Here is a 72,089-nt window from a genome sequence, read left to right on the forward strand (position 1 = left end):
CAGCCCTCCATGTGTTTTCAATTACAAGGCGGAGCGAAAGTCGGTTGTACTTAATTTAATCGCGTGGCGGTGAAATATATGAGTACATACTGAATACAGTAGCCCTTAATGTAGTCTCAGAGGCTAAAAAAATTACACCATCTCCCGAAGGGAACTATGTGGTGATGCAAAGCATAGGGATTCCGTGTAGGTTTCACACCTGAGCAGAACCGGCGAAGGATGTGTCTCGGAGCAGAGTGAACGCCGCGCAGTGCGCGCACCTGCGTTTATACAGCTTGAAGAGAGAATAATGAAGGAGAGACGCGCAGGCGCAGTGGGGGTGTGGACGGCGCAACAACAAGGGAGGGATATAGCCCCGACCATGAGATGGCTCCTGGAGCGACAGTGTCGCCGGTATCTTCCTGGGCCGGCACGAGACGAGCACGCTTCCACTTTAAGGGCTCCTGGGGTGACAGTGTTGCCGGTGTCTTCCTGAGCCGGCACGAGGCGAGCAGAGCGGCGAGGAGGAAAGAGGCGTTATTACAGCTGGCGTGGAGAGGGGTACAAGAAGGAGAGGTGGACGCCAGACAACGGAGGGACAAGACGAGCTCAAAAGATGCTTTGCATCTCATAATATCCGCTACAACAAGACCACTTATCGGCTTTTTTTTTTGAACGCGCTGTTGCGATCGTCGCGACGTGGACAGTATCGCCAGGTCAGGTGGTCTAACGTCCTAACGATAATTACCGTTTATTCTTCTTGCGTACGGTCGACAAAGCAAAGTTCCCAAGTAGCATAAACAAAGAACGCTGCTCATCCAATAGCCTGAAATAATTGCGAAAGGTTGCTTCAGCGGGAGCATGCAAGCCGACGAAAGATGGGCAGGTGACTCAGCTGACACTGCTAGCCTGGAACGGCCTTCAGAATGAGTGGAAATTTTGTTTTGTATTTTCTCAAATGAAATGAGTCTTGCTTAACAATTTACGGCGCACGATTCACGAACGGCACAGTACAGGTACTATATTATCAAAGTTGGGGCGAACACGGGAGCGCGTGTAATTCCGTGTGAGGGAGCCGCCTGGTGGCGTTCCGGGTAACTTCGCACGTATGCGCAGTTCGTTTGCAACGAGGCTATGTGTTCATTGAGCGCATCACGTCACAAAGACGCCCGCTTGTCGTCTGCTGTGCCGACTGTCGTCTGCTTACCAGTCTTTGATTGCATGATCCAAGGAACCCGCTGCTTTGTAAAACTATTGTTAGCCCATTGCTTTCCTTCCCTTTCCGCTAATTTTCGCTGGAGTGGGATGTTGTGAAAGCAGATCGAGGGATTGTATCGGCTCTTTACGAGTCGCTTCCTTCCGGAATTTCTGCCGTTATTGCGGCCGGCGGAGAAATGACACGCTACTAATCAGTGCGGCCTTTCGTGAAAAGTATTACTTGCTTTCTTGGGAGAAAAAGATCTAGGAAAGATTGGTTGTTCGCTCCTTGCTTGCAGCCAATTGTTCGTGTTTTCCTAGCAACACTCATTCTGTGACCGGTTTATTACGATGAAACTAGCGAGTTGTTCAGCGCAGCCTGCTAGAAATAGTTTCACAATACAACGGATGGCTCGGCTCACGCAACCATAAAGCGGATAGCAGACGACATTCGGCATAGCAGGCGACAAGCCCGCGTCTTGCTGACGTGATGCGCGCGATGAACACAAAGCTTCGTTGCAGACGAACTGCGTATGCGTGCGAAGTTGCCCGGAACACCGGCAGGCGGCTCACGCACACGGAATGACACGCGCTCCCGTGTTCACTGCAACTGAGATCAAGATAGTAGACAAGCGAGTAGCTGAGGCAATAGCGTTAAATGAACAAATTAACCGCAATTAAATGACACCAAACAAGCACCAAATTGCACGTACGCTACCTACAGAGATGTGCACTTCTATATTTACTTAGCATAGCACAACCTCATGCATGGTGCGGAGCTTAAATATTTACCAAAGAGAGTCACACGGACTGTTGGGTTTCTTCTAGTGCACGGGCCGGCAAACAAAGCCCCGCGAACCGAGGCCTGTATTATACGGCCCCCAGCACGTCATCAGACCCCTTACCCCTCCCTCTTTATCTAACAGTCTCAACGCCGAAACGCCAAATTTAACCTCAAATGGGGTTAGACGGGGGAGAAAAGGATGCAGAATTGATCGCTCGAGGTGCATTGTCCCGCATCTTAACAATTAGCCAGATTATTGTCAAATATTATTGGCAATTCGCTGAATTTTTCTCTTTGCGGTCGGATTCCCCCTTTCCTTCCCCAGCCGATTTGCCGTCCAGCCCTCCACCATGTCGGCTTCATGCCACAATGCCTTACACGTGAAACGTTGCCTACCCGTTTTCTAGTGTATTGAGTGCGAACTGGGAATATATAACGCAAGAGCATAATTAAATAAAGTGACAGCAAACAAGAAAACAGCGGCCGCTGGGTTCGCCCGACCATTTTGTTTTACGGCCTACGTTCGGAATCACAAAACAGATTCCACACTTCTGACGCCGTAGCATTTTGTCACTAAGCCACGTAGTCCCACGGCAAGCTATCCCTCTACCACGGATTCATTACGGCGACGAAAACAAGAAGTGTTCAATTAGAGTGTACGCATAAGTGCGAAGGTGTGCAAAAGCGCGAGGCACTCAGCCTGTGGTCGGCCGGACTGTCCGACATTTATGCACGGTCATAGCCCATTGCGTTACTCTTTTCATTCTGATAGTCTGTTGCTCAAAAGTCCTTGTCACCAATTGTATTAGTTCAAACAAGAAGGTGTGCCGTCACATTTCACTTCATACGACTATCGATCGGTGAATCTAAGAGTACCAGGGCGCCGTCACCGTTCCAGCACGGTTTTCGACGCTGTAGACGTATTTAAGCTGCAACGCTTTTTGCCCTAATTCCAATTTGATCAACGAGAGAGATAGGACGCGTCGCGGACGGAATGGCGACCGTGTCGCAAAACAATCATGAGTATCTAGCTCATTTTGCTTCTGTGTACACGGGATCCTATGGGACCCCCGCAGCTTTGTACTGACCGGAAATACTACCCGGAAGTCGGGTGCGTACCGCCCGCTCGGCAGCGCAGGATCCATATAGCTCGCGGCACCTTAAGTCAGCCGTAAAGATAATTCTAAATTCCTGCCTGTAATCGACTCTTCAAAAGAGCTGCTTCCGTACAACGTGTGAAACCTTTATTCCGCAAATACTGAAACTTGAGGCGGCGTGTTTTCCGGCTACTGTGTAGTTCGCTGTCCGTCATGTCCTTAAGAAATGGGTGCAAAATAACGACTCACCAGTGGACTGGGCCCAGGATGAAGTAAACTGGAAAACGTTCGCGGCAATTCTTTATCTGGACCAGCTTTGCTGAGGATTAAGGAGACTGGATGGTAGATACGGCGCTAGGATGTGAATTTCAAGCCCCGAAAAATCTTTCTCGCGTTTTTCCCGCCCTTGAGAAGAAAGCGAATTCAGAGAACCGTATGAGGAGAAAGTACAAGACGAACAATAGCGTGTCTTTTGTTCAGTGCTGGTAGGATGTCGTCTATTGTCTACCCCTTTCATGTGGTTCAATGTATGTTAGCTAGATGAGACGATGCCTAAACACCTGACAGCGAGATCACACGAGCAAAGTCAGCTAGCACACTTTCCACGCTGTGCGCGCAGTGTGGAAAGTACAAATGCGATGCCTTCTTCGACAAAACTGAGGTGCTGCTTCAACACAAAAACCAGATATCCCGCTAAATAGTCCAGACCTTCACAGCGCGGCAAAAAAACAGCTGTATTACCAAGTGTTCTATGAGGCTGGCGAACAAAGGAACTGGCTTTTTTGGCCCGTGCCGTTTGAATATGACCGCACACGTACCGCTTGTCTTGCATCTTAGATTTTCTTGCTAGTGTGCAAAAAAGAATGCGGATCCTCTGACATTTACTTTTTACGAGTATATTTCTTGTTCAGTAGATTAAGACTACAGTTCATAGTCAGCGCGTGTCCCGTCCCCCACCCTTTCTAATACCTGTGCTTCACGGACATTTCAAAAGCCTTCGAGGGTTCTTAAACCAATTGTCTGTTGAGACATATTCTAGATACATACCGCGCTCTTGTTAGCGAACGTTCAACTCTATTTTGAAGTTGTCGCGTAAAACATCACACAAATTAGGAAGATGGAAGTTTTTTATTGTCCTAAATATGTCTTTCAAAGTCCGCACGACAGGTGGCTTACTCCCACTTTCGGTAGTATGATGGCTGAAAAACTGATTGAGTACGGAAGTGGAAAAAGTACCAGCAGAACCACAAAAAACCACATAGCGGAAAAACTACCAGTTTATTCTGGTGGCCTAGATCCGTTGTAAGTAGTTGCATTTACCACTACTGTTCCACCACCCTTTCCAAATTGACTGTTGAGGCCATGGCCATCTACTGGCCATGGCCATCTACTGAGAGAGAGTCAGAGAAATCACTTTACTTTCCGAGCACGTTTGCTTAGGAATACGATGTGGCCGCCGGCCGAAGGCTGGCGGCGACGCTCGCAGCTCGGTCAACCATAAGTAGCTGGACCCGAGCTTGCGAGTTGCCCAACGCGACCTCACACTGCTCCATGCTGCAGATGGGGATGCGGGGGTGAGATAGTTTGAGACTTCAGAGGACAGGCCACATAGTGTGAGTGGAAGTGTCAACGGAGTCCCAGTGGGCCAGTTGGTGGATAGGAACTGAGAGGAATGCTTCTTGTGGAGGGGGAAACGAGTGACGCGGGAATTCCTCTGGATGAGTCGCCATAGGCACGGCTGAGCATTGGTGAGCGATGTGCGGTGAAGCGGGATAGCGGTGGTGGGATAGGCGGTGATGCTCAGTGACTTCTTCCTACAAGTGTAGTCGATTCTTGGGCCGACCGAGAACCGTGCTGGGAGCCAGAGCAAGCTCGATACGGCTGAAACCTTCTCGTGCTGATTAGTGGGTCGCGTCGGGGGAGTAGGATTATAGAAAACAGCTCCAAAGTTTATGTTAAGGTGTTTACAGTGACGTTGCAAACGATACAGAATTTGGCATGCTGTCAATACATGGCCATCCACGCAGGGAGTTGGGTTGCAAAAAGAGGTGTAACTGTTTCTTTACCGGATCTATTTGGACATAAATTATACGAATATCAGCCGCGAAGACACCTCTAACATTACGCACCACGGCTCTGCCTGTCATCCTCTTCACATAGTGCAAGGGCGCTGACATATTTTAACGGCACGTGTTGAAGCGTGAGCTACTTAATATTTTTAACTTACCATAGAAAAAACAGAGCCAAAGGGTTTATTTCAAAGTTATAACCTTTCCATAATTAATAAAATTTGGTCGTTAGAAGTATGAGCGTCGGTTTCAGTGCGAACAAATAATTATGCGCCCTATTTGGCTTTCTGTAAAATGAGACAGCAATTGTACCTATATCTTCACAGCATCCTTTAACAAAGAAAATTTTCACAGCACGGGCTTTTTGCATTTTTCTTTCTTCAGAACAGACCTGAACTAAGTGGCGCTAGTATCTCGGGACAAACCGAAAAAAAAAAACCGTTGGAAGGGGGACTTCTTTTTCGAATAAAAACATTTCAGTGAAATATATTCTACATTGCCCAGGACAATGTTCTTGCGGATCACAATGGATTATATATCAAAGCCTTGCTATGGTAAACTGCAGCGCCCTACAATTTTATTCCTCCCTCTACAGCGCGCAACATGGCAGATTGTCGACCGCGCGTATCTTCTTTCAGCTCAGCAGCGGCAGATTCTTCCGATGCTGGTGCCCGTGGTCGGCAATGCGACCAGCGCACCTCTACAAACCTTTTCGTCCGTCAATCTTTATTAATATCACATCAGGTATTGGGCTGTGTTGCACATGCGAAGTTACATCTTTCTGTCGACTGCGCTAATTGTCCGCCCACTAACACAGCCCACTGATAAAATAGAATCTCCGAGGACGAAGAAAATAAAATGGTCTATAGACCAGCGCTGCCTTTTCAAACGCCCAGTAGGACGCCCCAGCAGATCGGCGATGAAGCATATCACATAGGTGGGCGGGGGGCAGGGAAAACACCCTCTTAGACCTGCTCTGCTTGGTTCCCGTCGGGGCCCATATCCGGCGCAGCGATGCAGTTTTGCCACCGCTCCTGTGCTCCGTTTACTCCTGCGCGGGTCTCTACCATGTGGCAGGTACCGCGCACAACCTTGATGTAAGAATAGGCCTATGGGCGCCCTGAACAGTTCGCTTCTTTACAAAAATAGATCTGTTTTTTGGGAGACTAGAAAACTATACTATCAGCGCTGTGGTCTCTCTACTTTTTCGTCTTGAGTCATTGCCGGGTGTTCGCTACTTGAAGGTGTTCAATAACCACTATGTACTTGTCCAATACCAAATCTTGATGTTTTTTTTTCAAAAATAATTCAGCTATCCGAAAAATGCTCTCTAGTGCTTTTATTCCACCCATATTTCAATATACAGATTTAGCACAATACACTGGGCATGAAACAGACAGTTCTTAAGTACATTTAGCGAGAGGCTATCGGTAGTTTCAAAACTGAGCACTTTTACTTGTCGCGTATTGGTTGCATGTCACCCCGATGAGTTCGTGTTGTTAGGTTGAAAACATTTATTTTTTCACTCTGAATCGCATGGCCTTACATCCAGGGCGCCCATGTTCCGTTTAGGTGTTCCGGAAAGCCGTTCTCATCCTCGGGAACGTTTTTGGGCGAAACCGCCGTGGAATTGTAACGTGTCAACTTCTCCAGCAGAGTGGACACCAACTGCATGAAGAAAAAACAGAGGTTGCGTTAAAATACGAAGTCTTAGAAGCCCAGTTTAAGGGAGCAATTACAGGTATGTTTGGAAGTGTCTAAAACTAATAAAAGGATAACACTGTTGCTCATGCACTTGGTGGCAAGGGAAATTGTAACTAACGGGCTTAACAATGAGACCGCTTTTCTTCAGTTTTGCTCGGGCAGTACACATTAACTCGAACAAAGCTGGTTTCCTTTTTGACGAAGTCTTTCCTTATGTTGCGAAGCAAAGTACCTCTCTTTGGCGAGTATTCGTACAAAGGAGAATAGCAGGAATACATATGACGGTTATGCATTCCACAAGAACATTAAAATTTTGGGCTTTTTTTCGTATCCTATGGTGCGTCAGAAAATTTTTACAGAACAGAATCAATGGGCTCGCGCTCAAGAGCATTTGACTGTGCAATGTTCCTTTGCTTGAGCATCGCCGAAAATTAAACAATAATTCTCGCCTTAGCCCGAAATAGCGCCCTCAGACCATGGGTCGGCAAAACAGGAAGAGGTGACGCAAACTCAATCACAATTTTTAGATGCGGCGCATCTCTTGCTCTGAGGCATGTCCTCCTGCGTCGTCGGCGGTGGCGGCGGCGTCCGTCCGCAGCCCTCCTCAGTTCGCCGCTCCCACAACTGTGTGCAACACTCTCACTCCGGCACATTAGTATAACGAAAGCTGGCGCGCTTGGTTTGCGCGCGCTTCGCTGCGTTAACGCTGCGCTAATAGCTGCTCCGGTGCGCATGTGCGTGCATGCGTGACTCTCCTCCGCGGACTCCTCTCCTTCAACCCAATGGAAACGCCAATTGAACCCCCAGTTGTGCGGCATCACACCAGGGTTCCCTCGCGGGGAGATGGAGGCAGTTTTTTTCATTCACGCCGTACTCAATCAATCTGAGACTCAAAAAGTTCGTCTGTTCTAGAAATAACTCCTGCTCACTTATCAAATACTCATTTATATTCATACTCACTTTCAGTCGAACTCACTTTTTCTCACGAGTATTCGTACTCATAAGTACCCATTCTATTTATATTCACGAGTAACGGTACTCAATCTGTACGCATGATTACTGAATCTTCTGTACTCACGAGTAATCGTAGTCACTTTGTAACCATTAGTACTTAATCTCTATTCATGAGTACTTATTCTGTACATAAGACTCATCAATACTCAATCTTCTGTACTCAAGAGTACTCAATCTGTACTCACGAGTACTTAACTTTTTACTCAGGAATACTCAACTTATATGTACTCTTAGCTAGGTCGTGGGCCAAATGTAAGACAACATAAAAAACTGAAATGTTCAATTGAGTAGTAAAACTGAGGTTACATATAGATGAGGACCGAGGAGCACGGGAAGAGAACATCTGACGCGTTGCACTGTCGTAGGGCGACTCGCTACGCGAAAACACGTGCACGTAAGAGACCAAAACGGAACGTAACCACTCGCGTGGCATCTGGCATCTTCTCTTATTCTTAGGAATAAAACAACGAAGCCTGGGCCGCGTCGGGCTCGCGGTGTGCTAGGAGCTTCTGGGTGCGGCCGTTGCCGTAAATTACGGATTTCTGCGTATCTTTGGTTGACAGCTTTTGCCGCTCATTTTCGTTTCCGGGCAACCTGATCTTTTCCAAATCGTTCTGTGAATTCGAATTGTGCCTGCCCCATGCACAATTAAGTGTCCGCGTAGATTGATCACTGTTCGTATCAAGATAACTGTCCACTTATTCACAGATGCTCGGTGCTGGTGTTTGTTTTTTGTTGTTCCGCATTCTAGACACTTCGTTAAGAGGGCGTTCGTCTCCATGAGGTTCGGTGAATTTCAAATTGGCTTGATTTTCTTGTGTGTGCCGTGGGATTCACTTCATCGGACATGAACTTGACAGCATTCACGGCTTCGCGTTAGTCGCGCCGTTCCCGTCGGCTATGGTGTTCCAGTAGCTCGTTGCATGCTTCCTGCACGTGGCAGCGTAGGCAACCATTTTGTTTCGTGGCGAGCTGTGGTGTGCAGCACAGGCATATTTCGGTGTGTTGCGGACGTTGCTTCAATTGTGTGCGTTGCGTATGGTGGGGGAGCCCTTTGTCTTCTCGTTTAACTTGCGGTGGCGTGGCCTTGTCGTAGGGTGCCTTGGCTGATCGGTCAAAATCGTTGCGGCTCCCTGCTCGCAATTGTTGTGGATCCCTCTGAAGTGAAGCAGTTAGGTTCCGAAGCGGACGTAGTGTGTCTCCTCCGTTTGGTCCAACATTTCTCAGGCGCTTTAAGCGTGACTTCATCGGTTGGGAATTACACGGCTTCGTCTCGAACGTTTTAATTGCGAATGCACTTCTTAAGCGAGCCTGAATCGTCCGCCGCCGTCGTCCGCATAGCAACCGATGCGGGTGCGCGCGCTCGTCGTCTTTCTCCTCGTCTTCCCTAGCAACGGGGGGAGATGGGCGCGCGCTACTCTCCTCCTCCTCTCTCCGCTCAGTGACTACGGGTGTTGGGCGCCTCCTCTACACTTCGGGCGGGAGACCTCTCGCTCGCGTAGCGGGCGCTCCGCATTCCGACGCGTGACGGCGCTCGTGAAGCCCTCGCCGTAACGGCGGGCGCTACTCTCCTCCTCCTCTCTCCGCTCACTGACTGCGGGTGTTGGGCGCCTCCTCTCCACTCCAAGATCACGATATCCACCGTAATCGCGCAATCAACAACCGTGCATTCGCACTTACACACTCTCCCCCTCGAGGAAGTGCGAGGGAATTTTCTTTCGTTGCCGTTCTTGCTCTGTCCGTGTCGTTGATCAAAGTCCCGTTTTTTGCCCGTTGTTTCGAGAGTGCCAAAATCGATATCTCGCACGTACAAGCAGGCTCTAAAGCGTTGCGTTCGTCCCGAGTCCGCTTGTTCGTGGTTGCGTCCTGTTGTACGAAATGGTGCCTGTCGGGTGAGTCTCGATCACAGCAGCGGGGGCCGGGGACCTTGTTCGTTCCGGCTTGGATGTGCCGGTTTCGCTGGCCGTGCCGTTGCTGACGGACCTACCTGCACGAGTAGGATTCCTTTCGTTCGCTGGACTCGGGCTGGAGCAGCGGGTTATAGAGAGCTCACACATCCGGTGGGATTGAACTGCGTGCTGTGGGTCTTTATTGTTAGTGGCAAGGCTGATTTCTGGGGTTGTGACATTCGCTGGCCAAGACCATACAGCGAAGCGAGAGTGGAGGCTATCGGGAATAGCTGTTTTCTCTGTGTGTGCTAGGTTATCACGTTCCATGCGCTGTGCATTTTGTTCACCGTGGTCAGCTCCAGTGTTCGAATTTGGATGTCATTCGTCACCTCTGGTGGGTTTTCTACGCTGTGTGTCTCGTTTGTCCTGGAAAACTCTCCTAACCTTGGTGTGTGGCCGTTTGCCACGTATGGTGCATTTCGTGTGGAGTGCATCTTTCTTGTCGTGGCCGTGTACACCAATCTGGATGCGATGTCATTGGTTGCATGGAACGGGGTGGAGACAGCAAGTGCGGAAAATGTATGTACTGGCTCTTTCCGTTCTGAATTCTCAGCGTTTCGTTCGTGTACGTCTGGACCAGAAGAGCGGGTGCCAAGCACGTGGTGCCTTCTGGGTCGTGCGCGGTGCGTGGGTTGTGCGACTCGTGGTGGTTACAGGAATGACCGGCGCGTGAGCGATGTAGCTCGTCGATTAGCTCGGTGGGTGTCATAGCAGCGCGCGTTGTTGATCTCGCCAGAAATTCACTGAGCCTCGCTTGCGTTTCCGTACACGTGGCGATTAGCATGGAGAGGTCCAGTGAGCAGGCAATAACAGTTTTGCATGCATAGTTTCGTTCGTTTAAGTGCCTTCGTGCATGCTGCATGTGTCCGCATCTAGCGCAGTTCAGGCATGGTGCACTTTATGACACTGAGGGTGTTAACAAAGCGTTCCCTTGCATGTGCCCTCAAGCGTCGGAGGTGAAAATACAAGAGTAAAATTTGTGCCAAGGAAATAAACGCGCCTACTTTACAAAAGTGGTCAGGAAATATACATTGCTTGCCCTGTTCTCTGCTCTGTTGGAATAATGACCTGGAACGAAACTCTGCAGGTGGAAAATGTTGTTTTTAGCCACTAGAGAATCATGTACTAGTTTCGACGCAACTGAAAACGCTAGAGGTGCACTTCGGTTTAGCCGCGCCTACCATAATAATGAGCCTTGTATTAGAGTTTCTTTCGAATCCGGCGAAACGAACCATTTTGCGCTCTAGCGCGTGCGTCCGCAGCAATATTGTGGTGTGCCGCCAAAATAGAAACAACACATCCGTGTTTCGAAGCGTATATTAATGATATGTAGTCCTAGTGGTTGTGGAAATCAAGAACAGGTATCTGATACCATGCACAGAAATGCACAAAACTTTTAACTGCACGCCCCCATTGCAAATGTGATGCCTATGTTATATAGCCTTTAAAGGTTCAATGGAGATGGTGTACTGGGAACTATATTATCTATGACGGTGTGCAAGATGAGCACTTCCGTGCTCTAAATCTGATTTACTGCAAAAATGCCAAAAGGCGGAAGGAGGAATTTTGTATTGACACTTTCGAGAGGGGGCGCAGCCAAAGTGCGAGCACGTGGTTCCAGATTCCAAAATACCACTCTCAACCGCAACATCCTACAGCGAACTAATCTAAAAAGGATTTTGTAAAGTGACCTCACCAAACATTCTTTTAAGTACTCGGCAGCACACCAAAATTTCGGCTAGCATCGTATATGCATGTTTTCGTTTCTGGCGTGATGTGCCAATATTCGGTAAGAGCTGGTCGAGTGTGCCAGTGATAAAACTTCTGAACAAACAGAAAATTCGCTTGGATAGCGATAACGTGTGAAAGAACGGCCGAACAAGGGGAAACTTGTTTAACGTCCGAACGTTTTATCCGCAGCGCCCTCAAAGCAAGCGAAGAGGGTGTAGGATTCAGGAGTATACGTGCCGTGTATGCAAGTTGATTCTTTTGCGCGCAGATTATACAAGAAAATGCACGGAATGCTTCTTGGAGCAGTTGACGTGCGGAAAACAGCAGCTTTCTGTCCGCTATTTTTATGCGGTGGTAACGAACTGACCAGTCTTTTTTCAATCAAATGTTCGTTACAAAAGTTGCACTTCCAGCGTCACATTGTTCCCCTTGGATGAGCGCAAAGAAATTACAGGGAACAAATGAGCCACAGCACGACAAAAGCCATAGAGTTGTCAGATATGTGATTGCTTGATTTATATAGGGTACGACGCGCCGATGCACCACAGGCGATGAGGCGCGCCGTAGCGGAGGGTTCCGGAATAATTTGGACCACATGGGGGCTTTTAACGTGCTCCGAAGTGTCGTACACACAGGCGTTCTTGATATTCGCGTCCAAGGGCGCAACGCGTTGTTATGTTTATTTCCGTTTTGAGCCCGCGCAAAACCAACACGTGTCTGACTCATTTTTGTAACGTGTGTGTGTTGTGCCAGAGCGCCCCACACAAAGTCGCCGCACCTGGCGACGCGCCGACGGCGGCGCTGATCCCCGCTGTGGTGAAATCGCCCGCGACTTGACGGGAAAGGCGCCGCCGACTCTGCTCTCATCTTTCTATCCCAACGGCTGGACCGAATCATGCCTGGGATGATGCGAACGGCCCACGGCAGACACGAAGTGACTTTCACCTGAAGACGGTGCCTCTATGCGCCTTCCCTTTCCCTGTCGTGGTGGCACGCCTGACGCAAGCGCTTCTCCTCCATTCGCCGTATGCAAACTGTGGCCGGCGATTGTCCTGATTGGAGGAATTGGACCTGCACGTGGCTCCAACTTAACCCCGAGGGTATTAAATCATCCCGGACGCAGCGGCGAGGCGGCAGTACCTCATCAGAGACTCTAAGTTCAGAAGTGTTATCGCCTTTGTGTGAGCCGTGGAAAATATTGCTACCTTTGTATATACCGTGTATAAATGCAGCTACAAATCCCCGTCAGCTCAACTATTTCGACGCTTTGCTCTGTGCTGGGTCGATAGCGGACTGATCAGGGCAACGTCGCACAGTGGTGACTGGGCTGGGGTGGCCCTGTCCCAACAGTGTATGTGTGGGTGTTTCGGGGGAAAGAGGGAAGGCGTGGAGCGGGTATCGCTTGCAGTCGAGGGCCGCAGTGCCCCCAGTTGCTAGCGGTGCTTCTAGCCATTACAGCACTGTCCAAATCTCTGCCGTGCTTATTGTATACGAAAATTAAATTTGCAGCGTGTTTTTCGGAGGCGTGATAGCTTGCACAGACGTCACTGTAGTTGCCACGTTGGGGCGTTTGTTGCACAGCAGAAATGTACAGCTCTTATCTCGAGCAGCACTGGTGAAGCTGACAGCAATCGATCGAAAAGTGCGGAAGTGCAGTGGTGTCGTTGTGTGGAAGCCACGTATTTTACGAGACGTTCCGAGACGCGAGCTTAAGACAAGGCCTTCCATAGTGCGAGCTTAAACTCTGCTGTAGTTGTTGGCTTGGGGTGGTCGCCCCGCCAGTAACGAGCAGATGAAGGTAGCGAAATAAGAACCACATAAATTCAGCGTCGTCGTCAGCTTCCCTATTACACGATGGCATAAACGAGAAGTGGCGAATCGGGTTGCCAATCGAAAGCAAAGTGCTCCTCAAGTAGCAAGATAACTGAGCTCCTCGACAAAATATGCCAGGTGAAACAAGGCGTCGCATGCGTTCAATTAGGCATTATCATGGTCGGTTCATAACTCACAAACGTTCTAAGGTGTACTCGGTTATTTTATGCCCATTATAGGGGCAAATTCCGCCGCCGGGCCTGTACGGAGAGGCTATATGCTCACTTGCAAATGGCACTGCACAAGACAATAATTCTAGCGAATTTGCCCTTAACGTTTCAAAACGGGAGCCTAATAAAACCGGACAATTTCGGGGAAACCAACCTTGCAGTCGATTTCACGCTAATTACGCAAATTGATCGCGAATGTGTAAATGAGCAGTCCGACTCACGAAACGACTACACAGCGTGACGTACCTCTGCGGACACTGCTGACGAGTGGAAATAAAGTGACTTGAGTGCGCATAGAGCAAGCGTTGTTAGCAGCTTCCAGCGCCTCCCCCCTTACGCAAATTTAACGGAGCAAGCGCAACGAAGCAGCAACGCATTCTCAGGCCGCGTATTTGTAAACAAGAGTAAGTGCGGCAGTCAACATGTGCCAAAGGAGCAGAACGACTGCGGACGCATTGTCCGCCCGGCCGTCAACCCCTCGTTTTTCCCTTTTAACCGTAACCCCTTAGTGAGCGACCGCCGAAAAACGGTAAAAGCCCCAACCCGGGCCCGAGAAAGGAGAGAAGTGCAGTTTTTGTTGTGTGATTTTACCATCCTTTAGAGTTAAACTGCGACTCATACACGCGCGTCCGGACTCGAGTTCGTGATAAAACTTGTTTGCAATACTGTACTCACGAGTGCATCTACTCCAAGCATTCGAAAATACAGTATTCATGAGTATGTACACATATTCATGAGTAGTGTGTACTCATGAGTACTGTACTTATAAATACTATGTACTCATAGGCATGGGTAATGAGTACTCAAGCACTCAAATACCTCAGTACTTTACTCAAGAGTACTCATACTCTTGAGTACTTACACTCATGACTACTCATGAGTACTCGTACTCGTAAGTAGCGTAGTCATGAGTAGTGTGCTCACGTGTAGTGGCATACCCCTGAACTCACTCGTCATGGTACTCCCTTTTTATTCTGGGTGTCTACTCCCTCACCATCGTACTAGCTCGTGAGCTTGAGTACAAATGAGTACAAATGAGTGTACTCACGAGTGAGTACGCCGACCTATGCCTCAGACTTTCGGTGCACTCGGCTTTTGTGAAAGCAGCATCGTAAAAGAAGCAATAAGAAGTCCAAGTAAATATTGTCCATGTTATGTTTAAGTGTACATCAAATGTAACCGTCCTCCGCAAAAATTGCAACAAATATTTTACGTATATATTACGAAACGTATTCCCAGTTCTTCATTTGGATCCACACACATGGACTTTCTGTATTGGGATCGAAGACAAGATCTGCTCTATACCTTCTTTTATTTCATGTCTAGAGGGTAATAACGTTCTATAAAACACGAGCAAAGACTACCAAAAATATTTCAAAACATACCTGAAGCATTATTATTTTCGTTGTGTGCAATGGCGATAAATACCGGCGCGCACGTATTTCTTTTGGTGTTGCTTTTCTGCCACTATGTGACGCTAAAAGTGTACTGGAACCACTCGCGGTTGTAGGTGGCTCGTTGTTACCCAATTCCTAATATTTTCATTGTGTGGCGTTGATGTTTGGTGTCAGGCAATCAGTGACATTTAACCTAAACAGCGCTGTGTCGTCGCTCGTTCAGCCACAATTCAGATTCTGCTATATTTTCTTCTCACAAAAGGCACACAAACAATAACCTCTCGGAAACACTCTAGAGACGGGCCGGTTGTATTTATTACAAATTGCATAAAGTTTCGTGTTCAACGTAGGGATCTTTGGGAACCTGTTCAGGACATGTGGGCTAAGTGAGAATAAGTTTCGTGTATTGCGTCTTTCTACACCCCCCTTAAATTAGGCTTCGGGACTACGGGTGATGTCGGGAGCTACGCCTCGGGGCTTCCGAGGGTGAAGTGCGAAAACCTTGACCGTTGCTTATTATTTTTCTGGCAGGCTACACGCACCCGAAGTATGTACCAACATAAACTAGGTCTCGGAGGCATGTATTTCTCGTCCGGAAATGCAAAAACTGATGGGTGGCAAAGGGGTGAACTCACTCTTCGCCCCCCTCCATTTGACACTTGTCAGCATTGCTTCAGCTGCAAGTGCAGCAGATATGATACCACCGCCACCGTCAAACTTCTGCGTGTTCTAAGCGGTAGTCTGAAGCCAATCTCCAGCCACTACATCCTCTTCTTACCCAGCAGCTTATGTGACAGTGCAGATAATAAACTCACCTGTATCAAAACTATAATTTTAAACAGGTGCAGCAGAATTTTTCGGCTAGTTAACAGTGTGTAGTTGTTATGGTAACTAGGGCTTGTTTTATTTGCAAGTAGAAATAGTTGCATAAGTACTATTGCTATGCCTTGCTATGGGTTTCTATACCTTCCCGAACGTGACCTCCCGTGGCTATATTTTCCTACTAGCATGACCGTAGCTCTGGGGTAAGCATGTTCCTGCATAATTTTGTTCACAAATACAGTAGATTTGTTGAGAACAAAACTTCCGCCAAATTTAGCTAACTTGAAGTAAGTGATCTCAAACATCATGCGACCTATTCTGCATAGGCGACTTTACCTTTGGGTTACTGCTGGCCAGGTTGTAGAGCTCGCAGGGATCTTTCGCAACATCGAATAGGTAGGGTGATTGCCCGCTGACGAAATTGGAGTCCTCATCTCCTTCCCTTCCACACTGCACTATGTTACGCTGACGCCAGTCTGGAGGGAACTGGAGGTCATCGACGCCGTAAAAGTGCCTGCATTCGTTAAAACATTGGTGTTGGAAAAGCACGTTTGTTGCATCCGAATTACCACCTGAGAGCTGAAAGAAAATTACTAAAGCGTGTATTCAGTTTAAATTTGGAAGTTTTTATTGGGACTTGCAAGCACTGCGAATGTGGCATCTCTTATATAGTTGGCATATAACGTGTAATAACTTAGTTGTTAAACGAAGCGAATTATCAGAATCTAACCATTCTTCTGCAATATGATGTTTATCGCGAAAACGAAAGCTGCAGACATTTTCCGCTTCCTGTGAAGCGGCAGTAGGAAAGATGCATTAACGTAGATATATATGAACGCATTTCGTCGAAATTTTTGCGTATTAAAGGGGAATATTACATCTTGTTACCGAAATAAAGCATAGCCGTATCATTGCGGCTAAAGCTAGACTCACCCATTATCGTTATAACCTGCCTTAGGCTTTCATGCAACCGGGTAATAAAAACAGTAAAAAAGGATTTGAAAACAATTGGGAATATGGCGTCTCGATTTTTACCAATCACTACTTTGAACAGTTCTTCTATGCAAGTACCCATTCACGCTGAGCGACATGCTAAACTACTTACCTCCTATGGCTACACGCTTAGATCCATAAAATTGGTCTTAAGGATTTCCTGTATGTGTTAATTTTTTCTGTCTGATTCGTATCTTCTACTTCGCTCAAAAATATATCTGTCGTTAGCCGGAGCCTTTCGTGCGCATTTGTTCGCGTGTGTATATGTGGGCACACACATTGGCACAAACAACTCCATCTTCCCTTGTCATTTTTCATTCATATAACAGTTGTTCTTACATTTGCGGTAATAGCCAGCATTAGCTTTGCAACTCACCTTTATGTTACGTGTAGCATTAGCCTGCTCAAATTACTTTTGTACTAATCACTGCATGTCTGTGGCGCACGTTTGTAAGTCAAATGCAACACGGCTTTAACGGAGTCTGTCTTTATTTATCTGCCGCCAAGAATCCGCAGTGGTGCAGCCAATTCAGACTCACCTCGAGTCCCAGTGCCACAGGCTTAACTGGCAGGGGAGAATAAACTGCTTTTTTTTTAATCATTGTTGGCTTTGTTTAGATAGGTGTTCCAAAAAATGGTAACATTACAAGTGCTGTTTTACCCGTATTGCATTCTCTCAGCCATCGGCCATTTGGCCTACCCCTTTGCTACCACATCAAATTTTCGACTTACAGAAATTGCATTGCAGCACCCCAGTGAAATAATGGAAAATAGTCAACAGTGTACTTGGAATACTAACTGTCTTATAAATAGTACTTAGTGCACAGCCCACCAATTTGTCTACGGGTTGCACTATTTGCGCACAGCCGTATAAGGAACCAATGATGGCTTTGACATCGCTAAAGCGCAGACACCTCTCCATTACCCAACCAAGGTTGCAACCACGTGACTAATACAACTGAGGCAGCTTAACATCCGTGGTTATCGACTGGTCGCCTTTGCACCACAACCTCGTAATGCTCAGCACCTCTACTCTGTCGTGCGAGGGCCACACAGTTGATTTATAAGAGGCGGCCTTAGGCTCGACATAGCACATTGAATTACGACAAATTCAAATAACCACAGTGGGTGTTGAGCTGTTGCGTAGTGCTTGTCTAATACAGAGCCAATACACAAGCGACGGTGAGTCGTTAAGGGTAATTGGCCCTCAAACAGACAGCCGTTAACCAAAAGCAATTTGGCCACGTTATTTTCAAAGTCGACGTCATTAGTAATAGGCTTAGGAAGAGGGAGAAGTAAATATGTAAAAACAGATTCAGCAATGCTGGGATACGATTGTTAGCATGTCCACACAATGAGAATTCTGAACTGGCCCTAATGAACGTAAACGCTGTGCACAATAATGTGGACAAACGTTTTCAAAACAAGCAGAAGCAGGCAAACTAACGTGCTTTGGGACACATATTCAGCACCTTGTCCGGTCATTTTTTCTACCTGTATCCCCGCCTGCGTACGCTTGTAACCGTTTTAATATTATGATTGGCAACGTAATTGTCTGGACATTTTATCAGTCTCTAGAGCTTAGCAGAAAGAAAGACCCAAAAGATTATGAATGAATTTATTCGCACACACGAATAAGCATTTTAAATAACATTAGTTGGACCATAATTAAATTTCTCTTTAGTAACTTCTCAACCAGACAAAGTTTGTCAAAGGTTCACCTTTGCGGATAGGGATTCTGCATTCAAAAGTAAATTACTTCTAAAAAGTCTAAATGGATCTTTTCCAAATTTTTGTAGTATAGGTGGGACGTGAACTTTGGCGAAAGCTTTGTGCAGCACAGAATTAGCCGTTATCTGGGAAAATAAATAACAAGGACACTCAAATAGGAAAACGAAAGCAGACCGTGCACAATAGTTTAGAGTGAATCATTGGTAGGTCGCAAAAAGTTTGTAGTCGTGATTAGGGACACCCTAGCTACAACAAATGCAGAAATATTGGCAATTGTAGGAAGAACGCCAAATAAAAAGCACCTGGCATTCAGTTGATAAAACGAAAATGGTTTTGTTAACAACCAGAATGTGAAGGGGACGATATTGAATAAGAGAATACACAATCATTATGAGTGACATTTGTTCCAAGAAGGAAAACGCTCAAGACACATAAACAAGAGAGCACTTCTACTGCGCCCTCAGCGCCCTGCCCGTTTTGAGAGAAGGAATGAAGTTGGAAACTAGGTCATGAAAGTTTTCTAGTTTATTTGTTTCTAAGTGTATTGTGTGTGTTGTTTTAAAAATAATTAAAAAGGCGTCTTCAAGCTCTGCGGTGCCGAGCCATAGAACTACATAAAAATAATTTACGAATGTGCAAGCAATGGGTCACACAGCGGGTAAATTCATATCCAAAGTACCCGTAAAGTACCACGTTTGCTACAGCTGCCAAAGCGAAACTGTAATAAGCCATTGCGCTCCTTTGATTCTGCATGACACCGCGATACCTAGCTTCGAATAAATCCTAACTTTTTATTGGACGGCTTGCAGAGCATTTACCTCAGCACATGAGCGACGGTTGAGTTCGCTGTGAGGTCGTCGAGGTCATTGAATGGTCGCGGATTTCCGGTTGTCTTGTAGCGGCCATCGATATCTCCATCACCGTACGTGCCTAGCACAAGCTTGTAGTTTCCGTGTCGAAGTCCTGCCACCTTATCGATAGGGTCAATGTTGTACAACATCTCCGTTCGAGGTGACGGTAAGTCAAAGGAGAGATGCCGCCACATGTCAAATCCATCTAGGCTGCCTTTCAACTTGGCTGCGTTTCCACCTGTTGAAGAGAAGAGCTCAAATGTAGACGGAACGTTCTCCTACAGGTCATAATTGTCATGTTAACAACTTGCGGAAACCAAAATGACAGCATTAGAGAGAGAAATAGCACCATTTATGTCTTGAAATTTTCTAAACAATAGTGAACCAAAAATGTTGGAGTAGGTGACAATAGCTCAATCTCTGCGTCGGCTCAGAACTGATTTGTTGCATTTTTGCTTTATCAAAAAAAATGTGGAATGTTTTTTAGAGGCTTTCACAAGCACAGAGAGCAGTGCGAATCAATTGGTGCGACGGAATGTTTGCGGTACTTACGAGAATACTTCAGGTATATCAGAAACATTAACCATGTTACAGCCCACGAAACGGAGCTTTTACTGTAGTAATTGCTAAACAAGATGATGTCATTTATATTTTCAATGTTGGATAAAAGAAGAACGACTGAAGGCATGATAATTTTTCTCTTTTACAAAAATATTTTTAACATGCATAAAGTAACCAGGTTATTTGGAGGCTTTTGTTTGAGACGAAAAATGGTTACAACACGTTTAAGATAATTCGATTTAATTCATGGGTCTTCGGTTTGGTGTATGCTCCGTAATAAAAATGACAAAAGACTAGTCTTAAATACTGTTTATTGGGTTTATCCTAGCAATCTTACGCCCTTGCATTGTCAACACGACATATAATGAACCCACTTTACTGTTTTTTGAAGCGGCCCATTGTTGTTCTTGTAAAGCCTCAAAATAACTCTCTTTCTTTTTTTCCCACATTATCAGCCTCCGGTTTTCTAAAACCTTCTTTCGGATTTAGCTCGGGCAGTGTCGCTACAAAAGTAGTGATCACTTTGTGGACAAGTATCCAGTAACCATATCACTGAATCACATATTCCTCGTCGACCCGTGCGGTGACTCAATGGCTAAGGCGTTGTGCTGCACAACATGAGGACGCCGGTGCGATTCTCGGCTGCGGCGGCAGCTTTTCTGGTGGAGGCGAAAAGCAAAGACGCCCGTGTGAACGAGATCTCGGCACACGTTAAAGATCTCCGTGTGGTCAACATTAATCCGAAGCCCTCCACTACATCGCCTATGTTGCATTGGCGCGTTAAACCCTACGATCAATCCTATTCCTCGTCGCATGTACAGACTTTCTGACAATTTTGTAGCCCAAGGCGACAGTGGCCAGAGCAGGGGCGTGGTCGAACAGGGGTGCTAGGGCTGCCACTGTCGGCTGGTAGCGTGGCTAACGGGAGCGAAGGGAACTTTTGCTTCTGCCTCAATAGTGTGGCTGGCGCAAAAAAGCAGCGCGAGGAAGCAGTCACTTGTCGCGCAGGGACGTGTCACGCCAGACACGCTACAAATTAGAGAGAGAAACTGTTGCTCACTCCCTTTAGCTGCGCAGCCAGCTGACAGCAGCACCTGCGGCGACGCTGCTGGGCCGTGCGCCGGCTCCCACCACTATAGCTCTGGCTTCTAAAATTTTAACATAGAATGCACCTGCCTTACAAAATGTGACATAGACTTAACCTGCATTTTCTTCTATCATTTAAGCACAAGCACAGTTGCTAAATTGTAATTTGGCGGATTCTAGCCAGACCCAGAGCCTTGGCGGTCTGGTTCTCGCCTGTTGGGAATAAAACATCACCAGTTTTTAATTGTGTTTTGGTAAAATTGTATTGACGGAGGCAATTACCTTGTTCGTTGCTTATTGTAAGTAGCGTGATGATAAACATGTGGCTTCAAGAGCCAGGCGCTGTGTAGAAAAATGTTGGGAAAATTCCAACCCAAATTGGCGCTTTTGAACTTGTGGCCCCAGATTTGAATATCAGACTTAGCAAACAATACATGATTAGCAAACAATACATGCACATATACATCACAAAAAAGCTTGGGTTCTTTACCTGAAACTTTTGTATATCACGTAATATTTGGCACTTTTTAAATCCTAACGATTTTCCAGCACACTTATTGATCTGGGATTATAAGAGTTTTAGTGCACTGGTGGCATTTTGGTGAGGGTAAATGTGCGCATTATGTCCAAACCACTCCTACCGATCTGGTGCTGCATGCTAATAAGAAAACTTTAAATAGGTTGAAAGTCTATTACTACTCCTGCTGCATAGTTTTATAGGGGGCAAGGTGTAGTCCCTTTCGGCGCTCTGCAGCAAACGAAGCGTTTATTTTTATACCCTAATACTGGCACTTCGTACTTTTTATACTGATTGGTAAAGGTTTAGAGGTTGAAGCCACTGTTCAATGTTTGTTGCTGTAATGGCTAGTTTTACGTTAACAAGACACTAGTAGCCGCACCGCCAGCATTTGCGCCAAGTCGATGTGAACAGGCAGATGTAGTAATGGTATAGCCAATAAGAATGTCGTGGTGCTTGAGAAAAAAAGCGATGTATGATATCAGGAATAGTCCTAGTTCAGTAGGAGCTCCCGCTAGAACTGCAAAAAGGAAATACAGTTTTAGCTAAAAAGTTGCGAATTAGGGCACTATGTAACAACTCCTTGTACAGGACATAATTTATACCCAAAGCAGGTTCTTTTATGATCAAGACATAACCTTGCTTTGCTCTAACTTCACTAACCGACAAATTGTATACCAAAGCCCGAAAGAATTGGCTGGTGTTTCGCACGCCAATAACGCCACATATGTTTTCTATTTAAGTGACAACCGATTTATTCCCATTGTTTTCGCATCCTTGCCTCAGCACCTTTACGAAGAAGAAAGACACACAAGTTAGTGGTCCGTATAAAGGATATAAACCGATCTCCCTCGTCAAGATTCGTTACTATTCGGAAATGACCATTTGTAGACCATTCGTTTGTAAAATTTGAGACACAAGTATTTTTTGTGCTACACGGTCAATGGAGAGATAGATATCGTCACTGCGTTAGGCAAAAATTTCACTACAATAACCTTTAGGCAGATCGTGTAGAAAACTAGCCTTAGATCGCATTTTAGACATCATATAGTTTCAATGCACCATTTATCTAATCATGTTTAGGTGAATCGGCTTCGACGGGTCTTCAGGTCATCTGGTTTGACAAACAGGAGCCTGCAACTTCAGCATTATGAGACAATGTTACTTAAACATCTATGCTTAACCCGGCATTATGTACAGCAGTTGGTCATTAAGTGCCACATTCCATAAAATAAAGAAAGCAACGGAAGGATGGCAACGTTAGCCAGGATTGTGCGTGCAACAGAAATGTCTTAAGCGATACTCCGTGCATATAAGCAACGTTGAACTAGGCTTATACATTTGTCTGAATAAACGCTTAAAATGAGTAGCTAGTATGGTTTCTTCTAGCACTTCGTAGTCATGCGAGGTTTTAATAAAACAACAATAACGCAGTTTTTAATTGCTGAGTACGGAGTTGGTAATAGTCTTTGCTCTTGTTACTTATGCTCTCAGGTGCCTGGCTCTTCTTGAAGAAGCTGCAATCGGAACTGCGAAGTGTGCAGTAGTCTCTTCAATTTGCAGTTGGCTGCCGCTTCAACATTACCACCCACGTTTCCTACATACCCTCTCAGGGGACCGGAGAGCGAAGATGGCAACAGTTGTGGGAGGGTCACGGCTGAATCGGGCAACTCTAATTGCGATTAAGATTTTGTATTTAGAGCACGTGAGCAGATGTAAATGGCTGCCGCAATTTTTTCTTTCAAAACATACTTAAACTAGCACAGGGGTGTTGTGGGCCTTTGATGACTTGCGCCAGCACCGTTGGGCGTGGTTTTCCATGCTGGTGTCATTTGTTACTTCCTCCTTTGCTTCATCTCAATTACATTATCTTGCAGCCAGATGCCTTCCTCATGGAAATGGCAACAGTCAGTGTATCGCCTATATCTTCAGCCACTGTTCCGAAGCGGCGCGCGAGTATTTTTGTGCCGAGTTTTCTTCGGGATAATGAGATCAGGTAGTTGTTCAGCCAATTACGCATTTTGCCCGGGTAAAGTGGTTTAATTAATTTTTCCCCGAATCAAAAGGGCCTCGCGACTCCCCATGAAGTATCAATTAAACTCACCAGCTGCACTGTAAAGTGTCGGGAGCCAATCTGTAATGTGCATCAGCTCCTTGTACACTCGACGCTTCTTGGCAAGGAGCGGGGACCACAGGAAAGCTGGCACCCGCGTGCTGCCTTCCCATAGGGCAAATTTGGCACCCCGCAGCGGCCAGTTGTAGCTCCGGGTTGAGTGAGGGCCAAATGGCGTGCCGCCATTGTCACTGCAGAACACCACAATTGAGTTCTCAAGCATGTTTTCTTCGTACAGTGTTTCCATCACCACGCCAACAGACTCGTCCAGGGTGTCCATTAGTGCTATAACCAGGAAATAAAAATACGCACACCTTAATAGGAAAATCTATGAGTAGTAACCGTTCGCCTCATGAAATTCTCTGTATAAGCACAAAAAATGTGGGTCCCGATGGAATACCACCCAAACGCGATATAGCCGCGCTCTCCGAGCACAACGATCCAGTTTCCACTTGCAGTGATATTAAAGAATAGAGCTCGTTGACTCAACAGGAATGCATACGAAATAGTACAAACTTCACTGCGGCTACGCCTTGATGACAATAGCACTTGAAAGTAAAGCAGTTGTCAGAACCATTGTTAGTTCGAAGAGAAAGTTTTTATGCTGTTTCCGCAATGTTTTATAGTATGTTCAAATGCCACTAAACTTCATGTCTTCAAGCGATCATTAGGAAGGTGAAAAAACACCAAATAAAGGCTCTGTTTAAAGCCGTTTCAACTTTCCGAACACGACTCGGCTCTTTCATCAGAGGTTACTCTGTAAGACAAGAAGCAGCAGTTACACAAGGTGATGTCTTTTTCTTCCTATTTTTCTTTTACTCGCATCTTTCCCTCGCGCGTCGGAGGCCATGGGTGTAAATGGTGGGAATGACTCCGAGGGTTCTATTCAGGCATTCCCGGTTGCAGATATGTAAGAGAACTCGGTGAGTATTCTTTCTGAGCTATTGGTATCAAGTCAAGTTTAAGTTTATTGACCAAAAGTAAACGGTTGCAAAAAAAGTTTACAGACAAGGGTGCCAATCACCTGCGCCAAGCCCAAGTCAATCTTATCGCTTCCGCTCGGAAGAGTGTATGACCAGCAGCACTCTCAAACAAGTCAAAGACGTAGACCGCTGCACTATACGAAGCCTTACGACGACGGCGCAGGACGAAAGAAGCTACAAGCGAAGAAGCACATCGATTTGCCCGACGATAGCAAGTCGTTGTTTCAATTTGCCCGGCTTCCACCAACGAGATGGGTGTCAAAATGTTTTTTCCCAACTTTACTCATCCTTATAATGTTCTCATCCATAAAAGCTGGTTCTTTCATGAAACTTGTCTGATGTTGCGTGTAGTAAACGTAGAGTGAACAATGGCGTGATGCAATATCTACCCGCGTTTCCGAGTGGAGTGTTTTGCTACAAAAAAATGAACCTAAAAATAAACGCGGCGTTACCTCAGACGATTATACGAATATTGGCGGGCACTATACTCGAACTAGTAAATTGAGAAACAAAATTATTGTTTTTTAGTTGTTTGATTGGGGATAAGGGATTACTGGGTGATTAGAAAAAATCAATCCTGGGTGGACAAACATAACTACTGCAGACGGTAGCACACACCGCGTGAGAACTGAAGCGTAATGTCTAAGATGTTTTGCTCGAGCACTCGTTCAGCCTTATGGAGCCTTCCCCAGCGCTTTCGTTAGCGGCGTTGAGCTTGGTGCCTTATAATGCAGGTGTGAGAGGCGGCGAGCCGATGTTCTCAAGTTTGTGTACCTTTGTTTTTGCAACTCTGATGAGATCAATGACATATTTTTAAAAAAACGTCTTCCATAAAATATAACTGCTCGTACCAACGAAGAGTGTGCAGCTGAATCACCAGTGACTATAAATTAAACGTGACGCGGTGCTTTGTTAATAAACCATTGTTATGTTACCGCTTGTGAAGTTTATAACCCGATCGCGGCTGGACTTACCAGCGTACATTGTGCGCGCCTCTTCTCCAATGTACAAGAACTTCTTGATATTCTCGGCTGGAGCAGCAAATTTAACGTCTACACCACCGTGAGTCGCCTGGTGACTAAAATAAAGGAACAGAGGCTGAAGGAAAATAAATGTGCACACATTTAGTGACGAGGAATCAAAAAATAATTTGAACTATCGAAAGGTTTACGTTTTTTCGATCAGTTAGTACTTTTGCATCTCAAGCTCATACGAAGGGGTTATGTTTCCAAGCCTGTTTATGAAATTCTGCGTACTATTAAAACACTGACAGGCTGTTTATTATACCTTTATACCTTGCACAGACCACGAGGCAACTTGGATTTATTCACGAGTCTGCAGACCAAGAGTGTTCATGTTATGAGCACTGCTAAATGGTGAACGATGTTGACGGTATATTTGTAGACATAGAGCAATGCGGAATTTACACGCTTAGCGAGAAATGGCAGCCACAACCGATATAGTCCGAAATGAATGAATGCAATTATTGCACTAAATTATTAAAGGAAAGACCACCGGCCAGCTAAATTTGTCACACCTATGGGTGGACAACAGAACGCCTGCTGGTAAGGGAAGGGTATGACGGGCAGATAGAGAGGATAGATAAACGAGAGACAGGTAATAAATATACAAGAAAAAACGAAAAAAGTAAAAACACAAAGAATAAAGGAACCTAAAACTATGTAGTAATTTTATATCTGAACTTACTGCTTACAGAGCTTCAAAACGGAAAATGGTTTATGCAAAGTTAACATTTTGTCTATAAGAAGCACTACATTTGAATTCTATGCCAGAATTTAGCTTATCAGATGATATTATAAAGCACTAGAACAAACATGTTAAGTAATTTTGATTTCGTGGCAGTTTATATTATCACCAACTTTTTACATTATTAAGCCTTCTATTCATTACAATATTACATTATGCTGGCTAATAAATGTAAAAGAATGCCTGAGCTTTGTGGCGCATACTAAGATTTGTTTTTTGATGCTTTAGGGGCGGTATAGATCCCCTACACATTCTGCGTCACTTAACTTGCTCAGCAGTTGCCATACGCAGCAAAGCAAAATCTATTTGCTAATACAGCTGAATTTTTTGTTGCCGGTATACCTGTGAAAGACATTCTTCGTTGCAAGTTTCACATTGCACTGACATAGAAAGTTCTGAAGGTCAGGGTTGGCTTGCCTACCCTGAAAAGTATTGGGGTGCGTCTTTTCAATGTACTTATTTGTTTTCCTTTATTTTATTTCTGAAGCATACCATGTTTGTTTCAAAAACCCAAGTTTTAAACTGGGGCAATGAACTGTGGTCACAAGTGCTGCTTGTTCGTTTGATTGACTGAAAAACGGTCAAAAAAAGTGTTCGGCAAGTAGCCGAAGCCTAAATACAAGCTATTCGTGGGTACACACAAGTGGGTAAAATATTCAGCAACCTACAGGTACGAGAGCATACTCCTACACATACATGCACTACGCACATATATGCACAATACATACATCTACATTCTCAGAGATGTGCATAAGTTTCTCAATGCACAGAAATAGCTGCACGTGCATTTACATGTCTGTGCGTACTTACACGCATACTTGCCTATAGGAGTTTACACATTGTATACTGAATGCACTAATGAAAACGCATTCTGGAGAGCAACAAGTTCTACATTTGATGAAGGGTAAATACAAAATATTTCGCAGACACGTAAAATAAAATCAGCAGGACATAATACGTTGGGGCACAAGAAATCTCTTTGAGTTAAATCCGGAATTTCTAGTTACTTTATTTTCTGTGAAGGAAAGTTTGACATCCACCTAAATGCAGCCATTCGGCTACAAAGGAAAGCTATACAGCTTTCTCAGAAACTTCGCAGTTGAAGGAAAATTCGTCCTGGTCCAGGATTCGAACCCAGAACCACTGCTTAACCGGAGCAGTCGCTCTACAAACTGAGGTAACCAGATGGCTAGTCGTTAGTAACGCGAAAGCGAATTGATCAACAACTCGAAGTGAAGGACAGGTGTTAAGTGAAGGACAGGTGTAGCCGAATGGCTGCATTTAGGTGGATGTCCAACTTTCTTTCACAGAACCTTACTCCACCTTGGGGATTTCCCCTAAATCTGGTCGATTAACTACTTTATTTTCATTCAAATCGTATGCCATATTTTCATTTTGTTTTATTGGATGTGTTTGGACTTGGTTATTTCTTGCGATTGGTGAGGTAATGATCACGTGGTTTCCCTGGCGTGTATTTATATTAGGAATTGTGAACCAATCGAATGTTTCCGACTTTATTCTCGTCTGCGAGTGCGAAGGGAAGCATCCGCAGTTAGAGAGTTAGCAGTGCACTTAGCGCACGACAGGGTGCGAACTTGATGCAGCCTAACGACCCATTCTTCATTCAAAAGATATGTTAGATGTGTGTTCTAAATGTAAATGCCTATGATTAGTAGCAGCAAACGAGACAACAGTGAAGCAGGGTAAAGTAGTTTTTTTTATATTCAAAAGCATAGGTCGTATATATGCGTAACAAAATATTTAAAAATAGGTCTTACTACGCGAAAAAGTACAAAAGAGAGTTCCAAGAAATTCTTCATCTTTACACATGTTTAATTGCTTAGGAAGTGTGACAAGAAATTTGACAGCCCCTTCAGAATTGCCACTTAAGTGTTCAGACGTACATTAGCTTATGGACAAGTCACTTGTTTCAAATACACATTTTTGCAACTAATTTACACCTGCAAAGCAGCTATCATCTTCATCATCGTCAGCCTACTGTAGTCCACTGCGGTACTCCTGTCGTGCGCTGCTCGAGTCCATCTGCTAAAAATTAAATGGGAGCACAGACGCCAAATAAACCAAAAAATGGCGCTATTGCTGAAACTCACAACTCCTGCTCCCAACCCCAATTTCGCAGGGTAAATTCCCACACAGATACAAAATTAGTTTCTTAAAACGCAGTCGTAAATCTCCCGCGAATATCCGTGTAATTCCCTGCAGATTACCCGACTTGAAGAGACAAGGTTACAAATTTACTTTGCGGTAATCATTGAATTTAAAGAAACATTCGAATATTTTATAGTTCTTCCCTATGACACAGCATTTTGGAAATGTTATCATCAGAATGACGGTATTACCGAATTCTACAGAAGCCGCTTCAACGATCGAGTAGGTGGGCAAGGTATTACGGAATATGGCAGACTCAAAAAAATTCTGTCTTAGTACCTTATTTTTCTTCCGGTTTTTGATTATTCTTCTAGCTCGTTCGGTGTACAACGTTGTGGAGTAGTGGCCAGTTTCATTCCAAAGGGCATCTGTGTTATACCAAAAGTCTAGGCCAAAATGGCCCTCCTGTTTACATCCGAGGAGGAGAACCAGAAAAAGAAGGACAAAGGGGTTATTGCACGTTCATCTATGGCAATTCAGAAAAGGGTATGAAACTGGCATTATAATAAAGCCATTTATCCCAACCATCATAAAACAACTCGAGATAAATCTATATATAAAATTCCGGGCCCCAAAAATGGTCTTATTTCGCTTTTACAACGAATAGGTTAGTTTAGAGACAAGTAAAACTGAAGAGTTGGAAAGAATAACACATATTTGTCTCCAGAAAAACATGCTTATATTCAAACGTCCTGCCCTGTAGAACTTTCAATATTGCAAGCACTGACTCTTGCGTTTTTTAGACCGCCTGGAGGACAAAACGTGTACGTAATGGTTTGCTTAATCCAAGAGAAAAATTTAATTTTTTGATTACTGCTGCTCTGCACCTAAATTAAACCGTGGTTTTGCACAGAATACAGGCTGTATCAACGTACACTTTAGTAGTAACAGTGTCTTCGTTTCTTTGTAGTCCGGAGATAAGAATACAAATATGGAGATCCATTTATTGCAAAAATATAATCTGAATGGTGTTTACATATACAACTGAAGGTCTCAATGAATTAATAAAGTCATTGGAGAGAGCGCATGGGAAACAACGATAAAGTATGTATATGGTACAGCCGGCCGCACACTTAACACCATGATGCCTGGCCGGGACGGTCGCAAGCGGCAGAAAATATTGGTCATCAGCTGCGAGATAGTGCTTCCGGAGCTTACAGGGGTTTGTGATATCTGGTGGACGATTGGATGTACTGCGCCGCCGGTTCCTAATCATCTTGTAAAGAACGTGTTCCTCCCGAAGGCATTGGTGCATGCTCTTAAAAGCGAAACTTAGGGCAAGAAAGAGAGACAGTTGTGACTATCACTGAATTTGTTTTACTCTTTCTTAATATACCCCAATGCAGCTTCGCTTTCAAAGTGTATACAGAAATACTTTAAGTGCATATTTCCGGCTAATGTGCAACAACACCTTACCGCAAAGGCACTGCAAACGAATTCTGTGCCGCAAACAGTTATGTAAGGTTGCTTTGTAGAGGATTCCCCTAAAATAATGGCATCACAATTGTCTGCTAAGAGGCCTTGGTCATTGCTTTGAGTTTGATATATTTTCGTAATGTATTAGGTTAGAGTGGATTTGCAAGCGTTCAGATACTCCCATCTACTGGCAATACTAGGACCCATACGGGAGGACAATGGGGGACTACGCGTAAGTAGGAACCCAGAAACAAATGTTTTAGAGGAATCGTGAAAACTGGTGAAATAATTTTTTGCAAATATACGCGTGAGGCAAAGGTGCATGAACGAATGTTCAGCTACAAATCATCATCATCACTATATCTGTATGTTCCTAATATCACGTGCAACATTTTGCGTTTCCTTTCCACTGAAAATATTGATTTTGTATTTTTGAATGTGTATTCACAAATGTAATGAAACTAAAGCGTGCTTCGGGGCATCTGCTATTCACACGTTACTGCCCGCATTGGTCTCTATCCGTATGTGTTCCCCAAAGTGTGAAGTGCTTGATCAAAAGATTACTATACCCATCTGTTAGTGTGGTTGTAGTAGTCCTCTTCACCGCTGTAGAAGCCGTAGAACGTATCAAAACCTCGATAGGTTGGCGTGTACTGCTTACTATGGGAACCGAGGTGCCACTGAAAGCATAAATTGTCAGAAAATCTTCACTAAAACAGAGTGAAATAGGACTGCATACAGGGCAAGGAAGAGAACTGTTTTAGGCTCCTATGATCTTCGAAATTGTTCAATGATTCTATGACGAACCCAGGTTAAAATATTAAAAACTATCCTCTGTATCTTTAGCTAAGGAGTTCAATTACGAAACGAGATATTCTCTTCTGAGATAGATACACGCCGCAAGTATCAGTGCGATGCCGAACGGCAATAAACCATACAGATATGACGGGGAGCGTTCCTGAACCGTCGTAGACATACCAAACCACCATAATGTACAAAAAGGGTGTTACATGACAGTTAAAAAACTTTTTACGGTAGGATCTACAGAACATAAGAAAAAACTGCGGCTGCGCTGAGTTCCAAACCAAACTCGTTTGATGCAAAACCCGTTATGCTACTGTTAGGCTGCGGGGTCGAACCTAGGAATAGTTTTGCAGTTGCCAGAAAAATATGCTCAGAGCAACCCATATGAGTGGCGTTGTTTGAGTAGAGGAAGTAGATGACTTTATCTTAAACGGAACGTCGCTACGCAAACACCCCGTTTAGAAGAATGCATGCATACGTTTTGTCAGATGTCGCGAGTGCAACAAAACGATAACATAAATAGTCTGCAATAAAAAAGCAATACCCAAAAGGAGTGCCATACGGTCTAACTCTTCTATCGTACGATTACCACTCAACCGAGATGGGACGAACTTCAGGACTGTTCTTTTTTACTGCAGTTTTACATGCAGTACCCTCACTACGGGAGAGAAAGGAGTATTATACGTTCATGATTTGGCCAACGCTACTCAAAAATAAAGGCAAAGCAAGAGAGAGAGAGAGAGCAACTTTATTTAGTCGCCTGCAGAGCAGTTTCGGACGAAAGCAAAAAACCCAACACTAAGCGGTACTAGGAACAGAATTTTATTTTTAAAATTGAACATATATGTCCACAGAGCAAGTATGGGCCTCATCACCAAAACCATTGATGGTCTCGAAACCTTCTGAAACATTGGTATTATCGCATGGCTAAAACATGAATGGCAGGTAGAAGAAAATTATCACAAAACACGCGTAGTAAAAACCAAGAAAAACAAAGAAACACGAACAAACCCCTTCCAGAAATGCGAACCCGACATCGGATGACTGAACACATGGCTGGCTGACACACCTGGTGCCTCGCTTCCTAACTTGAAAGGCATCCGTGATCTTTTTGCGGACCGCTTTGTAAGCCTATCAGTGATGACCGTGCAAGCCACTGTGGGTTAACACACAGAGGAATACGTGCACATTTTGCAGTGCAATCCAAGATACGAATACAGTGCCCCTTTAAAAAAAACTGTGAGGTTCGGTAACGCCAATGTTCACGCATCTACACGTCTGGCCTATGTACTGTTTCCCACATGTGAATGGGATCTTCTAGACAACGTCTTTTATGCAATATACAAACTACTTCATGCTGTGTTTAATGTCACAGCCCCCTTTGTTTGCGTCATTGTTTTGTAATGCCTCTGCACGGCTGCCCAAATTTTTCCCATGCGGATTAGTTTTAGCCGACATCACCAAATGCACTTTATATTATGGCGCGCCTTTCATTATCCATGTGAAATGTTATGCAAATACGGTATGACCGCTACCTTGCCGGTTCCTCTCGTTCGTTTCCCAAATGCTGTGTCCTGCTTCCTTGTTTTCCGATTGCTCCTCTACTCTGGTCATAAGCCTAAAAGACGAGCTCGTCTGGAAGGGCGGCTGCTCTTGTGTGGTCTACCGGAGCACATACTTTTTGTTCAATCAAATGCTTGGACAATTTTTTAGGCCAACTTGATTCAAAATAGCCAACGCATTCGTTACTCTGAATGACCTGACTGTTTGCTCAGCAAAGCCTATGTCCACCCCGGCTTGTACACCCAGCAGGTGCGGCAGGTCCAATCACAAATGTATACCAACAAGCCCATCTGGCATTTCTTTGGCCTAATATTCAGTTAGTTAACAAATAGGACTGTAAACCCCACATGACTCAATGCTCAGAAAGAACTATGATGGTTCTAGAGAATGCCACTAACCTTTCCTACGATGTGTGTCTCGTAGCCCAGGTCCTTCAGGTACTGTGGCATAATCTTGTGCTCTAGCGGAAGGCCCCAGGGCTCGGCCGGCTTAATTACGAAGTGTTGGGTACCTGGACCACAAAAATAGGCAATAAAGGCAAATAAATAGATATGAACGATACAGATTTATTCTGCCTCCATGTTAGCGTTATGCCAAGATTTGCGTGTTGGTGCAATTGTTTTTACATCTTTAACGATACGTGCCCTTGGTTCTCTCACATTGCGTTTATAACTTAATCATTGCATGCATTATACAACCAACTCTAATTCGTTCATTCGCCTATTAAAATACGTAAAAGCGCTGCAGATATGGTCTTAAGAGTGCGCTGGGTTCATTGCAGCCTTTTGAAGATTGAAAAGTTTCGCCATAATATAACTGTAAACCAAGACACGCTAATGAGTACGGTCTATTCTTTGCAGTTAGGCATATCGATTTATTCAGTGTAAATACTCATTGTTAGCGCACTTTAATGAACATAAAAGGAAATGGTAGGTTTTTTGCTTGAAAGAGCTACTTTTATTTTGCAATATGTATATTTGTGTAAAATTACACACCACTACTTCTTGAATATTCGGCCATGCTGTAGTATTTGCTGCATACCCAATTATTGGAAGATTGCGAGCACCTGTAGTTCTTTACGATGACAGTTGTGATTGTGCTTAAACTAGATTAGCAATCAACTGGTGAAGAACGTGCACTTATGCAGATTTCATTACTCATGACTTTTTCGTCTGCCTTGTTCATGATTGTTCCCTTACAAAAATGGATTTTGAGTTTCAATTCAGTTTCAGTTGAGTTTTATTTGAGTCAACAGAAACCTAATTCAAACTCAATTGGCTATTGAGATGTGTCAGTAGAAACTCAAAAGGATTTGTATTGAGAAAACGCAATACAAAACCAACTGACACCAGTCTATTGAAACTCTTTGGAGAGCCAATTGACAAAACTCATCAGGCTGAAACGTACACTTTGAATGGCTATTTTTTTCAGCGCTGCCCACTGTGTCTACATAATTAAGACTACTAGGTTACTTTTATGTTTTTTTTATTCTACATTGACAGTTCTACTGAGTGCAGTCAATAAAAAGTCAACAAGGTTTCAATAGACAAAACTTAACAGAATATCAAATGACTTCGTTTAATTGAAACTCAATAGAGTTTCTACTGACAAAAAACAAGTAAAATTGAGAGTCGAGCTAGTTGGTGAACATACGTTGTTGAAAATTATACCAGTGTCCTTCTTTTTTGTCCATGTTTTATGGTTCGAGCTTAATTTTCAAAGCTGATAAAACTCCTTAGGCCAGTAGCCTTTACCAGCAGCATCTTCGCACAAATAATAATTATACCTGCTAAGTGGGGAAATAAATTATATTGGACCATTTTTTACTGCATTTCTTCAAATACTGCCGCAACATGCTTTGCACAAAACAATGGAGGAAATAAACATTGACAAAACTCTAGTGACTCATCTTTTCTGGCACGTGACTCCCGCGGAATCGTTTCCTTGCTATAGCAGCTAATTTCCTTCTTTATACCTTAGCACGCATTGACATAATGGGTGGCCAATCTCCACTACTGCTAAGCTTCCGCTTCAGCGGCAGTGGACATATTCGAAGCCAGTCTTCCGGGAAAGTTGGAGCGGAATCATGAAGCATGCATATCTCGGCCGGGAAAAAACGGAAAGGCGAAAGGGGGGGGGGGGGGGGGGCGGCGGAGGCTACACATTTCGGGTCTAACTTCTGGGGACAAAAAAAAAGTCGTCACTCCCCCTGCCTCTTTTCCCACATACAATGCTGTGGTACCTTGTGTTCCGGGGAGGGGAGGTTGGGAGGAGGTACATTTCAAACGCGATTTCATCTGCTACATCTACAAACGGCATATGTGACATCGCATCCTAGTGCGATGATTCAGTGTTTTTCTGTGGAGGCACGATACTAACAGCGCTGTTTTGTAGAAATGAATACTTATCTCACAAACCCAAACGCACAAAAATATTCTAGTGACAAAATTGTGCGTATAAATACTCAGAAAAAAAACAGCAAAACTTTGGTGTAAATCCCTACACTTCGAAAAAAGAACAATTAAATTTTTGTACACAGCGAACTTTCAAAACAAGCCTTCAAATCAAGCGAACGCAGGCTTGGCTTCATCGTCGTTCACTGGTGCACTTCATTACTCCAGTTATCACTCGCACACCCCGCCGTGGTCTGAGCCCAAGGACGCGAGTTCTATTCCCCGTCATACATAACTTTCTTTGAGGATACCGTGAACTGTCTATGATAACAACAGTAGAACAGCAATGTGGAATGCAGAGAATCCCACAAGGAGCAAACGCGCATCTACGCTCTATTAAAACAGGTGAAAACAGTTCTTTCACTGCAAAAGAACTCCGTACGCCAGTCCAAGGCGCCGCCGCTCACACGAACTGAACGAACAAACGAAGAAAAAAAATGAAGAAAGACAAATTGAAGCGCTGATTAACAACTCATCTTTACTGCACAGGGTCACAAAAAGAAAGAACGAGCCTGACACTGCTTCACGCCACCAGAAAAAAAAAAGAAACCGAACAAATTTGTGGGCTGGCGTGCCGCTTGTTACACTCCGAACCGCTCTCTCGCTAACGAAAGGATGTCTTTTAAAGATGTCAACACGTCCGCGGACTACGTTTCTCAAACACAAGCGCCTCGCAACTATCCTGCGCCCGCAAGCAGATCAAGAACCCTGAAGCTGTTTTGAAGGATTGGACTTTCTAGAATTCTTCCGTCCTCTCTCCTGCAGCAGTTCGCCCAAACGGGCGCCCGGACACAGTAGACGTGCCATCAACATCCACACCCGGCGATAACCAGTTCTTTTGGTTCCTCTGGCACCCTCCCACGCTAGCTACAGTGTCCGCGCTGTCACGAATGTCTAGTACGCGGCGTTGCCACTGCCCCCAGTGGCGCTGACAACCAACATCGCGACCTCGGCGGAGTTCGGTTATCTGCAATATAATATTACCGCTGCTAGAGGGGTTGGTAATAATTCTATAAAAATTATTGTAAATATCAACATAGGACTCACAAGCCGCCGTAGGTTTTTTTGATATCTCGTGTCAATGTTTTCACGCTCAGTTTTCACGTAGCTGTGGCATAGCCATCGCAAACCGACTTGACACCAAGCCAAAGTCTTTGTTCGCAATCCCGGATGTGCGGGCAGCAGCGCGGCGTGGTCGTTCTCACTGTTCTGTGCAAATTTACGACTTAGGTCGTGTTGTTGGCGATTTATGTGCCGTGTGCGAATCTTTTCAACCAGCATCGAAGGTCAGACATTGCAGTGCAGCTGGCGATACATCGAATTTATTGAAGGAAAAGCCATCGTATGCGCTCTTCTACCGCCGGTGAACATCCTTTGTGTGTCGTGACGTGTTTGTGCGCTGTGATCGTACGGTGAAGAAGCTTGCGAAGTGAGGTGTTACCATCCCTGTTAGCCACGCTTTGGAATCCGTCAAATTCACCACGCTGGAAGGGCCCCGCTGGGAGCGACGTTGTTATAAGGTAAGTTCATTCTTTCCGAGAGCTCCTGTACATTTCATCATGACTAACGTTGCGCAGACCTACCTGAATGGTTATACTCACGACTTGGTTATTTGTCGCTATAGGCACCGGACACTGAAGTTTGACCGCGACTGCAGCGCCGCCTCTCGCCGCCGCTTAGCAACTTTGGGTCGGTGGATGTCGCGACCGGCCGCTCAGCGCACGTGAAAACACGCGCTGCGTGCGGTTCGATGCTGTGTGGCATAAATTTTTAGAGACATAGTTATAATGACAAGTTGCAGTGTCCGAAAGGATCAAAACCTAGCACGAAAGAATTTGGCAGCGCCGCTACTGCTGCGTAAAGGACTGCCACAAATGCGAAGGGCAGGCTGGCATCGTTTTGTACAGGTTTCCCGGGCAGCCGTGGGAGAAAGAGCGTCGCAAGAAATGGATTTCTGCAGTACGAAGTCAAGCAAGTAAGAAAGCCATGGCATTTTTTTTTTCATTGCAAGGAGTAAAACTGCGAGTACGATTACCGTTTATGTCCAGAGCAGTCGCCAAGGACCGTAAAACTAAAACGTTTTCTTCCAGTGTTTCATACACATGGCCGACCGCGATATTTGTTTTTGCATAACACAAGGTATTAAGGTTTCCGCCGCTATTATTTTATCAGCAGTAACCTTTTTTTGGCGACATTCACGGCACCGAATGGACGCCAAAAGGCGGCACAAGAATATACTCACAGCACTTCGCGGGTGGTGCCAAAAGCATTGTCAAGACGCATCCCGCCTACTTCTCTACTTTGTTCCTCGAAGTGTACACAGTTCGGCCACGCACTCCACGTGAGAGCGTGGCAATAGTCAAACCCGACTATATCGAACCCGTTTACATCGAATTATCCCATATATCGAACAATTATTGTGCACTATAATGTTACCGGGAGAATATATAGCAAAAAGTACGGCTACATCGAACAAAAAAGGCAGCCGCAACCTATATATCGAACTTCGGCAGCGCAAGATTGCCCCCGAAGTTGGCTTTCCCGCGCGGCAGCTGGGCGAGCTGCCTACGCCTCCTCCCCCAGTTTGAAAAGTCACTTAGCCCAAGCGCTCGCGCTCTCGCTCGCTCTGACAGCCACCCCCTGGAAATAGTGGTTGGACCACACTCTCCCGCTGTCTCGCCAGTCTCGCGCGGCGGGCTCTCTCTCCCCTCGCTTCTACGCATGCTTCCCTTTTCGTGTTTTCGCGGTTGACGACGCATCGGTACGCCTTGTTCATCTGTGTTCAACTGTGAGGACTCGACGAGTTCCGCCCCGCCCCCATGTTCCGATGCTCTTCACGCGCTGAGCGTTCTTCGCCGCCACTGCGCGGCAATAGAAGGCTGTGGGCTCAGCTGTTTCGAGTCACTTGACAATGTTGAAAAGTGTGTGCTCAACAATGCTTCGAAAATGATGAAGCAAAAGAAGATCGGAGACTATTTCTCGCGCTAGTGTGCCCGCGGAGCATGTATCTTGCAAGTAAACAACAGTTAGTGATGAGGTACGTTCTGTGCATTGTCAAATTCTTTAAACATTATATATCGAATTATACGATATATCGAACTAATGACCGTTTTTTGCGAGTTCGATATATCCGGGTTTGACTGTATATCATAAACAAGGTGGCATTCGCAGCATTATTTGACTCCTTTAATGCGTTTTCCGTACTCTGAAAGTTGAGGTTATTATCTTTTAACCAGAGGAGGCGGAAAAGGAGGAAATACTTTTATGGAGAACTCTGAACGGCCCGAACAAATTGTATCACAATTAGCCGCTAAGAAGTCTCTAATATTACTCGCAAGAAAGAAGCCGAAACTAAACGTAATCTTCGTAGACAACCCGCAGCTAGATGCGCTGTATCAGCAGATTTCACACTGGGTGGATCTGGGTTTTGGTTACTTGTCATCCGCTAATAACGTTTAAAATGCGTTGTTATTGAGTGACAACACCAGCCGAGATGAAGAAGGGCCACAGACAAAGTAACTGTAGTGTGGTGGCGCGCGAACAGAGAAAACAACACAAACAAGCTCTGTCGTAGAGCGCCGTTGTATACGCTAGAGTGACTTTATTAGGCCGTGCTGCATGAAAAAATTGGTACTGGCCTGGAGAGGAGCGATGTAGATACGCTTCCCTTGCTGAGAATGGCATTTCGCAACAATGTATGTCCCGTCAATTCGTTGCACGGCGTACGCGTGCCCGGCAACGTACAATTTCTCCCTTCTCGCGCACGTGAGGCCGAAACTAGTAGTCCAGCCCCGTAATTGCGCGGAAACCACACAGAAGCACTTGGGACATGGGGAAACTATTCACCGGAACAGTTTTCAAGCAAAGAAACAGCTTTAAAAGCAATTGCAGAATTGCAAAAACAAACCAAGAGGTGTCGAACATACAAACGCGCGGCCGCCGTCTGGCTCTCACCGACCCAAAGCTTTCTCAAGCTTCCGCTGGGCGACGCTGGCTGTACTTATTCGTCGCGCCCTCTGAGCAGTGACCGGTGCCCATATAAACAGTGTTTTTATGCATGCCGTCTCGATATCGACGTAAAGGGTACGATTTCACTTCAGCTTTTCAAAAATACTGTACGTAAGTGTAACAAATTGGATTGGGTATTTTACCGGCACACATTTTGACATCAATCGGTAGTTTACTGTCTTCCGCGCTGCTGTATTGCTTTCGCGTGTACTATATTTGTCTGTATCTTAAGCTAAAGGTGTGACAAAACCTTTGAAGGCAAGTGACGAATGAATAAAATTACAGACGCAGTGCCGCTACAGAATGGAGCAGCAGCCCTGTATTGCCTGGTACGAAGTGTCATAAAAAACAAAGAACACCATGATTAAGGTAAATAAAATGTTTGACAAACGAAGTTACCGAAAATGAAAAAAAAATGGAGGTCGAATCGAACAAGTGCCTGTTGGATCAATAACAGACGCACGAATACTGCGCTATGCAAACACACCTGACAGCGCTAGGCTGAGAGGCAGATCTACCAGTCACAAACAGTATAGTGTGTTCAACCAGTTAGGAGACATGGCGGTAAAATATACTTACAAGCTAAAGTGCTGGCTGCCGGCAATATATTTGCTTCCTAATTTGAACGATTGTTTGGAGAAAGAGCGTTCCCTGAGTGCAGAGCACTGACTCAGGTGACAAACGTGGCCTAAAACGTACTTCATTTCAGCTAAAGAAATAATGCCCAAGAATATAACAAATTAATTTATTACTTTTGGAAAATAGAGACTGTGTATCCGCAGAACCTAGGGTTTGAACCCAAAGAATCTTTACACAACTCTGATGCATTACCTTGACACCCTAAAACCACAAAGTGCCAATTCTCTCTACGTATCTTTCTGGAAATTTCTCATTTGCCATTTTTTGTCTCGGGTGCTAGGCAGCTTGTGCTAGAACATGTACAGACGTCAAACTTTCAAACTGAGGAATACCGGTTTTCACTAAGCACTTGCTCGACATGCTAGCATAAATTGAAATTTGCCATTGCTTATAATCACAACCTGCTGATTGCCTTTCTCGGACCAGTTTTGAATAAGTTGGGCGGAATGTGGTGTGAGTAATAGCAAAATCACTGAATAACATTTTGGCTTATCGAGGCATCAGACGTGCCACTGACTGATGCTACACCGGCATTGCGCGAGGGCTTAGTCGATCTGTTGTGACAAATGTTCTGCCTCTAGGAATTACCCAAATGATTGGTCGGCACGGTATCACTGTACTGTTTTAGTGCTGCTGCTGTATAGAAAATCTCGCCAAGCAAAGGGGAAAAAACGCTTTTACATTTTTTCTCATTTAGCAACTCTGCTGTTTTTTCCTCTCACCAAACAAAACTGTTTCGTGTTCTCGTTGTGTGTAAACTGGCATCACGACCTTTTTATACTGGGGCACTCCTCTGGCATTGTTACGATTAAGGCAAAAATGTGGATATACCCATATCTCATATGATCCCTTCAAGCTGCTGTTTAGTGCTACTTTTTTGGTATACGTACTGCAAGGCACACACAATACTTCAGCGTTACAAGAGTGTGAAAGACTGCGAAATTCAACTTAAGTATTGTTTTCTGTCGCGTTCTTTCTGGCAAGTTTTTTTTCTCTCACGGTTCATGTAATTTTTTTCCACTAGTCGGTAAGCACAACGTATTAGGCGCTCATTCTTTCGTAAAGCCATTTGCAATGATTGCCTGTTGTAGTAACTTGTAGTAGTTTACAGTATCATCTGACACTAGTTTTTTTTAATCAAGGCTACAATTTTGTAAACCAGCTCATGCAAGTTGACAGTTATCTAATTTTGTTTTGACATTTCCAGCATTGAAATTTCACGAAGCAAAATCCACAGGTTGACAGGTATGCTTTTGGACAGGTTTGGTAGTGGCTCACCCAGTCTTGATAGGCCTAAGCGGATTTCTTTTGGGCCTCAAAGATGTGGAAGACACGATAACTAGCCCATGCGGGTGATTTTGTGGCTTCGTGCGGACATAGTCGTTCCTCTAGATTTCAGGTGCTTTAATGCGGAAGGCATTCAAGTAAAGGCGTTCCACTCCCTACCCAATGTAGAATTAATTGATGTGGTCAGCTTGCCTCGATGCATTAAAACCTGAGACAAGCTTATACATTTGGTGAGCTGCTGTCTCCTTGCCTTGCTTTCCAAAAATACAAACCATCTAACATATAAAATAGCAAGCTACTTAGACCAGCATGCTTAATAAGAAGGGACGCAATCATTTCGTACTATAGTGGTGGAAACAAACAAGTCTGTTTCTTGTTGTATTTTGCAGGCTACACAGTCAAGTAGCCAAGTGGACCCTGCAAGGCTCCAGTCCTCCCGTGCTGCTTTCGTGAGCAATAAAGCAAGCGTTGCCATGAAACACCTCACTATTTCACCTGCTCAATACACACCTTGATTTTTTGCATTATTGAAGCAGACTCACTATATATTTAGTACAGTCAACTGAACTTTACGAGGCAATTGTCGAAATAACTTGATAAAAGACTGAAATGAAATCAAACGGGCTGTCTTGAATATGCTCAATAGGTTTTCATTTGACATTTCTCAACAGGAACTCAACAGGAGAATCAATAGATAGTCAACACAGACTCAACTGGAACTCCACCGACTTTTCTCAATAGACTTTCAATTGATACATCACAACAGGAACTCAACAGGAAAAGTGTATTGAGATTCAACAGAAAGTCAATGGGAAATCGACAGACGTGTTGACTATAGTCAATAGACTTTCAATTGAAACACAGCGTTGAGTTTCAATTGAAACACGGCGGCCAATTTTCAACGAGAACTCAATACAAAATTTCTATTCAAAGTCGATTGACTGTCAACACATTGTACTGAGTAAAGTCAATTGACTTTTAATTCAATCTCAATAACCATTTTTGTAAGGGTTAGGCTGTTAGAGGCTCCTACTGACCCTTCTTCAGACCACTCACGAACCCAAAAATCATATCAAACAACATCACAGAGAGAAACATTTTTCAAATTGTTACTAGCTCGTTATTAGCTCTCAGGCCGTCGCAGCACTCGGTTTTGATTAGATGTTGACTAAGAAATGTTAGCCGCCTCATACCAATATTACAATGGAAATATACTTGGCAATATTATAAAGCAGCATTTAACTTTCAGTCGTTTCTCGTTCGAATGCGTGCATTTTTCCACACCGAAAGCATGTATAAATTGAGAAAGCACTCGCCAGTGTGGATGGGGTATAGCCCGGTCATTAATGCTGACCGCGATGGTGTGCATTGTGGCTGCACGTAGTAATTGTGGAGTATGATACCGTCCGCTGCTAAGGCATCGAGATTTGGAGTTGGTATTTGAGCCGAGCCATGGAAGCTGACATCGTCCCAGCCCTGCAAAGTTGTCACGAATACATCATTCATTGTTGTGGGCAAGAACAGTTCGACCAGATGTAACATTTTTTTGGAACAAAGCTTGCGAGTTTGCTGCGTGTAACATTTTTCTTCCAGGATTTCGTCAGACAAATATTTGATATCTTCGTTAAAAAAAGGCATTGATTAACACAGCTACAACTTTTCAAAAGACGCTAGTGAGTTTCGTTTTGTATTATAAATGAGTAATCATATCCGCTTCTGCTTACGCCATTATTGAGGCGTTGGGGTTCCGTGTATGCATTATTTTGGTAAAAAAGTATACTGTTTAAAAAAAACATAGCAAGAAAAACAGCTTATAATGTATACGGGAAAACATTGTACGCTCCGAAGAAGTTCTTCTGTTCTGCGCTTCGTTAGGAGAAAGTAAAAAGTGGGTGGCTACGATGTGTCTTGACAATCTTGTCATCCTAATGATATAGAATCGGACAAAAATGCGCACACTCGCGCCAAATGTCTGAGCAATGAGGGCGGAATAAAAAGGTACGCAGTGGTGTTTACAGAGGACGAAACAGAACAGCAGCACTACAAAACGTGCTCGAAAATCTGTAGAGCATCTTGAGCCGCGTTGCAATGATTGTACAGGTGCGCGGAGAAGTAAACATAGTACGTGAGCGCTGGCCGAACTGTATTGCGGTGCCTCCAAGGAACGCCGATAAGGAAACATCGAGGGTAATACCTTATGGCATTGAGGAGAAATCCTACAAAAGGAGGGCGATGAATTGGTGTTGGTCTTGCACTTCCTGGTAGGTCGATTATTGCGAGCTCAAATCATTTCTTTTTTTAAGCATTGCTGATGGACAACAGAATGCCATGAATATTTGTAGCAATAAAAAGGTCAAACTGTGGGCGCTTTCAAGAGATTGTCTTCGCAAGGGATTTTGTTAGGCCAACAATGTTTGCCTCTCAGTGGTAGCATATGAAGAACTGTTTTGAATCAAGCCTTGATCATTTTTATCCGATCTGAAGTTTTTCCTAGATAAAACGTTCTCCGGACGTAAAACGAACGAGCAGCGACTGAGCGTCTGAGCTCAAAGAAATAGCGCTCAAAAGCGAGCCCGAGTGAAGCAGATGGCACATGAGGGTATCCCTAAGCTGTCGTCAGGCAGACGACAGCAGGCGATGGCGAAGTGAATTTTTTTTCTGCGGTAGATGAAGTATTGAATTTCGCAAAAATCAAGCATGTGTGATTTTACAAAACAACACTGCAAATATCACTTCTGTATTATTTCTTTGTTGTCGTATATTTGCGTAATGTCTTGTTCTTCTTCAACAATGTTGACAAGTATGAACATTACCCCATACTTAGACTGGTATATTGAGCTGTGACTATGTACGTCACGTTTCCCTGACGAATTTTGCAGTGCAGCCTGCGGTGACGCTCACTCCCAATAGCACGCAAGTTCCTATAACAAAAAAATAGCAGGCGGATACCTTCGCTGCTGACAGTGGGGACCGGCAATGTCACCAGCGCCATTTTACCGCCAAGATTTGACTTTTGGAAAATGTCACGCCTAGTTACACACGCCAGCAGACCTGCGCACCCAGCCCCAGTACGCCACTCGTTGATTGCTATCCGCCTTTATAGGGGGCGCGGCGAAGCAATGAGGCCCCCGCTCAAGTGATGGGTTTACCTCTAAATGTTCCTGTACATGGAGTGATGATGAAATCGGAGAGGAAAGTTGGCGTACTCAGGCAAAAAAAAAAAATCTGATAAAATCATACCAGAACTGTTGAAAAATTTTCCAATGAATTTGGTGCATGAAGGTGCTGTGAGTGCAAAAGCGTTCCATCCATCAAACAACTGTGTACTTCTAAATTCCGTTTACGTCTCCTTTTCAGGGTTGTTTCTTGGTCTGATCACGCTAAATACTTACGCCCGACGACTGGCCCCTATTCACGGGCAGCTTATCCACTGTCGGAGCTCTTCCCGTGTGCACCTGTTACAGACACGAGCAGTCGCGCCATCCCATACGGGGCCGGGCATGCACGTTGAATTTTTGTTCTGGTCTGGCACGGGGGCAGGTTGCTCTTGATCGCTTGATCAAGATAAGTCGCTTGATCTCTGCTCTCGTTACGTGATTTAAAATCTCACGTGAACCAAAATTACTATTTCTTCTACTTGCCGCGGTGGCTGTTTTAGTACCATTTGTATTAGCCATAACAATGTCCCGACACTACTCGCATTTGCTACCGTCTGCTGAGGTGTCGGTAGAGCATGAAGCAATATTAAAGGAATTCGATAGAATTTATTGATTTGTCTCTTTTTAATTTTTCTCATTTCTAACTTCTAAATGTATTTGTTCCCACTGTCAGGTGGCCGTCTACATGCGTACGAGAACCATTACTAAAGCAAATTAGTTATGCAAGCGGACATTACACTTGAACACGAATTTTGTAGGGCATTGACCACATTTGCAGCCGAAAACCTTTGTCAGCGTTTATTTGGTGCGGATTTCTGGCACCATTTGCAAAGCTGTATCAACCTACTAAACAACGTGGCGTTAATTTGAACGGACAAAATAGTTCCCCTGTATTCACTTTAGTTAGCTCTCGCCGCTCTGGTCTCTGGAAGAAGTGTTTCGTGGGGCACGTTTTACCTTGAACGCTAACACTTTCGCATTTTAGTTGCATTTGAGACTTGCGGCTCAGAGCGCGGCTTCACCATGTTTTAGACAGATGTGCAGGCATCTCTCTATAGGAATTGGCAAGAATAAGGTAAATTAGTAAATCTTGAACCAAATTGACAACATATAATTTCATTATTCTCACACAAAAATAAGTGTATCTGCTTCATTGCAACTTCGCGATACGTTCTAAGCCAAAATTTGTGCCATTTTCTTTACGGCGAGGACCTCGTCATTGGCTACGAGGTCCTGCCTCACGAAAACATTTTCCGCCATACAACACATGTACAGAAAGAATACCACACTCTACATGATCTCCCGGCCGCCGATACTCCACTTGACTATCTGTAAATAGCCTGCCGAGGTGCACTGAATTGATGGAGTTACGTGAAGCCTAATAACTAACTCAAACGACGCATCGCCAAATCAGTGAAGGAGGCCCTCACTCGCACCCAGTATCTCTGAAACCTAAACTGTCGCAGGTTTTGCTACCAACTAAACGGGCATCTGACCAACAGGAAGGCTTAGAAAGTTTTTTAGGTCGTGTTGGGCAAAGCCCCATCCAAAATCGCTACTACTCAACACATCGCACGCATCATACACAGTAGCTCTAAACCCCAGGACCAGCTGCTTTCCTTCTACCAAAGATGCTTTTGATCTCTATGCCTTCTCCGCAGTCTACTTCTCACCCTGATTAGGAATATTCTTCTAACTCAAACTTTTACAAGCCATACACATTCGAGGAACTCTTGAAAGCGGTCGGAAGGTTAACACGCAACCCGGGGCCGTGGCACGGCGGAATCACATGCAATCTACTTCAAAATCTGCATGACGAGCATTTCGATTGCCACCTGGTCTGCTAGAATTAGCACTGGAAAAAAGCAACATAACCCTCATAGTGGCGACATGTTAACTTCACACTACTACGAAACCCAAACAAGCCCTTAGCGCTCGAGAATCTTCAACCCATACCTATCCTCATGTGTCGCTCGGCTTCCTACACAACTATTAGACGATACCGGCCGCTTTCCCCTCACCACGTACGGCTTCCGCCTAATCTTTACTAAGCATCAGACGCAACAGGTACCTAAAGCTGGAGAAACTGATCCAACACACAAGCTGTCGGATTTAATTCTGGTAATTAATGGCGCGTTTCAGTGTGATATACTTACAATTTCGTCGGCGAAAATGAATATTATGTTTGGCGGCTGTTTTAGCTTGTGCCCCTGGCCCATCCTCATGCTCAGCAGCACTGTCAGCAGTGGCAGTAGGCGCATCTATTTGCAAAGGCATCGAAAAAGACATCAAAAGCCATGAAACTGCTAAATTCAGGTTATAGAACAAGACGAATATGACAAGCGGAAAACATACGAAACGAAAGAGTGAAAAATACTTTTCCTTGCTTATATATTGTAATTGACAAGATAGAAACTTACGTCGCTGTTTTAATCGCCATATTCGGCTCAGATGAATCCGTCACGAGCAAGTACGATGCCGCTATACGGCGAATTGAGTTTCTATTTATGTCCTGACAAAGATTAAACATTCTACCAAACCAGGCAGCAGTGGTTGCGTATGAGCTCTTAAACAACAGAGTTATTAGAGCCGGTTGGGAACATAGTTACAACAAATGAAAAAACTACCGTCCTTGAAATCCCCACAGGTACGAATCAAGACTGGTGGCAAATAGGGGCAAAGAAAAAAATGTGATATCCATGCAGGTTTTTTCGCGCCAGAGTAACCGTCCAGACACGTCCCAAAGGCAAAACTGAAGAAGTTTATTTTTAACACGCAATCTCCACTCTGCCATCGTATGCGACCTCTTTTGTTGGGCCTGATGTAATCGCGTCATCTAAGCATAAACACAGCAGCCAGAACCTTAGGGCCCTCCGCTGGCTCCCTGTCAACTGTGTTTTGACTACGCAGCATGTTAAGCGTCTCAGAAAGTGGTGGACAATGATTAGGGGGTTTACAATACCCTTCAATCTAATCTAAGCTGTTGCCGGCCCTCCTGCAACCAATCGAGGCCTACCCAGCGAGCGCTAAGTATTATGAAATTTCGGTGTAATTTTTTTATCGTGTCGTTGACGGTTCAGTTGGCAGTTAAAAGCTGATTTATACTGTAAGCCTATCGAGCAGCAAAGCATGCCGTCTCTGACGCCGGACGCCTCTACAATAACTACATTTTAAATCGCGTCTATATAAATTTTTAATTGTTTCAATATGCACCCGGGCAATGTTGGTAATCACAACGTCACACTTAAGGGGTTAGGATTTATACGAGATTATTTGAACATGTGAGGTTTTTACGGGAAACCAATGTGTTTACGGGAACCATTCGTAAGCGTTTGTTGGAATGTGAAATCGATTGCGCTGGGCCGCACACATTCCTCTCCATGATAAACTACTTTGACCGAATTTGATGGTGCAAACCTGACTGTAAAGATGATTTAATGCCAGATTGTAAAGAGTTCGGAAATACTTGCGCAGCCTGTCCTACTAAACTGACGACCGCACTGTGACTACCTTTCGTACTACCAAGCCACGACGAACTGTAAGTGCACGTTTTGGTACTACGCATCCGCTTAGGATACCAGATTTGTTTTCATTCAATTTTACGTAGAGAGAACAAGCTGGGCCCCTAACTCACGTTGAGTAGTTATTATCAGCACGATGGCAGTAACAATTAAAATATTCGCCATTACAGCAGTGAGATGGAAAATGCCATCTCGCACTCGTACGCTCTCACTTTACGGCAGCCTATTATTACAGGGGCCCAAATAGGCTTTTGAAGGTCAGGATCGAAGCCCGCAATCAATAGATTACACGTTAACAACATCTACAAAGTATTACACATATTCGCAATGTAGCGTCCCTACAAACAAGAAAGCAACTCGTCATTTCTTTCGTTCTGTACGTGCGCATTCAAGTCGCAATTGACGAGCGCTAATGACATAGCCGTACGGTATGACGTAGCGTATATGACGCAGATGGTGCTGAAGAATACGGTGCGGCTAGGCAGCACTGGGGGAGGTGGTTTCGGGGGTTCGGAAGGGCGTCTTTGCCTCAGGCAAGCGGCTTTTTGAACCGGCGTATGCTCGTAAGCACGAATTTCAGTCGTTGCCATCCGTCAACTTAGCTGAGTTGGTAATATAGAGCCTCGTTTACAGTATATGAATAACGCCGGAAAGCATGAAGCTTCTGTGCAGGCGCAAACGCTACGCTAGCGACCGCAGTAACGCGACATCTGCCTGCACGGTGGACAAGGTGCGCTGCTGAGTAGGCATACACAGCAGCAGCTGCAACATGCCGCCGCCCTCCACAGCTGGACTATTGCTAAATCAGACGCGCTATAACACAAGGCCCGAGATAGCTTGATTCCGATTTTCCAGCTGCTCAAAAAAGTTATAGTGGAGCGTCCGATAAACCTCCACTGACCCCGGCGCAATCGCGCGGAGCAAGCTTGATGTATTTATGGGGAAGCTGGGTGGGTGGCGCCACCAGCCGGCGCTCGCCTCGTTCGTGGAATGAGCTTGTGCAGCGGACCACGCAGCTTTACGTTGTTTTTGCCGTGTTTGTTTCGGTGCTTCGAATGTTTTTCGGGTGTTGTGAGCGGATATGTGTGGCGAAATAAGGTCTAGACAGATGTGTTGGGTTCTTACATGCAATGACTTCTACGTAAACTTGTCGGACGCTTCTCAAAAGTTGGGTACGGGCTACAATCACATCAGCGCTTTTTGCGACAATCTACGCTTGGCTCCACCTGATCTGAGCACGAAAAAAACTACTATTATTAGTATTCATTTTATTAATGCTATAACGGCAACATGAACGTGTTAGATGCTTCTAAATTTGTGAATGGGCTACATGGACATGAACGCTTTTCACAGTGCTCTGTACCAGTCTGCGCGCGATCTGAGTAGGTATACAACTATTATTATTAGTATTTATTTCTTGCACATTACTTATATACACTGGTTTCAATGACTACAGTTTTTACGCCTGCCTTGGAAATTGGATACCTAGATGCGTGTGCTTTGAAGACAAAGGCACTTACATACGAGGTCAATTACCGTGTGGCCATGGAAACTTGGCGGCAGTTGTCACTTTTTTCTGTAACCGTCAGCTTCGTGCCTTCAGTATTTGGTGGGAGCCTCAGAGCCGAAGCGGAACTCCCATGTTTGTAGTGGTCATATATTTTTTCAAGAGCCAAAGTTATTCAGCCAAAAGGCAGCCCAAGCTTCAAACTATCCCCCCTGCTTTTCCCAATTCACAACCTGCGTGGAGTAAATGCTTGCCCGGATAGTTAAAAATGGGGCTGCAGTAACTTCAGCCTGTGGTTTTTGATGCTTTATTATTCTTTTCCGGGTGCCCACAAAATGGTGCAACGCCTTGCGAAAAAACCAAAAACTCGCGACTATTGTTGCCTCAAATAGGGGTGCATCAGGCGGAGTCCTCCAGCACAGATGCATTTCCGACACGCTAGAAGCACTTAGAATTGGGAGACGGGTATATAGACGTGCAAAAAGTAAACATAAAAATTGTCCAGCCCTCCTTCTAACGACGTCGATGGTTCAACGTGAAGCTTTTTTTGTGCGCAATAGAATGACAAGGGCCAAATTAAAAGACGGTGCGATCAAAAACCAAACTACGTGCTGGTGAAATTCAAAGCTCAACTAGTCAACGTTCAAATCCCGAAAGCGGCACCCAAGCAAAATTACACTAGAAAGCTTTGCGATAAACCACCATCGTCATTAGACGCAAAAGGCATGAGTTTTCAAGCGCAAGTTAAGCTTGTAAAACTTGACTGCAGCGTTCAGTCGTGAAACTTGTTACAACTGGCCAACAACCAAATCATGCAAAGCAATGCTTTTCCACGGCAAGCAACAACGTTCTACTATCGCAAGGTATTTATTCTGTAAATGATTCCCTGTGACTGTAGTAAGCGTGTTTCTGTGAAATAAAAAATGTTTCTACAGAAGATAATGAAGTTACGGAGCGTCGTTCATCACAATTTCAATTTTGGGAAAAATCATAAAAGCCCCCACCGCCCACCCACCTCGCCCCTCCCGCCCCCCCAACTTTGTCTTTCGCTCGTGCACGACGCTGTTCCGTCGTCAACTGCCAAGGGCCAGCGCTGTAGTGTTCCTGGATCGGCTGCACACAGCGGCTTCGTAGGAGCATTTAGCTGCTATATATTCCCCGATAAGACAAACTACTTGCAGGCATGAACAAATTGCACGTAGGAGCGGACTTGCACTTCCAGCTTTACATCAAGCTTGGCGCATTGAGCGCCGTCTGCTATTTGTAATTACTGAGTATGAGCGTAAATCACAGACATGGCATGCTTCGTAAAGGTCGCCTCTACTTTCAAGATTTACAGATCTGAAAAAAAAGTCCGCGTGTCTCTCTACGCTTTGGACGCCAAACCGCAGTAGAAAGACAGAAAGCATTGCACAACTACGCTGCGCTAACCGCCACCGTCATTCCAGTGACGAACGGTTCGCCACGGGCGGCGCTGTTCGCTGAGGCGATGGTGGTACCATACAACGGCCACCCGGTCCCTATTATCATCGCGAACAGTTGAGGCCGCCCATGTTGAAAAGGCACGGCTTGTACTAATAGACGCATGCAGCGCCGTCTGGAATCGAGTTTTATTATGCACTCAGTCGCGTAGAACCCCCCCGCCCCTATTCCTTTAAAAACTCTGGCCTGGCCTCAGCCTTCTTTTCAAAGCTCCGATCTGTAAAAGCAGCGCGCGGCGGCAGCATTTCTTTTTTTGTGTGTGACCTGTTCTTCCACTGAATCTTGTTTGTTAAGGGGTTTGAGGGCGGCTCCAGTGCAGCTGAGCCACCCAAACCAGGTAAGTGAACTTCACTGTATCGAAAGGAACGCGTGCCCTTCTCCCGATTGAGTAAAACGTTGCCGTCTTTGTTTACATGCGGACAGCGGGCATAGTATCAGAAATATCCCTAATTCAACGTGTCATAAGCGTGTTTGAACATGATCTGTGCGGTTTAGACATTGCATTTGAGTTCTCTGTCGTCGATTGCTTTCATAGACGATGACGATGGCTGCCGTGGGAAAATCGTGTCGTCTAGGCCACCCCTATCGTTTGGACTAGGCCGAACACTTCGTTCGCACGAAACACCCTCACTACTGTGGCAGCATCCCACTAATGGTAGCCGGCTGTTATCGTTCGTGTGTTGTTTGCTGCTAAGCTTTGTTACTGGAGCTCAAATGCAAGTAACTTCGAGGCTGCGACAATACCCCATCGGCATAGTCGAAGCCTTAGTTGGGTGGGGCTTCGGCCGCTACGCCGCGCCCAGGGATAGGTTGGTTGGGTGTATTTCATGGACACGATAACTTGGAGGAATCCGGGGATTGACATTGCACGGCCGAGTTGAACTCGCGATGATCGTGGTGGTGGCTGCTGCGGCGTGGTTCATTGTTCACAGTCTCCGTAGCGGGCATATATCTAACTGACCTTTTTCTTTAGCAGAGGTTGCATGTCGAGCGTGTTTTCGCGTGTCGAAAGTACTATGCATTTTCTGCGTAGTCTTCTGGAGCCCGACCCGTTTCAGCGGTATCCGGATATTGATATTCTGCTGTACATTGAATGTGGAGCGTTTTCATAGCGTGTTTTCTTTTTTTGCCTGTCGGCTTTAGTCACGTGATTGCATTGCCTGCCGCCGACGGCAGAAACGGGCAGAAAATGCTTCTTAGGGCAACGAATTTAAAACAAAAAGCTGTTATGAAGGCCTAAAACGAAAAATAAATAAATGTTGTAGAAAAAAGAGATAAATGAAGTAAAAGTGCGGTAAAGTAACGTAGTTTGGACTCGCCTGCCCCAAGAGGCCACCAGTGCAGCAGTGGAGTGAAAGAACGCACTGGAAAATGCGCCACGCCCAAGTCGCGCCTTTTGAAGCACGCTGCCCTGGACCGGATGCGTCACCTCAAAATCAGCAAATAGCATCAATCGAATGCTTAAAGCGCCTGAAATCTGCCTCGAAATATTAATATCACGTTACGTGGACGTGGCTAGAGCTCATGTAGCCGGAGTTCAGCTCAATTTGGGGTCTTCTGGCGCTGCGCTGATATTTATAAATACGTGAATTAGGCAATAGTGCGGTGAAACATTCCTGTGGGGATCATCGTAGGTGCGCCTTCGTAAAGCGGTGACCCAATCACTGCGGCGATGCTAAGAGTTTTCAGCGCGACCGGGCCTGCGATGGACCCCTTCTCCGCAACATCGCCGCATTCAAGAAACGTTGGCGGTACACTAGTCGTTGGTGAAATTTTTGCATTATTGTAATGAGCCAGTATATTTTGTTTAGGACCCTTTTATTGTGTTCAGACGCTAGTTTCTTCTATTCGACAACGAACGTGGCTACGCTAGCACAGCAGATGCGAGTAGCAGTGCGATTTGGCTGACCGGCGTTGGGGGATGGCGGCGGATTCCGTGCAGTGCTGTAGGCGGAGTATGCGCATCGTTGGCCAAGAAAAAGCTTGACGTACCTCCGAGCGGAGCCAATGGCGGCGTGCGTCTCCGGAGACAAGCACTTTCACCAGTGTCTCTAGGTTGTTTTCGGCAGAGACGGTCTGCTCGTAGCTTCCAGAGCACTCTGAGACGCGAGGGTGACAGCTCTAATCGTTGTAGCTGGATAGTATAGAGAACGATAACTCGAAAAATGCCCAATAATTTTAATTTATTGTTGCGGGAGCACGTTGCCAGGTTAGCACTCTAGCGATTGCGCGCGTAACATGGGGGCCTTCGGAGCCGTCCTTAGGGCCTCTTTAAAATACGACAGATATTTCGCCGTGAATTGCTGAAGGTAATGATGGTTGCGAAAGAACTCCATCGCCTTTGCCCTGCTTTTGGCAATACAAACTACCACAGTAAAATCTCTTTGAACAGTCACAGCCACTTTCACCATCTTGAAAAATAGAAGCACCTCTGCCCTTGGTCTCTACTCCCATTTTACTTGGTGCCGCAACGGCCCGGAACTCGTGTCTGCTAGGCCGACACCGACAAGCACGACCGATAGGCATTGTTCGACGGCTTTTGCTTGAGAGACCGGCGGACCTTCCTCCCAAGACTAAGGAGGACGTCGATCGAGCGAAAGTTGCTGCGACGAACTACACTTCGGGACAAGCTTTCCGTCGTCTTAATCGATATACAACACGGGCTCAGAATACGCACTGTGAATACAGCGATGAACGCAGCGATATTCTTAGAGTGGATCGAGGCAAAACATCGACCGATCAAAAAACTGGACGACGAAATTGTTTTGGAAGCGACGGACAAAATGGTCACGAAGAGATATCTAGCGCGACTTCGTTCAGTGACAGTGTGGTGAACATCATGGCGGAGTCTCGTTACAGATCTTGAGACTAACAGGCTGGTGAGTCTTTCGTTTTGCCTTCTGTAAAGAGACCTTCTGATTGCGAGCCCGCAACAAATAGAACGAAGCTACCTGCAATAGAACTAACGGAGTTCGATGAATACCGCCAAAGCTGGGTCAGATTTTGAAGTTTATTTGAGTCCGCTGTACATAACAACATAGTGCTGCCGGCGACGCAGAAATTATATTACTTCACCAGCCTTCTGACCAACTCGGCGGCTGCATCAGTTTCTGGACTGCCCATCAGCGAACAATGCTGCAATGACGCGATTGAAATACTTCAGAAGCGGTTCGGTGACCAGACTCTTATTGCCCAAGACCACCAGTGGGCTCTGATTGACATACTACCTGTTTCCTCATCAACTGAAGCAAGGAAACTACGTAAGATATACTACTACGTGCAGATACACTGCAGAAGCTTGAAGGCACTTTGCACGAGCCTAGAGACCTATTGTGCCATGTTACGTGAGATACGTCTTCGCGAACTCACTCACGACATGGTCCTGGGGTACCACCGGCATTGAAAAACGTTGTGTACTGCTTCAACATCAACCGTAGTGAAGCATGAGCATCAACCAACAAACCACAAGAAACAGTTCGACGGTTTAACTAACTCATTTGGAGTCGAACTTGAATGTATGGACGTAGTTACACTGAGCGTGCCTCCGAGAACGAAGTTTAAGGCGAATGACGAGCCAAGAAAACAGCATCAAACAACAACTTTCAAACATCGACATTCAGCGGCAGCCCTGTATGCCGCAGGTAATGAGACGCGACAGTGCCTGTTTTGTTCCTGCCTGCACGATAGAGGATCTTGCTAGGATAGGAAAATCACTACGGAGCAAAAGAAGAATTTCCTCGCCAAAACACGGACGTTGTTTCCGTGGTCTGACCCATGGACACATTGCTCGACAGTGTAGGAGGAAGATCGCTTGCTCGCGTCGCGAACCACGGCACGTTCCCTCAATGTGCAACGAATACCCAGAGGAGTCCGAGCAAAACATGTATTTTGTGGCCGTAAGTTACGAACTCGCTGTTCCCTCAAAATAGGCAAATGACCTAGGTGACAATTCCGAAGGAGCAGAGCGCAGAACAGGTCACTTGGTCAAGAAGCACGATCAGACCTTTTTCCTAGGAAGCGACAACTCAGACGACAACCCATCGAGGAAGACGGGAAGCGAGCCACAGATGCCTTACGCGTCGTGGGACTGATCGTCACGAATATCTTCTAGGCACAACTCACGCCCCGACCCGGAGAATTTGCCCATGGAGCCACAGCAAATAATCGAGGAAACGAGCTTGAGAGGACCACGTATGTTCAAGAGGGCATCTTCGAAGAAGCGCTTTCTTCTGTGCCAATGCACCAGCCATTCGTTTCAATGTGAACCTCGACATGAGTTTTGAAAATATTGCGCCAAAACTACGCTGCATTGCATCCTGCCGTCGGGTATGCATGACTCCACGCACCGACTGCGCAGGAACTTGTACCATGGCTACCCGGTGAATGCCTACACCCTTTACATGCACACTGTCTAGACATTTTCGGCCCCCGGGAAGATGTAAAATGTTTTTGAACAGGTCACTCCGCATCGGAATTGGCCACCATAGGTGTGGTGCGGCCAGCCATTGTCTGTAGTGAACTGAGGTCAATCTCCCTTGGCTGGCATGGTCATGTATCATGCTTTCCGAGCGCACCCATTGCTTCTTCGTCTTCTCTTCCCTTCGACGTCCAATGCCGACCTCGATGGTCACTTCTCTTCACCCTCGACGCTCGAGTCTTGTCCTTGGGGTTTGAGATGTCCCACAACCACAGCAATAAGCTGAACACCACTCCACTCCATTGTATGCTTCCCGGAGTGGTCGAATAAAATCTATTGGGACAGGGGACTTTTCCTTATGTAATCCTCGATGAATGGTTTGGCATTACACTACAACAAACTCTGTGTACCCTATCCACATAATCCAAACGCCAGTTGACATCCTCCTCCACCACTGACAGCAACAAGTTTAAGGTCCCGGTACTTATGCATTCTGCAAACGCGTTCTCTAATGCTGCAATAATACACGCCATTTCTCGCCCACATCAGAACTACCGGCTGATTAGGTAACGGTGACTCTGCGTATCTACATCCGGCAAACCCCATATTTCAATTACTTTTCGTCCTTGCTTGGAGGCTGACTGTATGATCGAACTTCACTTATGACGCATGTTTTATGTTCATTTATTATCTAGACCGAAATTACTCCGATGCAAGCGGTATATTCTCGTTTTCGGATATTACAAAATAGCAGTCAGGCATGAGCGGTGCAGCAGCGCAGCTCACGTGCACTACTTTTTTATTTATATACTCATCATATATTGTGCCCCTCCTTCCTGCCAAGCTGACTTTTTGTACCTTTCTCTTCAATGTGTAGCTTGTGTAGAAGAGAGTCAATTTAGGTTTTACGTCTGTTCTACCCCTGTCATCGTTTGATGATGAAATAAAATATTTTGCACAGTCAAACATTGTTGTGACAAAGTACTGTCAGAGCAGTATATTAGTTTGTTAAATTCTTTATTCGTTGTAACAGTAGACGTAATATTCTGCCACAACAAATCTGCACTCTGGCTAGCGCAATAATACTATATACTAAAACGCATAATACTATTGTTTGAAACTGCTGTGAACAATTTGACCGTTACCTGTCTCTTTATGGCACCTCAAACTAAATGAATCAAAACATGAAAACGGGAAATTGCAATGCAACAAGGTTCGTTTCACAAAACAGTCCTGCGTTCTTATTTATTTGAAGACGGATGTGATCATCGCCTAGTGGGTTGTCACAGCTCTGCAGGGCCCTTTCCACATTCGTAGTTTTTCAAAAAGTTCTCTTAATTTTTGTTTTGCTTTTTAAACCTGGCGTTGAAGTTCGATACTTGCGGGAATGAAACATTTGTTCGTTATAGCCGACATCGCGTGCGGCTGGGGGGTTTTGGTTTCATTATATGAATAAGTGTACCTGAAATAAAGCGCGACCAAACAGAGTTCGTAGTTATTTCGCTGTAGCCGATATTTTGCTATATAAGTGTTCGTTATAATGAGCTTCGACTGTATACTGTACCTTCCATCTTGTTACCAAGGATATTCCTCACCAAACGTGTTCTGACCTAAAACTATTGTCTCTTTTATCAGCTACATAATATGTAAAAAAGATGAGCTGGCTGCTGGTTGGGGACGTGTCGCAGGCTAAGGCAACCATCATTGGTCATCTCAAGTTGTGAAAATTCCACCACGCACGAGATAATACGCTGCCGGATGTACAGCAGTTTGTTTCCTTGCAAAGGCCTCCGAAAATAGAGTGTCAAGCAGCGGCTACTGCATGCAAATTTCGAGGTTTCCAATGTACTGCGATGACGTGCAGCAGGTTCCTCGTCTTGGGGGTACGTTGTAGAAGAAAGGCAAACGAGGGAATCTCAACCGGAACATTCGTCTACCAAAAGGCCACGAACTGATGTGATGGTACACAAATTTTGCGCACACTATCCTTACAATCCTTAGTACAAACGACCTTACTAGATGTTCGTTTTAAACAATCTGCTTTCCATAGCTCACTGCGACAGAAGCTCTTAATACGTTCTCCTTATCTGCTTTCATAACACTTTTGGGGCCCCAATTAAATATTTTTACAGAACGCATGTGCTGGGTTAGAAAGGTAAAATCCCCCTGGAGCACGGATAAAGACGTTATATAGGAGAGGAAGCGGCCTATGCAGCAGGTGCGGGCACGCGAGCAGCTAATGTCAGAATATAAAACGTTCTGACTAGAAGGCTTCGTAACTGCGACGGTGAAGAAGGAGGTGGCGGCACCTAATGGACGAAACGATAGAGGCGGCAATTCTTCTTGAGCTGCGCAAAAGAACTCCGAACGCTGTGGCCATCCAGTTTCTTATCGCCGGAAAGGTGCCACTAGATTATTCGAATGCTGTACTGAGTTTATTTGGATAACTTAAGAAAGGTTGTTTCCATTTCTTTGTTGTTTTTGCTTCATCTCCCGGACCATTCTTTTTTTTTCCCTAGGACATCCATGTGGTTATAGAATGGTTCTTCCGAATAAGAACCGTCAAAAAAGCATTTGTTTTTGCCTCCGGTGTCATGCAGCTAAAAGTGTGACACCTACGTGCCAATATTTGTTCTATAAAAAAGCATGCTACTTGTTTACTTGTTGGTCTTGTCTAGTTTGTTGGCTTGACTAGTTGGAATTCAAATGGGGTTCACTAACAACTTTAATTCTGTCTAAACGTTCGAGCATGCTTTTCTAAGAGCAACACCTGTTTGAATTCGCCATTTGTACACGTTTTGCTTCGAAAGGGAGGGCTTGGAAGAAGTCGCAAAGCTCAGTAAAGATCGAATTGTCAAAAAATGTAAAGGAAAGTGTCACTGAAAGTTGGCATGAGCGATAATATTTGATTTGAGCGAAATTTGAGCGAAAATATTTGAGCGAAATTTGATGCTGTGCTAGATGGTTGGAGCTCCGCGCTGTACAAAACGTCTAGGGCCAATATGTCTTGAAGGCTGAATTCTCTCTGGGTTTCCGTTTTCGTTCCTTCAAAATTGTGGCATCATTGTTCTTAAAATCGTAAATTGTTCTAGAGTTTCACTGTAGATTCTGAGGAGCAGTTTTACACCTGTCGCTGCATTAAAACATATTTGGAAGGACATGGTATAGTGATTCAAATCGGAAGTTTTTTGTAAACTACACGCCTTTCTGTGTCTTGCGACTGACATTCGATCCGTTCCGACGCCCCAATTTCGTTGATAATAGCCATTTTTCTACGCCAAACTAAAGGGAACAAACGTTGGGCTGGTTTGTATATTACAAGGTTATTTCATACGAGGAAGACACCTTTAAGTTTGTCATAGTACTTACATTGACGACGCCTTCCACCACTCGGTGGTAAAATATCAATTGAGCGAATTTAAAACAATTTGAGATAGAGGCAGGCGCAACCCTGTCACATGAAGCCGCGCACGCTGCGGATCTGCGGGAATTAGACAAGCTTTACCTGTTTAAAGCCGCTCAGCTGTGTTTTTGTCAATTTGGTTTGAGGTGAGTCAGTGTGCACCAGCCATAAATAAAAAAGCAAAAGCTACTCAGATCATTTTTGTCCATTGTGCAGTGAGGTAGTTATGATTCAAGCAAAGAGAAAAGTAACCACGTAAAGTGGAAAGTAGTGCTGGAATTTTCAATCCGGTCACCTGCCCAGCATTGGGGCTTTCAGAAGCGCACCAGCAGAGTCACCGCTAATTAAAACGTATCAAAACTTTTCGCGGGACGGTTCATTCACACAATACATGGCGGGGGGTCTATGCCTTAATATGGAACCTAATTGGAGTTCAGCTACCAGACAGATAACTCTAACGTATATGTCGGTGCGTGTCAGATAGGGCATAATAATAAAAACGAGGGGCTTCCCGTTGTTGTTCGGTCAAGAGAACTCTTAAGAGCCTCAGCATGCATCAGCTGGCGGGGCAGAACATCGCAGCCTGCCATCAGGCTTATACAACTGCTATCGGCTATTTGGGGTATCGAATAGCCAGTCCTGAAGTATATTAGCTGAATGGGCTCTATTGCTATATTATCTGAATGGGCTCTGTTGGTTACCAAAGCCGCCGATAGGGAGGCTTTGGTTCCAATAGTCCGGCTAAAGTAATATATAGGGGTAGTTAGAGATTTTAGTTCATTATCATCATCATCCCCAGCCTATCCAAGCCCAATTCGGCGCAAAGGCCTCTCCCATAATTATCCAATTATCCCAGTCCTGTGCTAACTGCGACCATTTTATTGTCGCAAACTTCTTGATTTCATCTGCCCATCTAACGTTCTGCCGCATAGCAATGCTTGCCTTCTCAAGGGATGCAGTCTGTTACCATTAATGATGAACGGTTATTTTGCCATCGCATTCATACCCTTCCCACTTCCATTTCTTCTTGATTTCTACTAATTATTCATTAACACCCGGTTGTTCCCTGACCCACTTCGCTCTCTTCTTGTCCCTTAATCTTACACCTATCCTTTTCCGTTCCATTGCTCACTAAGTCGTGGTCAATTTAAGTTGAACGCTCTTAATAAGCCTCCAAGCTTCTGCCTCGTAGGTGACTACCGGTAAGATGCAGCTGTCATACACTTTCTTCTTCAGGCACAATGGTAGGCTGCCATTCAATACCTGAGAATACACTCCTCCCCATTCTTATCCTTAGAATTATCTCTGCCTCATGTCTGCATTTCTTGTTCACAACTTCGCCTAAGTAGATATATTCTCTTACCACTTCCCCTGCCTCGCCTCCTACGTCAAACCGTTGTGCTCTTCCTGTGGTATTGATCAATACTTTAGCTTTCCGCTTAATAATTTTCCTTCCCACAGCTCTACTTTGTTTCCCCGGTGTGGTTATGATGCTTTGCAATTTCTCCCACGAGTTACTCAGCAATCCAACGTCATCAGCAAATCTGAGGTTGCTGAGGTATTCTCCATTAACCCTTGCTCCCACCTGTTCCCAATCCAATGTTGTGAATACCTCTTGTAAATTCACTGTGAATGACACTGCAGAGATTGTGTCTCATTGTCTGACGCCCTTCCTTATAGGTATTTTACTGCTCTCCTTATTGAGGAGGATGGTAGCTGTGGACCGATTGTAAATATCCTTTAGTATTTTTACATAATTCTAATCTACCCCTGAATCTGTAATGCCTGAATGACTGCTGAGGTTTCGGCCTAGTCAAATACTTTCTCATATACTATGAAGGCTGTATATAGCAATTCAGTGTACGAAACGCACTTCTGTATCACTTGATTGATGGTGTTTATATGGTGCATTGTTGAATAGCCTTTATAGAACCGTGGTTGTTTTTTACGTTGACTGAAATCTAAGGTGGCAGAAATTCTGTTACCGATTACCTTGGTAAGTACCTTATAGACGACTGAAAGTAAGCTGATCGGCCTATAATTTTTCAAGTCATTTATGTCACCTTTGTAATGGATTAGGATGATGTTCTCATTCTTCCAAGATTCTAGTGAACTAGTGGTCTTTAGGCATAGGGTGTACAGGTTTGCAAGTTTTGCTTGTAGAATTGGACCACCATCCTTCAAGAGGTCTGCTGTTATATGATCTTCCCCAGGTGCTTTGCCCCCTAACATTTCTTTCAAAGGCTTCCTTAGTTCTTCGGTGGTTAACGGTGGGATGTCTATCTCCTATGAACTACTTTCTCGTTCGGCATTACCCGAAAATCCCGGCTACTGTACAGATCTCTTTAGAAGTCTTTGGATAGTATGACTATTTTATCCCTATTTGTGATGACATTGCCTTGCTTGTCTTTTAGTGGAGAGAAAATATTTATTCGGAGCTAAATCTCTTTGAATTTTGCTTAAGGATGGATCAGTGGGGGATGTTTAGGTGCCTTTAGGCGGTATTACACATCTACCTCTTGCTACTATTTTGTGCGCTCCGAAGAGGACATAAGGAATAGGTCACGAGAAGTCCGCTTGACAAAATTTGGGACATTGCCGTGGGCTGCCTCGTTGCTCTTTGGTTAAGAATGCCATGCTGCCGATAATGTACTCCGGGGTTATTTTTTCCCGCCAAAACGATGACGAAAACTTGTCTTGTTAAAGATTTGTTTGAAGCACGGGTAAAACCATTTCCCAAGCAATTCCAATGTACACCTACGTCCATTCGCCAGTGTTGTTGAACAGTGCCTGAGGTGAAAGTGTGCAACCACTAGGGAAGAGGACTTAATTTTTGTTTTCATGTCGCAGAAGGTCCCAGAGGCATCTTTCTCTGCAAAAAATATCCCAGTCCAGCCAAGAGCGAAATGTGATGTTCTACAGGACTGGCAGAGTATATGGCGCCGCGTTAGCACCAACGTGACTGCCAAGAACAGCGGCCTGGTGACCGCCACTACTTCGGTTTGAACTCGCTTAATGATTCTAGGTGTCATTTTTCTGTTCCCGCAAACGCGAAACAGGTTGTGAAGGCGAGGATGCCACTGTGAGCAGACAACTATAAAAGGGCTGACTAAAGCCCTTACATGCATGAACCTTATCTGAGTGGAAATACCTGAAGAAATGTTGCCTACTTGATTCGCAGAAATCGAGCACAGAACACAATTACAACAAAACTACACGTACAATAAATGTTTGTGTTCTTTCTGCGTACTTTCTGGGGTAGACTAAAGGCGATTCTGAAATCCACTACAAATAATCAACGAATTCGCAAGGGAGAAAAATTATGCCTAACCAACATCATTAAACGGCCGTCGTCTGACAAAACACAGCCGAATAATGAAAGGAATGTCACTGACTGTGTTTAAAATATAATTAACACATATCAAAAGAATATGCATTCGCGAAATTCCGTTCTTTTGCGTGGAAGCTATATTGAGCTATTGTACACGCAGCAGCAATATCTACACGGGTTTATGGTCGTTAGATAAAAGATTAAGGTGCATGAAATATCCCCAACAGAGGATTTCTCAATGCCCCGATCACAGCTGACAGCCCAGTCCCCATCACGCATAAGAGTACGTCGGACACTTCGCCCATACACTGCGGTGCTGCCCTTCTCAAGCACAGAGGAATCTGTTCTATTCTACACGATTCCACTGTATTCTACAACCTAGCCAGACCTCGAAGCGGAGAAAAGCGTAGTGGCTATTGTGTGAATCCAGAACTTTATCAAAGACCCCTTGTTCACCTCCCAATAACCACGAGGGGCTTCCGGCAAGAGATTTAGTCATACCTATTTTCATTATGGCCTGGAAAACGTCGTCCTCGAACGGACGGAAGAAGTTTCCGCAGTAAAAGACTTAGCTACAGGGCAATCGCGGCAGGTCGAGGGTATAAATCAACCTTTTTAAGTGGTAAAAATCCTGTCACTCCGCATTGTATGTGATAACTTTCGCGCAACGTATTGGCGGTACAAACGAATTTATATTATGCTTTCCCTTCCCCATTATCATTTGTCACTATTTTCAAGTGACACTTTGTGTTTTAGTTTTATGACTGTAATCGTTGATTATACGTTAAAAGCCGCACAGGATTCGTGTAAGTTTTATAGTTTATTCGGCTGAACCTGTGCTTTTGTTGCGGCTGACGGATGACCTTTCTCCTTATGGCATTTTGAAGTGCTGCTTCTCAATACGTTTCGCTCAAGGGGATTGAGGAATATAATACCGTTGACAGTTCCTTTACCTCGTTTCATTTGCCTCAGACATGTGCGTCATTCAATGTTAAATTACACACAATTTGTTAACTCTCAGGTGTAATACATGCGACTTCGACCTTGCGTATAGTGACGGATAGGTTATACGGTACAGGCAAAATGACAATTTGCATCCTAGCTTGCAAAACGTACTGGCGTTTCTTTCAGTATATTGTTGATTTGTATATGAGTGTACTTATTAGGGGGTGGTTATTTCCAGTATTCTCACAGGCGACTCACTCGAAACTCTATCGGAGTTCAGTGGTATGGAAGTGTTCTTCTTCAAATGCAGATTTTTGATTTTTCGTCACTGTAGAAGTTTCATGCTGGTGTGGGTGGTGAAATGTGGCTGTTGGATTGTTTTTCTTACAGTAGTCTCCGCCGATAATCGGTGGGTAACATCTCCCGCTTCTCATGTCTTTTGGTGTACGTAGATGCATTGGTTCAGCCGTGGGTGGTGACACTTTCTATTATTCTGGGTGCATAGTAAGTTGGGGTTGTTATCTAGGCATCGCCTGTGGCTTGTTTCCGTTGCAAATGGGACACTGCTTGCTTTTTTTCAAGCTTGTCCGCCACACTACACCTGATCAACAAGACACGAATGTCATAAATGACGGCGCTGTGAATCTGGGACACCGACGTCAGAACCCAGCACTCACGGGGCTTCTACTTTGACATATCCTGACGCGATAACGCCGGTTGTGGTGTCAGTTTGGGCGTTTTGGTATTTTCGTTCGAGAGCACAAGCCCCCGTCTCCGTTCGGCAGGCGCGTTGTCTTCGGTTTCTTATAATTATCTTGCCTTTTATGCGCCGTATTTACGGTACAAGATTTGGGTAGCCACTCCATAATTCTGTTCTGTGCGGTTTGAAAATAGTTATTAAACATGGTAATACATTCGGAATTACACAACTGCTATTGTTCCGGCGGTTACAGGTAGAGCACCAGTCGCGGCTATAATTCGTCGCACAGTAAAAGCCGGTTTGGTATTTATTCGGTGGTCACTACGTTGGTTCGAGCTTCGCCATTATAAGACGTCGCACGCAGCAGACTTGGCTTGGTGGTTGAGCACCACTAGCGACATATGAGAGCCCTCGAAAGCCTGGAAGGTGAAAGTGCTTTCTTTTAACTGCTATCAAGCAGAAGTTAGAAATAGTGACCATTTGGTACCTAAAGTCACACTTATGTTCTTCCCCGGAAACCGCTTCACGCAGGTTAGGAATGACGCTCTTTGGGGTCTTTTTCCCCTAGGCGGATTTTTAGTACGCTAAGTGGGCGATCATCTAGGACAGCGGCACTGATTGTCACGTTACCACCTAGTGGTTGTTTCGGGGGTTTTAGTAACAAAACTATTTACGCAAAACATTCTGCACCTACTAAGCGTAGATTCAAAGACCTAATTGCCTGACGTTTTGGCCTTCTATCAGGATTGCGCCTAATTACTCCACACCAGGTGCTGTAGGCGTAAGAACAGTCACTGAACAATCGTAACTCGCGCTAGCGCCCCCACACGCACGCACTCACACAACGCGCGCTGTAATTCCCACAGAAATTAGCTAGTGCCCTTACAAGTTATCATAAGAATCAATAGTAAATACCCAAAGAAACTCTGCCCTATGTATATATTCGATTTTTGGTAAGCAAAAGAACTGCTGAATTGCTTGCTGAAAGGAATTGTGGACTTGTAAAATATAAGGGTGTCCCAGCTATCATGCACCAAGATTTTGAGAAAGAGTAAAGGCGTATCTCGAACGAAACCAGGTGCATATTGTTTGTAGTACTGTGAAGAAGCGGACAGTTTTTTTTCTTTAATGAGACTTAATTAACTAATTGTAATTATTTATCTAACCCGAGAAATACTGTCCTAATCACTAAAGTGTCAATGAGGCACTTGTAAGTAACCACGAGGGGCATCGAACTGCGGCATTTTCAGCGATGAACTAATTGCGTACACATTTATTCTGGCTGATAAAGGAAACCCGCGAAATATGAAAAATACCACGTGACGGTGCCTCCGCGCGCACCGTAAAGCAACGCCCTCAAACAGGCTGCCTCTGAGTTATCCAGAATGAAATAGACAAAAGAAAGAACAAAGAAATCGCGACCGAGTTTGTTCCTTATCTGCACGCGCGTCCCGCGAATCTTGCTGCTGCTGCTCCTTCCATGCATGCTATTATCAAGGTGATGCGCTGTCTCTTCGGGCGGGTAACACGCGAAGCAGTTGCTTTCAATCAGCTTTGTTTGGGGACGCTGCTTTACAATCCGCGCGTAAGCGTCGTCCCGTGGTATTTTTCATATTTCGCGGGAGAGAGAGAGAGAGAGAGAAGGCTCTTTATTGAAAAAGCAGAGAGTTTTGCCGGTGTTTGTGATCACCTACATGCTTCTCTGCTAGGGGTCGGGGATGTAGGGAGAACAGGCCCTAGAGAGAGGTGGGCAGAAAAGAAAAAAAAAAGAGAGAGAAAAAAAAACGAAGAAGCAAAAAAAAAAGCACTGGCGTGGTTTGGGGGGCGTGGCGGACTATTTTTTAGATTGTGTTACAGAATTTACCATTTTGAACTGTGGCCAATGTCCTCCAAATATGAAAACAAACTTTTTAGGGCCTGACGCTGCTTCGATGGGCTAGTCCATGGTCCTAAGATGGTCTTCAAAGTTACCGGCCCTTGATCTAGGCGTTCAATATCTTCAAAAAAACGGGATCTTGGTGCCAAGTAGGCCACACATTCTAATAAGATATGTTCGACGGTTTCTATGGAAGAACAGTTATCGCAGTACGGGTTGGTCGTCAGTCCGAGGCGAAAGAGGTAACTGTTGGTGTAGGCCGAGTTCAGTCGTAGACGATGATATAATGTCTCCAGCCTACGAGGGAGCTCTCTTGGAAGTTTTGATGTCAAATCAGGGTCAATCGCGTGCAAAAATACTTCATTATTGGGTTCGTTGCTGCGCCATAGCCGGTTTCTTTCACTTACTGCAAAGCGATGGGCCATGGTGGAAGCGTCTGTTTTTGTAAAGTACACTTTGCGGTGTTTGCGGTGGTTAAGGCCCATACGGGCCGCTTCATCGGCTTTTTGGTTTCCAGTAATACCACTGTGGCCAGGTATCCATTGCCATTTTATAGTGTGTCCAGCAATGCAAGCGAGGTGGTGAAGGTAGGAGATATCGGCGGCTGCGGTATGGTGAGGGGAAGACCTGCTCCTCCTTGACAGAATTTGCAGAGCTGCCTTGGAGTCTGTAAAGATACTCCACTGACGCGGCTGGTGGCGTAAGACGTAAACAATCGCTTCTTTAAGGGCATATAGCTCAGCCGCTGTAGATGATGTTGGTCGCTCCAGACGAAATGAAAACATTTCACCCGTAAGTGGCACGTACATTCCAGATGAAGAGCTTTGCGGGGATGACGATCCGTCCGTAAATATGTGTGTTCTAGCCGAATCCATTTTATACATGTATTCTAGCACAATATGTAGTATTTCAGTATGGGACATTGTCTTCTTGGGGCCAATTCCAGGGATGCGACATTGAATCTGTAAAGGCGTAACGTTCCAAGGAGGAAAATTTCGAGGCATTATTTGTTGCGGCTGGTTTGGAATTAACAGGGGTATTCTGCCAATTGCTTGGGCGAATCCAGAGCTCGAGCAGCTTGAGGATACGCGACTTAAAAAGTGATTGCTTGAGTGAAGCCGATGCCTCAGGTGCACACGGAGAGTCTCCTGTTTTCTAATCACGTCAAAAGGCAAGCAACGTGCGGGCTTCCTTTATCAGTCAGAATAAATGAGTACGCAATTAGTTCATCGCTGAAAATACCGCAGTTAGATGCCCCTCGTGGTTACCTACAAGTGCCTCATTGACACTTTAGTGATTAGGACAGTATATCTCGAGTCATATAAATAATTACAAATAATTAATTAAGTCTCATTAACGAAAAAAATACTCTTCCCTTCTTCACAGTACTGCAAACATTATGCACTAGGTTTTCTTCGAGTTACGCAATTTATCTTTTTTTAAATCTTGGTGCATGATAGCTGGGACACCCTGTATATTTTAACGGCACCGCAAACTACGTTTTGAAATTTTTCTTTGTAAATCGGGAAGGGTTTAGTACTAAGAATAACAGTCAGAAATATACTTGGCCCTAAATGTAGTGCTATACTCCATCAGATAAATTGGAAACTTCCTCGACGTACTTTTTATGTTTTTAGGTCTTGGCGTCATTTGGGCGTTTTAATGACACCAAAGGAGCCATGCCGCGGCAAATTGGCCGGCTTTGTTTTATTCAGAGTCAGAACCGCACGCAATACCCTTGAAAAAAATATAGGGGAAAAATCAGAGGATAATTTTACCGCCGTATGGTAACATCTTGAATTAGGCTAGACTTTAGGAGGGACTGCAACAAGCTAGTACGAAAGAAGGCGATAAATGAGCTAACAGTAAGAGGTAAAGAGCAGGATACTGGTAAACTTTCACAGGAGACGAAAGATCTAATGAGAAAACGGCAAACCATGACAATCTCAACCGCAGCTGACAGAATAGAACTAGCGGAGCTCTCGAAGTTAATCAATAAGCGTAAGACAGCTGACATACGGAAGTATAATATGGAGAGAATCGAATACGCTGTACAGAACGGAGGTATCCTGAAAGCAGTGAAGAGACGTCTTGGCGTGGGGAAAAATCAGATGTATGCAGTTAAGGATAAGCAAGGCAATGGCATCACAAATAGGGATAAAATAGTCACAGTGGCCGAGGAGTTGTATAGAGATCTGTACAGTAGCCGGGACATCCAGGATAAGGCCGAACGAGACAGTAGTTGAGAGGAGATAGACATCCCACCACTAACGACCGAAGAAGTAAGGAAGGCTTTGAAAGAAAGGAAAGGGGGCAAAGCACCTGGTGAGGATCCGATAACAGCAGACCTCTTGAAGGATGGCGGAGAAATCGTACTTGGAAAACTGGCAAACCTGTGTACGCAATGCCTAATGACCGCAATGGTACCGGAATCTTGGAAGAACGCGAACATCATCCTAATCCATAAGAAAGGCGACATGAAGGACTTGAAAAATTACAGGCCTATGAGTTTACTGTCAGTCGTCTACAAGGTATTTACCAAGGTAATCGCTAACCGAATTTCTGCAACCTTAGATTTCGGTCAACCTAAAGAACAAGCAGCGTTCCGTAAAGCTATTCAACAATGGACCATATTCACACGATCAATCAGGTGATAGAGAAGTGCGCTAAGTATACTGAACCCCTTTATATAGCCTTCATAGATTATGAGAAAGCATTTGACTCGGTCGAAACCCTAGCAGTCATTCAGGCATCACAGAACCAGGGGGTAGATGAGCATTATGTGAGAATACTAGAGTATATCTACAATGGGTCTACAGCTACTGTCATCCTTCATAGGGAGAGCAGTAAAATACCTGTAAGGAAGGGTGTCAGACAAGGAGACACAATCTCTCCAATGTTATTCACAGCATATTTACAAGAAGTACTCAGAACATTGGATTGGGAACAGGTGGGAGTAAGGGTTAATGGAGATTACCTCAGCAACCTCAGATCTGCTGATGACGTTGCATTGCTAAGTAACTCGGGGGATGAATTGCAAAGCATGCTTTCCGCACTGGGGGAACAGAGTAGAACCGTGGGCCTGAAAATTAATATGTAGAAATCTAAAGTAATGATGAATAACCTAGGGACAGCACAGCGGTTTGAGATAGGTGGCGAGGCAGTGGAAGTGGTAAGCGAATATATCTACTTAGGCCAAGTTGTGACCCCAGATCCCAATTTTGAGGCAGAGATAATTAGAAGGAACAGAATGGGGTGGGGCGCATATGGCAGACATTCTCAGATAATGAATAGCAGACTACCATTGTCCCTGAAGAAGAAAGTGTATGACAGCTGTATCCTACCGGTACTTACCTACGGGGCAGAAACTTGGAGGCTCAATAAGAGGGTTCAACTTAAATATAGAACGACTCAGCGGGCAATGGAGCGGAAAATGATAGGTGTAACATTACGGGACCAGAAGAGAGCGTAGTGGGTCAGGGAGCAAACTGGTGTTAAAGACATATTAGTATAAATTAAGAAGAAGAAATGGACGTGGGCACGGCATGTAATGCGAAGGTAAGATAACCGCTGGTCATTAGGGGAACAGAGTGGATCCCTAGAGAAGGAAAGCGTTGCACCCGGGTGGCAGAAAGTTAGATGGGCAGATGAGATCAAGAAGTTTGCGGGGATAAATTGGTCACAGTTGGCACAGGACCGAGGTAATTGTAGAATAATGGGAGAGGCCTTTGCCCTGCAGTGGGCGTAGATAGGCTGGTGATGCTGCTGCTGCTGCTGCTGATGATGATGATGATGATGACGATGATGATGATGGTGATGATGATGATGATGATGAGTCTGTAAGGTAATCTGCGGCGACGACCAGACCCTGCTGTGGCTCTCTGCGCAACCAATAGCATTATAGAAAGGGTGAAACCATTTATTACAAGGTTTGCAGGATTTTCAAGAGATGTGGTGGTTAGATATCGGAAACATTCATCGGCTTCCATTACATTTTTTTGTCACAATGCCCGAAGGAGCAAGGTGTCATAATCTTTCAGATGTAGGATGTGTAGGACACCCGCGCCCACTGGTTTTCGAGCCTTATTAGGTTTATAAAATCGCATGCATGAACGGTTTTTAGATAAATTCGGAATGGTACGCACAGAATCAGCGCGATGAAAGGCAGGTCTATTTTCCCAGCGTGTGTGCGACACCGTTTACTCTTGCTTGGGGCTTAAGGCACTGCAGCAGTGTATACGCGACGCAAAGAATGCCGCATCGGCTTACATCCACGGAAGAAAAGAGCGGAGCTGCTATTAGCAATTTAAGAGCTTATCAGCCTGTTAGTCTCATAGGAACAAAGTGCAATAAATCGCACGTGTATGTGAGGTCTTGTGGAACTAGCCCAAATTTAACAAAACCGTGATTGTCACAAGCATCGTTTACTATCTAGGAAACGACAACCAGACCAACGAACCCTAATTTTTTGCCGCACGAACCTGCTCTCCGACTTTGTGCAGTCAACGCGTTTCAATATTTAATCCGTGTAATAATTTTAAACAGTTGCATCTGTTTTTTCTGTAACTGAAGATTAACTTAGTCGCAGTAAACTACGCTGGAACATTGATCATACTGTATTGCACGCTCCGTGGGAAATGAAGTGTTCACAACATTTTTATCTTAGTACAGCAGGGCCACATTGAACTCGCAGAGTAATAAATCTGAGCAGAGTCAAAACGACAAGTTGCTTTGAAACAAAGTGCGTTATTAATCTAGTGACCACCATACTGCTGTCACTGCAGGACGAAGGCATTTTGTATATTGAGGACGTTCAGCCAAGCAGTACGTTTATGAGGCCAATTTTTTTCTTGAACGGGTATAAGCTTTTTGTTCAAGGAAATCTACACAGTGTGGTTACACCTGTCTGGTATAATTTCCTCTTGTATCCGTAGATTTTATGGATAAGTTGCCGGACGAGGCATGAAGATTTACTTTGCGTTACTTCTTTCAATAAATCCATGGCTTGATAGCATCTATGATGACCGAGAAATCTCGCTTCTAACGTGTTGGTTCGCCAAATAAACCTAGGGAAACCGCAGAGGCATTTAATTGTGTTATTCTTGAGTAGTCTAGGGAGAACAATGATTTTCTCTGTACAATTTACGCCACCGCTCGTAAATCATCCCAAAAGACTCTGTGCTACGTTATTGATCTTCCAGGCATGCATTCAGCTCTCACCAAAAGGAAACATTTCTTTTCTCTCAAAAGGTAAAGTTACTGCTACATTTTCGTATTTGAAGACGCAGAAAAATCATCCGTGTAACATTTTCATAATATTAGGGCGCTCGCATTAGATATTTTTGGTGAAACTCGTTGCCACACGCTACATTTTCTCCGCGCATCACATACAGCATGGCTGGTATGTCCCACGAAATGACACTTTCTTGAGCATACATTTCTACACCACAAAAAAAATCTTCTATACACTCTATGAAATATACTTGCAATGTGTGAGCGGTTTGCAATAGTCTTATTATTTGAAAGTGGAGTTTCACCAACAAATTATGGACATTTGGGGGCCAAAGTGTCACATTATTTGTATTTCCTTTCTGAATTAATATGGTGCGTCTAAGTTTATTCTTCCTTTAACTGAGAGAAACTCTCACTCGCTTGCTTCTAGAGAGCCCGGAAAGCCACAGCTTTAAAACGGAAAATTCTAAACAAAGTAAAGAGCAGTCCCACAACGCTTTGGATTACTTTTCTCGGCATATATATTTTTAAATTCTCTAAATGTAAATTTGAACTGTCTCCCATAGTCTCGTTTTGCAAGAGACCAGAAAAATGGATTACCCGCTGTGTACATCACCTCTATATTGTTAGATCAATTCCTCTGGTAATTTTCTTCATAGCGTAATGAAGCCACCATTTGAACTTTTTGCCGTCACGTCACCCGTCACGTTCCAGTGTCTCGTCAAATGTGAAGTCTCCAGAGGCGAGCTCTGCTATGGTCGCTAGAAACGCCGGCATAAACGTTTAGGGCACTCAAATTATTTAATTTTGAAACTCGTATTTCACGCAGGCAGCTGAAACTTTGACTGCATAGGACGCTTACCTGCGCCCGATGTTGTCAGGGTTGAACTGTGTGCGCCAATATTTTATTTCTTTTGACACATTGGGCAACCAATTTGTAAAGGGCGCCCTTTGTCGTAGCCAGGAACGCCAGGATGAACAACACAATCAAATTATGATTGCTGGAGTATATTTTTTAGACAGCTCTCGAGAGTTTTTGCGCATAAACTCGCAACCTTCAGAGCTCTGTTTGGGGCCCCTATATTGTGGGCAATTTAAGCGTTTGGCTATATCAGTCAAGCAACAGTGAACTGTAACAGTTTGGGCATAACGAAAAGGAGCTGCGATTATGAATCCTGATCGCAGATAAACTAGATGCTGCTTCAATCAACGCAGACGTTTTGTCGCTTCAACCGGGCACCAGAGGCAGCGCCCCAAAGCTCCACAACTGCCATCTCCGTCACTGCAACCGAAACCTTATGCAACGGACGCCTTCGTATTTCATGGTCTCGTACATGTATCTGCGCAGATTACCGCTATACCAGGACGGGAAAGAATCCTGTAGTTCGTGCGGAATGAGCTCAAAAATACTTCATCCTATCCCATAATCACCGCCCCGTTGAAAATCAGGGTCTAACCTGTCGGTAGCTGAGAGCAACGCGCAGAAGTTGCAATATCGATTCCGCGTTCTTGCATTTCCTCCGAGCAAAATGACCGAGGACACACTCTTCGCCCTGGTGGTCTCGTGCGGTATCCATTTCACATTGATCTAGGTATACGCGAGGCGACAACGACCGGCTGCTTCTATGACAAGCCGAAAGCCGAAGCAGCGCCGGTCGCTTTGTTTCTCCGAACCACTGCCTAAATAATAGGCATCAGAATCTGACGCTTTCCGCGAGTGACAGACCTAACGAGCTCCCAAAAAGACAAGAAAGAAATAGCCTCAACGCTGTTTAGGTTTTTAGGTCTTCA

The 72,089-nt window shown here is 44.9% G+C and overlaps 1 protein-coding gene across 1 annotated transcript; it reads right to left on the minus strand.

The window, feature by feature from the left end:
• Nucleotides 1-6,590: 6,590 nt before the first annotated feature.
• LOC144147161 (arylsulfatase I-like) lies at nucleotides 6,591-46,139 on the minus strand. Its single transcript, XM_077679231.1, has 10 exons — nucleotides 46,041-46,139; nucleotides 42,043-42,202; nucleotides 32,738-32,850; nucleotides 30,542-30,652; nucleotides 28,836-28,961; nucleotides 25,595-25,718; nucleotides 23,629-23,922; nucleotides 19,328-19,598; nucleotides 16,122-16,299; nucleotides 6,591-6,794 (listed from the first exon to the last, which is right to left on the minus strand). The coding sequence occupies exons 1-10, from the start codon at nucleotides 46,107-46,109 to the stop codon at nucleotides 6,669-6,671; spliced, it is 1,572 nt and encodes a 523-aa protein (XP_077535357.1). The 5' UTR covers nucleotides 46,110-46,139; the 3' UTR covers nucleotides 6,591-6,668.
• Nucleotides 46,140-72,089: the final 25,950 nt, after the last annotated feature.

The sequence above is a fragment of the Haemaphysalis longicornis genome, unplaced genomic scaffold (genome assembly GCF_048455015.1).
Source record: "Haemaphysalis longicornis isolate Haplotype H1 unplaced genomic scaffold, Haemaphysalis longicornis Haplotype H1 scaffold_7, whole genome shotgun sequence".
Taxonomy (NCBI): domain Eukaryota; kingdom Metazoa; phylum Arthropoda; class Arachnida; order Ixodida; family Ixodidae; genus Haemaphysalis; species Haemaphysalis longicornis.

What these genes read in the sequence shown, in the direction of transcription:
- LOC144147161 (XM_077679231.1), bottom strand. Translation starts at nt 46,109, where the DNA reads ATGAGGATGGGCCAGGGGCACAAGCTAAAACAGCCGCCAAACATAATA. An exon ending in AGACACACATCGTAGGAAAG is followed by an intron (nt 30,653 to 32,737) that starts GTTAGTGGCATT and finishes TTATGCTTTCAG; the next exon opens with TGGCACCTCGGTTCCCATAG. An exon ending in ACAACCACACTAACAGATGG is followed by an intron (nt 28,962 to 30,541) that starts GTATAGTAATCT and finishes GGATGTAAACAG; the next exon opens with GAGGGCCATTTTGGCCTAGA.